This window comes from Tamandua tetradactyla, chromosome 3 (assembly GCF_023851605.1).
Source record: "Tamandua tetradactyla isolate mTamTet1 chromosome 3, mTamTet1.pri, whole genome shotgun sequence".
Classification (NCBI taxonomy): Eukaryota; Metazoa; Chordata; class Mammalia; order Pilosa; family Myrmecophagidae; genus Tamandua; species Tamandua tetradactyla.
In genome coordinates this window covers 90,847,712-90,919,800 of record NC_135329.1, presented here as the reverse complement: position 1 = coordinate 90,919,800, position 72,089 = coordinate 90,847,712, and the positions used below count along the sequence as shown (strand labels likewise).

Sequence of the window (72,089 nt, the reverse complement as noted above, 5' to 3'; positions counted from 1 at the left end):
AATGCAAATCAAAAGCACAATGTGATATCATCTCACAGCCACTAGATGGCCATTATAAAAAAAAAAGAAAAACAAACAAATAAAAAAACTGAAAAGTGACACCCACTGGAGAGGATCTGGAGAAGGGATAAACGTATCCACTGTTGGTGGGAATGCAAAATGGTGCAATTGCTCTGGAAGGTAGCTTGGCTGTTCCTTAGGAAGCTAAGTATAGAATTGCTATTACAATTGCTACTACTAGGTATACATTCAGAGGAACTGAAGAGAAGGATACAAACGACATTGGCACACTGATGTTTTTAGCAGCGTTATTTACGATTGCCAAAAAACGGGAACAGCCAAAATGTCTATCAATGAATGGGTGACTAAACAAGCTGTGGTATATTCATGAGATGAAAAATTACACAACTGTAAGACAGAATAAAGTCATGATGCATGTAACAACGTGGATGGACCTTGAGGACATTATGCACAGTGAAATTAACCAGAAACAAAAAATACAAATATTGTATGGTTTCACTAATATGAACTAATATTAATGAGTGGACATTGAGAATTAAGAACACAGGTTATCAAGAGATAGAAATAGGGTAGAGATTGAGCATTCAGTGCTGAAGGAATACAGATTTTGCACCAGGATTGATTGTAAAAATTCAGAAATGCATAGAACAATACTATTTGATGGTAGCACAATAATATAAGTAAGTACAGTGAATGAAGCTGAATGTGAGTACGGTTGAGGGAGGAGACCTGGGGCCACGTATGACACCAGAAGGAAAGATAGAGGATAGAGATTGACATGGTATAACTTATGAATGCCAAGAATAGACAATAATGGTGATTAAATGCACAAATATAAGAATGTTTTTGCATGAGGGAGTGCAAATGAATGTTAACATTGCAAGGTGTTGAAAACGGGATGGTATACAGGAAAAAATACAATCAATGCAAGCTAGGGTCTATAGTCAAGAGTAACGTTGTAGTATGTGCCCACTGAATGTAACAAGGACATCGTGCTAAACTAATTGTGAACAAGTGAGCTTATGGGATTCTCTGTGGAAGAAAAGGAAATGTCCCCATATAGATTGTGCTGGCGAAGGCCTGGCTGTGTGATTACACCAGGAAACATTGATTTTTTTACTTAGGTTAGATTGAATGGTATGAGAATAAAACTTTAAAAATAAATGGAAAAAAAAAGAAAAAAATGAATGGAGGGAAACAACTACTAGAGAAAATGTGGAGAAAGATATGTACCTATTGATTGTTGAAAAGGAAGCTGAGAGGTGCAACCCCTGGAGGGCAGTGTGGTGGTTCCACAGGAGGCTAAGGGTGGGGTTGCCATATGATCCTGACACTTCTCAGAAGAGGAAATACAAATGGCCAAAAGGCACATGAAGAGATGCTCAATGTCCCTGGCCATTAGAGAAATGCAAATCAAAACTACAATGAGATATCATCTCACACCCACCAGAATGGCCATTATCAACAAAACAGAAAATGACAAGTGCTGGAGAGGATGCAGAGAAAGAGGCACACTTATCCACTGTTGGTGGGAATGTCCAATGGTGCAACCACTGTGGAAGGCAGTTTGGTGGTTCCTCAAAAAGCTGAATATAGAATTGCCATATGACCCAGCAATACCATTGCTAGGTATCTACTCAAAGGACTTAAGGGCAAAGACACAAACGGACATTTGCACACCAATGTTTATAGCAGCATTATTTACAATTGCAAAGAGATGGAAACAGCCAAAATGTCTATCAACAGAAGAGTGGCTAAACAAACTGTGGTATATACATACGATGGAATATTATGCAGCTTTAAGACAGGATAAACTTATGAAGCATGTAATAACATGGATGGACCTAGAGAACATTATGCTGAGTGAGTCTAGCCAAAAACTAAAGGACAAATACTGTATGGTCCCACTGATGTGAACGGACATTCGAGAATAAACTTGGAATATGTCATTGGTAACAGAGTCCAGCAGGAGTTAGAAACAGTGTAAGATAATGGGTAATTGGAGCTGAAGGGATACAGACTGTGCAACAGGACTAGATACAAAAACTCAAAAATGGACAGCACAATAATACCTAATTATAAAGTAATCATGTTAAAACACTGAATGAAGCTGCAACTGAGCTATAGGTTTTTTTTTTTTTACTATTATTATTACTTTTATTTTTTTCTCTATATTAACATTCTATATCTTTTCCTGTTGTGTTGCTAGTTCTTCTAAACCGATGCAAATGTACTAAGAAACGATGATCATGCATCTATGTGATGATGTTAAGAATTACTGATTGCATATGTAGAATGGTATGGTTTCTAAATGTTGGGTTAATTTCTTTTTTTCTGTTAATTAATAAAAAAAAAGTCTCAGTGGCTGAGAGATTTCAAACAGAGTTGAGAGGTTATCCAGGAGGTCATTCTTATGCATTATTTAGATATCCCTTTTTAGTTTGTGGTATATTGGAGTGGCTAAAGCAAAGTCCCTGAAACTGTTGAACTGTATTCCAGTGGTCTTCATCATCCAGAAGATGATTGTATAACTATATAGATTTTATAATGTGACTGTGTGCTTGTGAAAACCTTGTGTCTGATGCTCACTTAATTCGGGGTATGGACAGATAAGTAAAAACTAAGGACAAATATAAATAAATAATAAGTGGGGGATAAAGGATAAAAATAATTGGGTAGATTGAAATACTAGCGGTCAATGAGAGGGAGGGGTAAGGAATATAGGATGCATGAGTTTTTCTTCTTTTTCCTTTTATTTCTTTTTCTGGAGTCAGGCAAATGTTCAAAAAATGGTCATTGTGATAAATACACAACTATGTGATTATATTGTGAATCACTGATTGTATATTTTGGATGGATTGTGTATGTGTGAAGGTATCTCAATAACAGTATCAGAAAAAGAAAAAGATGGGCAGTATGGTAGAAGGAAAGCCTGAAAACTACAACATCTTGGAAATTGAGCAAGTGAAGACCAAAGAGAAGGAAATCAACAACCGTATTAAACATGGAAATTGAGGATGGGGAATTAACAGCACATTTCCTATAGCAACATGTGGCTTCATGGTGACCTTGACAAGAACACTTTCTCTTTCTGGAATAGGAGAAGGTGAAAGATAAGAAGTGGGGATAAGGGGGAGCAAAGCTGATATCCATAGACGTGAGAGATGGCGAAATATCTGGAGATAAGAGGTCAGTGTCATATCTGGAGGGTCCACAAGGTCAAGATCGAAGCCACTAATCCCAGACTTTGGAGTGTGTCAGAACAGAATCTTGGTTCAACCAGTTTCATAGCAAGCAAGAATTTTCTGAGGAATTCATTTGCACAAACTGGTGCTTGTAGCTGCTCTTTTGAGGAGATGGGTGTATGGTGTTTGAATGTTTGGGACTGGCTTACAGGGTCAGTGAGGAAATAAAAACAGTTTCTTTCCATTTGGAATGCATAACTAAATGTTAAAAAAAATGAAATATAATTGTAGACATTTAGTCCAGATTTCTGTGGGAAACATTTAAAAATAAAAAAAAATCAGATCACTTTAATTATAACGTTGCATTTTTAAAAATACCTTAGGGCTGCTGTCATTTTATCTTTTAAAAATATCTATGTGAATTATACCAATCCTCTGTTTTTACAAAAAGTCAATTTTATTTTTGGACTGAATATTAATTTCATTTCCTAGTATAATTATATTCCACTAAACAATTTCACTCACCCTGAAAAGTGATTTGGTCATTTTATATCAGAAAATTAGCCTTAGGCTAAAATACAACAAATCTACCATTACTTTGCCTTGAAAAAACAAACAAACAAAAATCAAAGCTTAAGAGAGCTTTCTGATTTTATTGTATCTAGCAATCATTTAGGAAAAAATTTCCCTTCCATCCTGTGTGATGTCAAATTTCATTGCATTTTCCTTCACTGTACAGCTTGTTAAATGTGAACAAGTGCCTTGGATTTCATGGAAACATTAAGATTTTCACTTAAATTGCCTTGGAATTTGGTGGTCCCTAATTAAGCAAGGCACTTGTAGACATTTTGCATGGTTTTGTTTGTACAGTTGATAGAGAAAAACACGTCTGTGCTGGAAGGGCTGGCTGCAAACATATTGAAACAGGAGGCCCAACTTTTAAATGTGGCCACATAAAATGTACTAATGGTATACATAAAATGCAGTTGTTATTGATGTTTTTTTGTTTTTAAAGAACTTACAAAGGAGAAATGTATAAAGAGACTTAAATACAGGGCTGACTTTGGACCTTGTTTTCTGAGAGATTGTGCAGTATGGCTGAAGGAATTTATGCTCAAAAACAACATGGCAGTCCTCCAGTCTGGTGAATTTTGGAGTACAACCAGAAAGAAACAGAGACTGCAGGCAAGGAACTGAGCTAAGAGGCCATTAAAATCATCCAGATGAAAACAATGGTCCTAGACTGAAGATAGAAGATATAGGGAAACTGCCATGAGGTAGTAGACATTACTTGCTTACTTTTCACTTTGTTGTGTCTTTGCTTCTAGAAAATATAAGTATAGCCCAAGTCTCCCTTCTCTAGAGTTTCTGGTTTTAACACTTGCTTCCCTATTTAGTTTCCATTAGGTGTATCTGTATTGACCACATCATCTATTTCCTTAGATTCACTAAGAAAATGTTCAGGTTGGTGCTGCATCCTGTCTTTTCTAAAGTGGTAGGCTTATATCAACTGTTATATTTAGCCGTTTTTTATGTGATTCACTAATCTGAACATTGTCTTTGACAATCTTCGTTCATTGACAAAATCCATGATTCTTTTCCTAAATCATAAAAATGAGAAATGGAGACATCAAATTCACTCCTAAGTGGTTCATCTTATGGTAAATTTGAGATGTTACAATGTTTAGTTTGGAAACTGATCTGGTGTAACTGCATATGGCAGAGTGGGGTGCATGATAATTCCTGGCAGACTATTGGCTTGGGGGTTGAAAATAGCTCTTGAGAATAGCCCTTATCAGGAAATGTAAGTTTGAGAGCCGTGCCTGATGATGCATCTTACATACAGTTGTTTGTTTTAAGTAGAAATGGGAAATATTTTTGATGAAAGATTTTAATTGTCATGTTAATCTTAAAAAGCATATAACTAGATTGTAGTCAGAGAAGTCTTGTTCGTAATACTATGTTATCTTTAATGAGAAAAGTGGGTATATGGACCATTATTCCTTTGAAAATTTTCTTAGACAGAGATAAACACTCTTATCTTTGCAATTTCTGGCTCTTCTCAATGCCTGGCCCTTAGGAGGCAGCCAATAAATTAGTGTACAAACTGTATAAACTCAGTAACAGTCTAATGTGGCATACTAATAGATTCCATTCCCCCCAATCTAATCATAATTTACATACCAAGTGTGTCAGATTATATACCCTAGGGAAACCACGTTTTAATCGTGATTCATCTTGTGGAAACTTGATTAGATTAAATTATCTCTGCAGAGATGTGACACAACCAATTGTGGGTATTAACCTTTGATTACAGGGAGGTGTGACTCCATCTATTCCAGGTAGGTCTTGATTAGTTTACTGGAATCCTTTATAAAAGAGAACCATTTCGAAGAGAACCATGAAAGCCACAAGAACCCACACAGCCAGAAACCTTTGGGGATGGAAAAGAAAAATGCTCCTGGGGAAGCTTCATGAAATAAGAAGCCTGGAGAGAAAGCTAGCAGACATCACCATGTTTGCCATATGCCCTTCTAGTTGAGAGAGAAACCCTGATCATCATCAGCTTTTCTCAAGTGAAGGTAACCTCTTGCTGGTGCCTTAATTTCAACATTTTTATAGGCTTTAATTGGAACATTTTCATGGTCTTAGAACTGTAAACTTGCAATTTAATAAATCCCCCCCCTTTAAAAGGCATTCCAAATCTGATAAATCGCATTCTAGCAGCTAACAAACTACAGCACCAAGCAAACCATTCATTTGGGAACAAAAAAAAGCCATACATATATCCATTTATCATTTTCTGAGTTTCCTTTGTGCAGGGCAGGCAGGTAATAACTATGGCTGATGTCTTCTGAAATGAGTACAGCACTCTTGCCTTCTCTTGAGCTCACAGTCTGATGGAAGGGACAATTATATAATTTATTATAAAACAAGGTATAATAATTGCAATATATATGTGTGAAGGTGTTCTTAAAAGGGGCTTCACTGAGCCATTTCAACCTATAATGCAAAACCATGAATTTTTTTTTCTAGAGTTGGAAGCATGTTCAGAGGCCATCTGATGCAGACTCTTTTTTCTGTTTCCCAAAGAAGTAAAATGAAACCATCCGTAAACTGAATTGTAAGCACACAGCACAAACAAAGACACTCTATTTACCAGTTTCAATAAATACTCATTAATTCAACACATAACTATTGAACACCTATTAATGGCCAGACAGTTCCTAAGAACTCAGATATGATTATCTGCATTCAATAGTATCTTATTTCTGTTACTTCTATATTCATTTATTCCAGTTTTCAAGTCTTACTTGCCCCTTCCTCTCCAAATTATATTTCTTGTATTACTGATTTCAACTTTGGTTTAGGATAGAACTGACTAGAATTTAAAAAAAAAAAGGATGACTTTAGGAGCAGGTATATTGGTGAACCATTTATGCACTCAAAGGTTTTCTCAACATAATAATAATTTTTTCTCAAATAGGAAATGGTGGCTGAGAGTCGATGAAGACCATGGAAATTCTATAAATTCATGTGTAGTCTGGGTTCAAAGAGAGGACAAGTCTTGGATATCAGGCTCTTCGCAGTAAAGGCATTAAAATGGAAGGAACTGCTGAACTGTTGCAACTGTCAACTATAAAGAGGACAGCAAGGATGAAAATGTAAAATGTTATGTTTAACAGTTTTCCATACTCCATGTTGACTGGTAGATGTTAAAATATATTTTGCTTACTCTCTGCCATTTTAGGGAGTAAGGGTAGGTTCTTATTGATAAGGATAGGTTTTTATTGTTATTACAGCTACGCTACTGCATTTGGTTTGGAGATACTAGCAGGAAAAGAAAGCCAGTCATGCACACTTGAACAAAGAATAATTTTTCCACAAACATGAGCGTGACTTAAGCTGAGAGAGGAGGCAGAAGAGAAAAATCAAAAGTCACATATGCGATCTGATTTCTCAGTAATGACAGAGTAGTTGGATTGAACTAATTCTCCTATAGATAATAATTATAAAATATAGACAAATATTTGAAAAAAATACAAGTATTTGAAGGCGCTGGGAGCAAATGTGGAGAAACTGGAGTGATATTTGTGAATTGGCAGCCTTAGGTCAGAAGGAACTCCTGCCCCACTCCTCAATTTGTATTCAGAACCAGCTGCAGAAAGTTGCTGCCTTATTGGCATGAGGTGTCAGAGGATAGAGTTCACGTTGGCAGAACAACGACAAAGTTAGAAGTAGAAGAGGAGGCCACAGGGCATGTGAATTCCCTGATCTGAATGTAAAATTCACCCAAATCCTTGGCTGATTGCAAACTCTACCTGCAAGGGAAAGACTTTTGTGGGGAAGGGTCATGTTAAAAAAGCAGCAGCTGGAAGCTAAAATAAGTAAATGAAGACTCCAGCTGTCACCCACCACAGGGGAACTGGAGTTAGTTTTTTGTCTACTTAATCAACTATCTTGTACACCACAAATCATTATACAAAAGAATATAAAGGTTTGCAAATATATCTATTATTTATAATGTTCAGATTTCAATCAAAAGTCACTCGACATGCTGAGAACCAGGAAAATGTTACCCACACTCAAGAAAAAAAAATAGCTAACAGTGAAACATTTCCTAGGGATGACCTAGGAAAATGATTTTAAAGTAATTGTTATGAGTCTGCTCAAGGACTTAAGGAAGTTAAGCACACAGTAAGCAAACAGAGGAGTAATCCAGCAGAGAAATAGAAACTGCAAAGAAAAAGGACCAAATCCAATTCTAAAGTTGAAACATGCAGTAATTGATATGAAAATTTTACTGGAAGACTAATACAGTAGAAAATACTGGTGGACTTTAAGGCAGATGGATAAAAATTACCTAGTGTACATTATAGAAAGAACAAAAATTTAAATCATGGTTGAAAACTTTTCAAATTTTGTGAAAACATCAACTTAAAGACCATTAGGATTACGAGTCCTAAGCAAGAACACGGTAGGAAGTTCACATGCAAACTGCTGAAATCCAAGGAGAAAGTGGTAACTTTGAAATCAGCTAGAGAAAAGTGTCCCATTACCTGGGGGTAGCCATGTTACAAGTGATTGCTGACTCCTCAGAGTAAATGACAGAGAACAGAAGTAAATGGAGCTCAACTTGAAAGTGCTAAAATGTGAACACTGTCAACACAGAGTTCTATATTCAGCAAAACTCTCCTAAAAACAAAGGTGAAATAAAGACATTTTGAGATAAGCAAAAACTGAAGGGATTTATCTTCACATAAAAATAATATCCACAAATCAATACAATATAACTAAAACTCCAATACAAGAATGGGCCAAGAAACATGAAGAAACAATCTACAGAAAACAAAAGAAAATGGTTAATTAAAACGGGGTAGAGGCTATTAAGGTAAAATAGGTAAGACCTGAAATTATAACAAGCTGTGTAATTCGTTGAAAAGACCAGCCTAGTAAGAAATCTTATTGAGAGAAATTTTCTAAAAATTTGTGGATAGAGTGATACATGTCTGACATATTTTTTCTTGATTGTGCTGTAATTATACTCCACTATTTGCAAAGCTTCAATCAAATCCATGACACTGAAAAATACTGTGCTAGTAGTGTTGGGAGAAATGTTTATCATAACTACCACTTTCAATACAATTTCTACTACTACTTGTCTTCGTAGCTACCTACTGCAGTAGCCAATGTGAACCAGTAGTCTGGTGTAGCACTGTACTATGCATTTGAATGTAATTTACCTTTTAATCTAGAATAACTTCCATTTCGTGGATGAAAGTGCTAGTAAGTGGTGGATGTACTATTTGATCTCTGGCTTTCTGACTTTCATATCAAACTGTGTAATCACAGGGATATGTTGATGGAAGAGAGATGGAACCAGCTGGCACAAAGAAGGCTAAAAAGATTGAGTAGCTGCCTTCAGACCCAAGAACTATGATAAGAAGCAAGAGTTAGGTGTTAATGGGAAAGGTGATTACTGCCAACTGGAGGATTTCAAAACATACAGGAAGCTGTTGGCTGAATTATGAGAAGACTTACAGTTAACATGGGAAAATGATAAATTAAAAAAAAATACAAAAGTTTAGCAATCATTGCATGATTTCACTTCTATAAAAAAGAATGTGTGAATTCAGATTTAGAAAGCAACCCAAATAACCCAAATATCAAGGTTGAGTTCTATTGTTTTTTTTCTGCATTTTAAATGGTCACATTTTCTACCTTGAATATGTATTATTTTTACAAGCAGAAAACATATTTTTAGAAGAAAAAAAGAAATGAAAGCACCACCATTTCAACTGCTCCAGGAAGAACTGTGAAAGATTAAACATAATTTCATCAGCCTTTAAAGAGAATCTCTCGCAGCAACTGCTTCTGAGAATCGGATATCTTCTCTGAGGGAAATTGCTCATTAAACAATTTTCAATAATGTGGTGAAGAAACACAGCAAAGTTATTAAAAAGATGATGACTCTCCCAGGTTACACATACTGCAGGGGCTAGAAGAGCACTTTAAATATATTTTCATTTGACTACTATTCCTATGGACTGAAACAGTATTACTGTATCTAATTTTTAAAACTCCTTTTTAATGGGGGTCATCCTTCTTGCCTTGAAACAGGCTCGTTTTATTACTGTGGAGCTTCCGTGGAACCTGGTGATTTTCCATTCTTTTGATGTTCACGTTTGCTTTGGTTTTTGCTAAATCAAAGACAGTCTATGTTTGATGGTAAATTTAGGGACCCTTTGAAATCACAAATATCTTCCTTACCTGCTCAGTGGTGGCTAAAATTACTTATAAGTACATATTTGTTAACTATACAAATTACAGATGACGTTTAAAATACAAAGGACCTGGAAGAGATTACACATGTTCTTAAAATTCCACTAAAGCATAAATATCTAATATTTAATTTTTTTTTTGGAAATAATTAGAATTGATGAGGATTTCAGGAAGCCCTGAATTTTATGGGGGGGCTGTGTTGGAAGAGGAAAAATAACCAAACCACAGAGCTTTAGTTATGGATAAAGTCTCCTTGACTCATTGAATATACACTTTACCCATTAAAGTGTTTAACCCTAGCTAAGGGAGATTGTATGGCTCAGCTGAAAGACTGTGGAAGTTTGGATCAGACAGCCCAGGGTTAAAACCCTCCCTCCATGTCCTCTACAGGTGGGATTGAAGTTAGGGTATTTGGTCTCCTTATCCACAAAAGGAGGGTGACATATATAAAGGTCTCTCTGTGTCAATTGCTGTGCTCTGTGTGCACTTGACATTTCATCTTTCAATCTGAATTTACTCCCATTTCATGAATAGAAGAATACTGGTTTGTTATGGGGGTTAAATGAGAGAAGGTTTGTAAAATACAAGATGCAGGGTCTAACACATCATAGGTGCTCAGTAAGTATTTGTCCAGTACTCCAATGTCCTTTGACAAGGACAATGTACTCCAAGCAAACAATCACAAATTACTAAATTAAAGCCTTTAAATTCTTAAGTAGTTATTTATTTTCTGCCTGAAAAAATGTGCCTTTTCTTATCTACCTGGAAAATTTCTAACCTATGTTTAAAGTTTACATGTTATCTACCACATGAATTTCCCATATTTACTCCATGAACACTGATATTTTCCTTCTAATACATTTCCATATCTCAGAATTTGCACCCCTCTGTCTGGCATAATACTTTATTCTATTGGGATTACACACTATTTCGTGAAGTTTAGGATCCAAGGTCTACAGTCTGATTTTACAATTGACAGCCTGAAGTTCTCAGGCAAAACATTTAACCTTTCTGTGTCCATGTTTCTTACTTACAAAATGGGGAGGGACTCAACTGAAAGTACCTGGAGGTCTATTATAAGGATTGAGTTAAACAGCACATGTGGAAGCACTACATGCACATATAAACACAGCAGGCCACCCGCACGTGCTAGCTCCTGTCTTCAGTTGTCTCAAAAAACTATACTACTTTTGTACCAGAGCTAAATTCTCATTTTTGCTTGTGTATAATGCATGCTCATTGTCATTTATTGATCTTGTTGTTTTGAACTACTTTCAGTTTCCTACACATGCTATTTTTTTTCTAAGATATATATTTTAAAATTTTTGTTCCAACTCTTATTCATCTTTCAATACCCATCTTAGGAATCACTTCCTCCTGGAAGTCTTCTGGGCCCCTTCAGATTGGGGTTTCCTTCCATTCCTAAGGCTCCTTGTTCTTCTCTCTGTCATTGTCCTTAATGTACATTATTGCCAATTTACATATTTATCTCTTCTGGTGGACCAAGAGCCTCTTGAACATGGTTTATGTATCCTTGTATCTCTGGAGGATAATTCAAGGCATAAAGCATAGGTACTCAATGAATATTTGTTGACTGAATTGTGGAAGGAATGGACATGAACAGAATCCCAGGAACTGATAGTTAAACTGCATCGCCAAGGACACAGAGTGCTGCCACTGGCAAGAGCCTCAGGCTGGGCCCTGGGAGTGTCTGATTGCCTGGACAGTGTCTTCAGCATTAAATTATAGCACGATGTTGGTGTTCTGGGTGATCCTTTCCTTCCTCAATCTCTGCCTTATCTCAAACTTCCAGATATGTGAAAGACATGTCAAGAGTTGGCTCATTGATGAGCCATCAAGATACCTTTGGTGATTAGCAATAAGGGACAGCTTGCCCTTCTTGGCCATCGGTTTATGTAACTTACAAATACTTTAATGGTTTGAATAACACAGTATTTGTATGCATGCAGTAGCTGATCTATAAAACATATGGCATTTTGAAATATTGATCTCTTCAGTGCCAGCAAATAAGAGATATTAGTGTAGCTTGGGATTCCATTTGTAACCATGAGATTAGAGCCAGAGAAGTGGAAAATTGAAATAGACCAAAATTCATGTGAAGTGGAAAGTGCACCTGGCAGCAGTACTAAAGAAGGAGAATAACAAATAAGGGGCGGAAGCATTATTTTCAAAGCTGACTCAACCATCAAAGTGGGAAGGAGCAGACAAATGAGTAGGCTCTAACTGCCTTAGCTTCCTGTGTTCCAGGTTGGTTTTGCAGACTTAAATTCAGCACAACAGATGGAAAAGGCAAAACTGAATTGATTTGGAAGCAGGAAATGTGGTCTGCCTATGGGTTCCTGCCACTTTTGCCAAGTAAGTAAATGGGAAGTTGAATCCAAAAAAGAAATTTAAGTGGATTAGGAAAGATAAAAAAAAATAGAGCATTTCCCTAATGTTTATACTTATACCTAAACTGGACCTCAACATGTAGGTAATGGTCTTAACAGACTTCACATTCTCCAATGCCACTTGTGCCCTCAAGTCCTTTTAGACCCATATTTCCATACCTACTTGTAGAACTGAACTTCTTCTCTTCTTTCATCACTAAGTTCTCTGGAGAGTGCTGGGATAGTGTCCTGGACCTTTGCCAACATAGATTCTCCTGTTTCTTCTACTTTGGGCAGGCACCAGGTTTTATTGGGTGTTGTCCATGCAGAAATGGAGACTCTAGCACATTATCTGGCACTTACGGGATGTTTCATAAATGCTTTTTAATTGATGACTGGTTGAATAGACCTAGAAAGAATTTAGAAATATTTAGTTTCATATATTTGAGGAAATCTCTATTCCAAGGATTCATTCCCCATTCTTAGATGAGGCTGACACCTCCATGAATGCAGGGGGAAAAAGGTGAAACTCAATATGCTTGTCTTTAAGAAAGAGAAAATGCATTAGGTAGAGCAAGAAAGGAATGTGACTGAAAAGGAATATGTTTAGGTAATATTTGAAATATGAAAGAATGGCTCCTTGTTGACAGTTCTCATCTCTTTGATTCCTCCTTCTTTAGTAGCCTTTTATAAGTCAATGTCTACCATGTCACTGAAATCAGCCCCACAGGGAGATATTTACCTTATATTTACCTTAAGTGGCAAAGAGAGTAATAGTTGCCAAATATTTCATTAACTTTCCGACATTTCTCAGCCTCCTTGCAATTAGAGAAGGCATGTTAGGCTCCTTCGGGTCAATGGACTATGGGAAATGGATATATCTCCCTTCCAGTCTGGGGCCGTGAGAAGCTCATGCTGCAACTCGTCAGTCCTCTTCTCTCCCTGTTATAGCAACTGAGGAGGCTGCGCCTTCCAGGTGGTTTTCAAGAAGATGTAGCCTTCCTCAGACTGGGTCCTTGAGTAGCTCTATGCAACAGAGCCCCCACCAACCCAGAGGAGAATGTAGCCTAAGGGAAAGCCAGATTTATGCGTCAAGTAGCTGTGATTTTGGAGTTGTTGGTTATGGCACTTCAACTTAAGTTATCTTGACTGATACCCAGTACTTATCCACTTTCACAATTTCCTTTTGCTAATGTTTTCAACTCTACTTTTTTTTGTCAATCTAATTTATTCTTTCTTATATCTTGCCTTCAATGTTATTATGGATTTTATTATTTTAAATATCAATCAATTTTAGGGATTTGGAGCAGGTGAGGGAACAGGTATTGTTGTTCAACTAGTCATTTTTATGTGATTGCAGATGATTGGGTACATATATGGATGGTAGGTTCATAACTAAGTGAAATTAAGGTATTGAAACATACTTTTAACCTTTGAAAAAGACTTATGATATAAAGTAACATATTCTCCATCTTAGTGCCACTGAGGAATACTGAACAATAAATTTTTTTAGTATATTTTGATTGCTCAAATTGTCATGTAACAATTGCCTAATGCTATTTGCTAGATGCTATAAATGGAGAATAGAGTTACAGGAAGAAAGGGGAATTGTAAGACAATGTCACTGCTTTACAAAAAATACTTAAATACATGATCTTTCTAGTTCTAGTCTCCACACTCTAAACATAATTTATCTATGCTTTGTGTCTTTCAATGGAACTTTCCATTGAGGCTCTAAACACATAGATGAGAATGACTCTGTTTTCGAGTAAATGGACTCTTCCATCAAACCTCCTTTAATCACCATGGTGATCTCTTGGACACCTTTTTCTGGGAGATCTTCTTTTTTGCTCCTGAGTTCTAAATTAATATGAGTTGGAGCAGGGGTGCCAGTTTGTAAGTATTAAGTATGCCAGGAAAGCCACGTTTCAATCCTAATCCAATCTTGTGGGAACAGTGTTTCTTTTAATCCAGATTCAATACCATAGGTTGGAAACTTTTTATTTTTTATTTTCTGGGGAAACTTTTGATTAGACTATCACCATGGCGATGTAGCACACCCTAGTTGTGGGTATGACCCTTTGATTGGATGAAGACGTGACTGCACCCATTTCAGGTGGGTCTTGATTAGTTTACTGGGATTCTTTAAAAGAAACATTTTGAGAGAGTAAGAAACTACAGAAGCATCAGAGCTGACAGAAACTTCAGAACAGAGCCAACACTTGGAGAACAAAGAAATGAATTGTTTGGAGATGTTGGAGCCCATTGCCAGGAGATGTTAAGCAAGCCAGAATCTGGAAGCCAAAGGAAGCCAAGAGATGAAAGCCATGCAGAGAAACAAGGTAAGGAATCCCCACAGGAACAGAGGCTGAAAGCAATGGAGTCTAGGGGCAAGGGACCAGTAGATGCCAGACCCATGACTACTCAATGCACAGAGGTGTTTCTGACCCATTGGCCTTCTTGAATTAAGGTATCTTTCCCTGGATGTCTTAGTTTGGGCATTTTTATAGTTTTAGAGTTATAGACTTATAGAACTTGTACATTGCAGTTCTGGTAGCCCACATACTAGCACCTTTCAAACTAACACAGCAGGTAAGAATAATTTTCTCAGAGGAATTTGAATTTGAATGTGGCCTTAGGGATATCGTACAAGGAAGGAAGTGGAGCAAACATTCAAGGCTTTCAGAAGGAAGACTAGAGTGGAGGCATATTGGTGGTTGGCGGAAGGGGGTGTACCAAGAAGTTAGGATTTAGGGGCATGTGGTAGTTAGATTCAGTTGTCAACTTGGCCAGGTGAATGTGCTTAGTTCTGTTGCTGAGGACATGAGCCAATGGTATGTGAACCTCATCTGTTGCTGATTACTTCTGCAGTTGGCAAGGAGGTGTGCCTGCTGCAATGAATGACGTTTGAGTTAATTGGCTGGTGCTTAAATGAGAGAGCTCAATGTAGCATAGCCCAAGCAGCTCAGCATGCCTCATCTCAGCACTCTCAGCTCAGCCCAGGCCTTTGGAGATGCAGAGAGAAATCACCCTGGGGAAAGTCGTTGGAACCCAGAGGCCTGGAGAGAAGGCCAGCAGAGATCACCCTATGCCTTCCCATGTAAGAAAGAACCTCAGTGGAAAGTCAGCTGCCTTTTCTCTGAAGAACTAACAAAATAAATCCCCTTTTATTAAAAGCCAATCCATCTCTACTGTGTTGCATTCTGGCAGCTAGCTAACTAGAACAGGGGATGATTATGATTACTGAATAATTACATAGATATTTATGTTTGCTTTCTAGTATATTAAAAGAGTCAGAGAGAAATACCTGAAATTACTGAACTGAAAGTCAGCTACCTTGAACACTGATAATGACTGTGTAACTATAAAGCTTTTATCTTGTGATTGTACAAACCTTGTGACCAACCCTCACTTAAACTGCCTTATATTGACTTTCAAATTTTGAGTCTTATGATCATGAAATACAGCCCCTGATGTTTATTAATGAAGGAACTTGAGTTGGCTGAGAAATAACCCACCCCAATTCCAAAGGTATCATGATAGGCAGAGATGGATCTAACTAAAATTGGCCCACCTGACATGAGCAGTAGCTTAAATTTTAATCTATAAGTGACTTATATCTCAGTATAATGTTAAAAATCATGTATATTAATTATCATATTAAGACTGCCATTTCCTTACATACATTCTGTGACTAAGCATGAAAACAATCTGCACTTGTTTAATAATTAGATCATCTCTAACTTTGTCATCTCAAGCCAGTGTGCTTATTATCCTAAAGCCTGCCCATCTTTTGGTACTATAAAACCATCACTGATACTTCAGTTTGGGGAGACCGATTTTTAGGCCAATAGGCTACTTTTTTGGGGGGTGGGGGTGGGGGTGCATGATCTGGGAATTGAACCTGGGTCTCCTGCATGGAAGGGGCATTCTAACCACTGAACTACTCATGCACCCACCAATAGGCTATTTAACCTTCTGTTTCACACCTAGCAATAAACTATTTCTCTTTTTGAAATTGCTGTGTCTCAGGAATTGGTCATGTGAGCACACTGGGCAGACAACCCACTACTTTTGATCAGTATCAGGGTGAGGAGAGGGGCATGGAGAATGTGGAGTGCTGGAAATAATCACCTGGGTGGATAAGAAAATAGATGTTAGAAAGCTAAAGTGTTTGGGTTTGGGTGATTCTTCTCCATGTCTTATCAGAATTATAACTCCACTTATTTAGCCTTTTTAGTTGCTTAATCTTGTACGTTCTTCCTGTCACTTTTGTAGTTTCTGTTCAGTGACCATAATGTGGGAACATTTCAGTTTTTACCAAAAGATGAAGTGTTTGACCATTTTTATATCCGTTGAAAGACACAAACTCATTTCCTATACCACATCTCATCATCCATCCTTTTCTCTATTCCTTTCCTCTCACTTGAAACATTAGATAGACACCAGGCTGAAGTATAGCAACACAATTTCTATAACAATCACACTTATATTATGGTTAGAACCCTAACAGCATTTTAATCTCTCTGCTCACATCTTCATTTATTCTTCTGTTTTCCTGCAAGTATTAATTGAGTGTCAGAAAGTGTGCCAGATGTTAGGGATAGTCTCGATAAATGATACTCTTTATATTTGTATGGGTGCATTCTCTGTCCTGAGAGTACTAACAGTCTTAGAAGGGAAATAGAGTTGTAGTATCCTGCAACATGCACTAATTATATTGATTAAGAAAGAGTAGATGGCTTAGCACCCAAGAGCTGAAGTTCTAAACTGTGGTCAGAATCTCATGTGTCAGCTAATCTCTGTTGGTTTGCTCTGATGGCTGCAACTGAAATATTTTGAGGGAGATTAGTCTGACCCCGATGCCTTAAACTGGATACAACATATATCCATTTCTGTTTACCACTACGGTGTTCTTAAACAAACCTTACATTCTATGACATGAAAATTTGGGTGCAGTGGCTCCCAAATGTAGTTTTGAGATATTATTGCCAAAAGAAGAGACAAAGGATATCAAGAGGCCCAAACAAGCAAACATTAATTACCTATGATGTGATTATCTAATCATATTTCCAGGAAACCAAGGAACAGACTAGTTCAGAGGAGAAAAACCTAGACTGTATACTAGACACATCCAGAGCAGGAACATGACACATCCAGAGCAGGAACATGGAGTTCCTTTTTCCCTCCACATCCATTCTGCCTCCTTCCTCTCCACCCTGTTTTGTGCCCCAGGAAGCTGAATTCTCTGGGATACCCTAGGCAACCTCCCTTTTTCCCCGACTTGTACATCAGAAGATGAAAAGGTGGGACTAGAGAGAGGCCAGAGAGTTAATTCCTTTGCATCTCTCCTTCCTTCCAGAAGGCCACCATTTCTGGCCTGTGATCCTCTCCTACAGCTGTAGCTAAGTTACTGCTAGAGCCACAGCTTGATCCAGAAACCTTTTCCTCTCCTTGCTCTTTCAGGGGTGGAGGGGCTCCCTGCTCTTGCTGGCCCTGGGATGCTTCATTCCTTACTAGTTTCCTTTAACCTCATTCACATCATTTATGGGCACCATCTGTCTGTTGCTGGGTCACCTGATACAGAGTGCGGTATAACTACTGGTGTTGGCTTAGGATACAAATGAGGACACAGAGCCCGACATTTGGAAAGTATAGAAGCAGATGATGGGTGATCATTGGGCAAGCAGGACAAGTTCCATATGTTGAAACACATGGAAAGGTAGTCTGAGAGAAGGCAATAGACACACACCCAAGCAAGGCAGGGAAGGGCTGTGGGGCAAATAATGGCGGGGCCATGGAATCTTATGGTTCCATTGGACTATTCATCTTGTATTCTAAGTAATAAAATACTTTGCATTGGCATTCAGGAGACAATTGTAGTCTTCAAGTGGGAGGTAGGCAGGAAAAATGAATTGCCCTGACCTAGAAGCATGGAGGAGCTCCTTATACTATCGAGGGGATGTGGTCCTTGAGGATTGCAGACTAAGAAGAGGCTTACTTACACACCCCAGAGTTATGTTTATATACCCCACAGATTTCAGGAATAACACCTCTTTCTGAGAGGTGAACATAGTAGTCCCACCGATTGTTGCATTTCCTTTGGTAGGTTATTTAAACTCTCGAAGTCTCAGTCTCTGCATCTGTAGAATGGAGACGTATATTATAGCACTCCCTGGGAAACATGGTGATGGATGTCTCAGTGCAGCAGCTGGGGCCCTTGGCCCACTATGTGCCCTGTAGTTGGAGGTTTGGGAGGTGCATTTTCCTGGCTATCATAGGGCAGAAGTCAAATTGAAAACCATGGTACACAATCTCAGATGTTGAGTGACCTGGATTAAGGAACCCAGCAGTGTTAAAAGCTTCCTGAAGAAGGGAGAGAATCCTCAGAGTCAGAGTCAAAGTGCCAAGGCTGCCGTAAAATTTTAGGATGAGGTACAGAGCTTAGACAGTTATTATACCATCACATGGGTTATATCATGGGACAAAATTCCAAGAAGCATCTGTGATAAACAGCCTCATCTCTAGAAGTATTTAGCCACCCCAAAGGGCATCCACAATTTTAATGAGGGAAATAGAATTCTCAGCATTGCTCTAATCCCAATCACTCCATCAGAATCATTAAACTCCATAAACCTCCATCAAAGTTCCTATATTGTTTTAAGTATTCAGAGTTCACTTGTTTACTGCATAAACTGCTTGGATGATAATTTAAGTAATGAAGTTAATAATTTATTCACAACTTAGAACCGAGGCTCTCGGTTTTTTTTTTTTTTTTGCATTTCTTTCAAGTTTTTTTTTCCCCTATGAAAATCAATTTTAATGAGATTACACTGAGTTACTTATAGTGAAGGATTTTATTGGAAAGGTCATCTCAGTAAGTACTTTGTCTAAGAGGCTTAAAGGCATTGAAAACATAAATTTGTGTATCTACTATATCAAGAGGCTTAAAGGCATTGAAAACATAAATTTGTGTATCTACTATATCAATTACAGCCCTAGCTAAAATAAATAATAATAATAATATTGTAATGAGAATGTAACATTCCCTTGCACACATGCTATTAGAAGCAGCTCAGCATTAAAATATAGATGACAATCTAATTAAGCCCAGTGTTTCCTTCCCCAGTTTAGGGTTACTGGTTTGAAGTACTCCATGGCTCTGTCTAGACTTTTGTATCAGCTCTGACCAGAATTGGTGTCAAGGCTTACCAGCATTTGCAATTTTATGGAAAATTACGACACAGTTTAACATCTTCAAGACATAATGACTATGTATTTGGGGAGTAGAGTGAATTATTAAATCTCAGACTTTGAATATTTCCCTAAAATTGACATCGGTGAGCCAGTTTATCAAATGAGAGGCATTGAGGTGAGATGAAAGGGGCAGCAGACAGGCCACTTTCCTGTGATGTCTGCCAAACATTCAACAAAATAGGGCCTAAAAATGCAGTCCAGTTGGCTTAGGATAGTTTATTGCACTTACACACTGTGATGAGATCAGTCCAGCCAAAAGCTTTGGTCTATGCTGTTGGCCTGTGGTCAGCAATGGAGGTACTTCAGAAGGTAAGAAAGTCTTGGTGCTTGTGCCTGGGATGTGGTGAATCAAACCCATGCAGTGTTTCATTCTGACAGACTTTCCCTTCTTCATGTAGACCTACAGCTGAAGATGTACAAACAGACCATGTATTTTTATTAATTTCCCCAAGTGAGTTAGTCAACTGAAGAAGTGAATTTTGATGTTTTTACTGATTGATGTTACTCATCTAATTCATTCACTAGGTCTACAAGTATTTTGTGAGCTGTTCCTGTATTTCAGGTACTGGGAATACAAACATGAGTTAGACATGGTCCCTGCTTTTGGGAAGCTTATTGTCTCCATACATCCATAAATGAGAACAAAGTGTCAAGGATGTAATCACAGAAAGAGATAGAGCATAAAGTAGAGAAGTTGCATGTTCTCGCTAGAAGTCGGGGTAGGTTGGCAATGAATGCCTTCCTGGTGAGCGTAATAGCTAAGCCAGGGCGCAAAGGCAGTGCTCTGGACATGCATGGGGCATTTAGAAGCTGCTAGTAAAAGTTCAGCTTGATCAGAGAAGGATTACAATGAGCAAAGAGGCTGTAGAGATTAGCAGGAGCAGATCACAGAGCTCTCTGTCTTATTAAAGACCTTAGACTCATTTTATAAACTCTGGGGCAAGATTTAAAGGTTGAGATGACACAAAGTCATGATTATACATTAGGTGTCCATGTAGAGGAAAATTCCAATGACATGTGTGCAACTGGAGATGAACTGTTGAGGACAATATTACAAGAGTAGCAATAGCTAACATTTACTGAGCTCTTACTATGTGCAAGACCTTGAGGTAAATATTTCATGTGGATTAACCAAATGAACCTTCACTTTAATCCTGTACAGTAGTTACTGTTAGTATTAATGCTAGTTTATTGAAAAGAGTGAAGAGACACAAAGGTTTGTGGAGGTTACGTGATGTATTCAAGATAGAAGAGTAATGGCCAAGATGGGACTTTGACTCAAACACCTAACCACTTCTCTGTCTTTCTTTCCTAAAGAAGACCTGTGAATAACATGAACATCCCATGGTAGGGAAAAAAGGAATGGGAATGGGACATACTTCAGAGATATCATGAAGGTGGCATAAAAATGACTAAATTAATTTATATAATAATTTCCTTTAGAAATGTACCAGGCCACTTGGACCAACAATCCAGAACTCCAAATATCTGATTTTGAGGCTATCAGTTTTTTTTCCATTGGTGATTTTACATTTACTCTGGAACAATCCACTATCTCCTCTGAAAGCAGGGCTGCATGTAGCTTTTGAAGGCCAAAAAGAAAAGCCCCATAAAGCCTTTCAAGCAGTTCTATGACTAGCCAAGTGCCCCTTGTACATCCTTGGTGCTCCCATAGTGACCTGTGTTTATTTCTATCTCAGCATTGACTTTGCCATATTGGAATGATCTGTTTGTAGTCTGACTCTTTCTGCAGACTGAGATTTTTGGATGCAGGGATCACTTTTCAGTTGGGTTCAATTCCATGAGCATATATGTGTAGCTTGTCATACCCTGCCTTGGAAAATATGGATACATACAAGGCATAGTTCTGGCCTAACAGCTTGGTGAGGGAAGCTGCCATATTATCAGTCACTTTCAAGGCAGCATGGTAATAGCCCATGGAAATATGGACTAGATATATCATATTTAGATTGGGAGAGAGAGTGGTTTGGGCAGGTTTTGCAGAGGAAGGTAATTATGGAGGTGCGTTTTTAGGTAATGAGAAAGATTTGTCCAAGTAAAGAGTTTTCCAAGGATAAACCAAGAGAGGACATGCTTGAGCAGATGAGGTGTGAAACAGCCAAGCTGGTATGTCCCCTGAATTCCCCTAGTCTGGGTTCAGTAGAAATGCAGGGCTGGTGGGGTGAAGAAATGTATTGCAAGGGAAGCCAGAGACGAGGTTGGGAGGAACTTCCATTTTCTCTGGAGAGGATGTATTCTGTAGAATGTGTAGGATTTGATTAATAGGTATGGGAAGTTCTTGTGAAAGGTCAGAAATGAGGCTGTGATTGTCAGTCTAGGTGAGAGAAGATGAAGGTTTACACAAAGGATATGGAAGTAGGGGTGAAAACCAAAGGGTTACTGTGGCTGTAAAATAGACAGGAAGTGTTCTGAATTAGATATTGGGGTGGTATTTATGTGGGCATTGAATCTCTAGATCTTGACATATAGCAGGTACTCAGAAAATGTTTGTTAAATAAATTCATGCCTTGCCAACAGGTACTTTTTCTTTTGTGAGTGTTTACATTTACTACTGTATTCACTAGAAATCATACCCCTGCATCATAACTTGCAGATTTCTTCAAATGGCTCAATCTCTTACAATCATTCTTACTTTCTCAAGAGAGTAAAAGCAGTTTTGGTCTAATTATGCCAGGTTTCCTGAGGGGAGTTAGCATCAATGAAAGCACTTTTTTATCTGCAAGTTGCCTCTGGCCCCCCCTTTACAGAATAAGGGAGATGATTTCCCAAGTCAACCGCACCATTCCTAACAGCAAAAGAGTTTTGGACTCTACAGCCAGTATGTTTAATGGCAGATATTTACTATAAACATGTCTTTTGTTAGTCTTCAGGCATTTTATTTTCATCAGGTGTTTGAGAAGCCAGACACACAATGGAGGAATCTGACAACTTTCCTGGATTCCCACAGAAAGAACTGGACCCCTGGCTTGTGACTCAAAGCCAGTGACTCAAAGCCTATCTGCAATGGCTCTTAGTCACCGGCTTGGTGGAAGTCCTGGCTGGTGACCCGAGACTGATGCAATCCATGTGCCGGGCATTTCTGGTTTGGGATATACTTTGCTGAGTGCATGCATATGGATACGGAAAAAAAATCCCAACATTTTTGTTTTGAAAATGTGATTTAGCTTTGTTTTCATTGAGACCATGGCAGTAAATATTTCATTGTATAGGAAAGTAACCAATATCATGTGAAGCACTTTACAGAGGTTATTTTATCTAATTCTCACAACAGCTCCAGGCAGACCGTATTATGGAACCAATTTGCTGAAAAGGTAATGGTGCCTCAGAGAGCTTATGGGACCCGGCCAAAGTCTCATGGCAAGAAGTTAAACCAGGTTTATGTGACTCCTGAGCTCATGCACTTTCCACTAATTTTTGCTCTGTTATTGGGTTTATCATTATTGCTATCATCATATTATTATCATAAAAGCAATACTAGTTATCAAGTTTGAAGGAAATAGGGGGAACTCTACCCAAACCTTTTGTAAATATTTTGGTTTATTTCCTTTGTACCTCCCCCACTGCCACACACACTTTCTTCTCTTTTTACCTGGCTATGAAAACACTGTATAGATAATTCTGTATCATTTAGAACCATTTTAAGTCTTTTTTGGGAGAAGGAGAAAAATGAATTTAAATAATGTGAAAGAGGCTGAAAATACAGAGTAACATAAGCTTGAAGAAGTAGAAAGATATTAAGAATTAAGAAACTTTGCAAACCCAAGTACATGCCAATTATTATAATTTGTTTTAAAATATTTGTGCAGTTTTAAAGGAATAGCATTCCGCTACTGCAAATACCCATATTTAGAAGATACTGGTACTATTGGATGAACAAATTTCCAGAGTCCCAATAAATTACTAGAGTAATTTGCTTTCTATCCCTATCAGTCAAATATTGTAATAACTAGGTTATTATCATGGGTGGATCCCTTTCTCTAGATAAGGAAATTGGGAACTGAAGAGTGAAGTTGTGTAAACTGTATCTGTGAGAGTATAATTAATTATGGAATCTTAAGCTCATATAATAAGGAAACTATAAGACTAATGAACACGGGTTCTATTCCATGAGATTTAGAAACTCCTTCCAAGTACTATTTGGAGATGGCAATTGGGAGCCAACTATTCCCTGGTGACTGATAAATTTGAGCTATAGTCAAATAATTATTTTCATAGCGTTAATTATTATAATCTTATGCTCAGCTTCATTGCCTCAATAAAAAGATCACCTTATTTCAGCCATGCAAATTAGCATGTACTCTGGAACCCAGCCAAGGGAGGCGTTAGGATTTGAGGAAGCATGAGAAGTTCTACATCCCCTTAATGCCAACTAATGGCTTTGAGGAATGACATTTTACTGGTGCAAAATTTTTGTTTCAGCTAGATATAGAGTATTATGAATGTTTTGTGACAGAAAAATTCAGCACAAATCATTAATCTATATTGTACATGATTATTTAACAGAATTAGCAGAAATGTGATTTGAATTATTGGGGACTGATGATGGGGATATGTAGTCAGAGTGATTGCTTTGTCCAAAGCTAGAAAGACAGCCTCTTCTGGGGACAATGGAGTTGGCAATGTAGCATGTGTAGGGGAAAAGGCAGAGATAATAGTTGATGGGTGAAGTCAGATAGGAAGCCAACAAGTTGGTTAAATATTGGAGAAAATACTCACATTTCTACACTGAAGGTCCTACAAACAGACCATGTATCATGAACAAGAACTGAAAGGAGATGACTGCAGGTATGACAAATGTCTTTGTGTTATCTTTTATAAAAATAAAATTTTTATAAAATGTTATAATAAAATGTTATAAATTTTTTTCCTTTTCTTCTATTCTAAGTGGGTGACTCTTACCCTTCTGGGGCCATCTTAAAGGAATCTCAGAACAACGGTGGCAGAATTCTCACCTGCCATGCCAAAGACCTGGGTTTTATTCCTGGAACTTGCCCATTCCAAAAAAAAAAAAAGAATCTCAAAACCATCTACAATCTCCCGCATATAAGCTCATATTAAATAACTGGATAAGGCAGATAAACTGCTTAAAGAGAGGTGTATGAAAAATATTTTAACCAACAAGTGTAATGGGTCACAGAAAAAAAAATAACTCTTTAAGCAGGCCCACAAAATTTAGTATATCTTTAGCTGAGGATATAAAAAAATAATTTACGTGAAAACGGTTTAGAAACCATTAAGTTCCTTTAGATATGATTTCTGATGAAATTTCTGGAGGTGATGATTGCCTTGTAGTTTGTTTGAATATCTTTATAGTTGTACCCTATTGCTTTACAATTCAGATAAAATATACTTTGATCTTTATCTATAAAGACAATTCATTTTGTAGGACTAGAATCAAAGAATGTTAGAGTTGGGAGCAATGTTCTGGTTTAATTCAGTCCCTGTATTTTGCAAATGAGGAAATGGTAGACAAGAAATTAAAAACTAACAAATAATTAGGACGCCCAAATTATTATATAGATGCTTTTTTCTTACTATCTAGTCTATTCTAGAGCAACCAAAAGGAAATACTGGAAATTATTGAAACCCACTGAACTGTAACCCAGATGCTTTAATCTTTGATAATGATTGTATAACTATATAATCATTATCTCGTGATTGTAAAAACCTTCTCTCGACTGGCCCTGCTTATACTCTCTTATCCTGTTTTACAACTTTAGAGTCTTATGATCACAAAGACAACCCTGTAATATTTATTAATGAAGGAACTGGAGTCAGTCCAGAACTAAGGGCTGACTACAGTGCTTATACTTGCTATTGCAATTGTTACTTTCCCTTAGTTCCACCCCTTTACATGATATTACAGTTTATACTTGTTATTGTAACCCCTACTCTAGCTTAGCTCCACTACTTTACATTTTGTAAACTGTCGTTATCTACACTTGTTACTATAAAGGTAACAACTCCACCTCTGGTTGTTTGAATCAATAAAAACCTCGAACTCTTTAGACTCAAAGAAACAGATTTTAAGCCTATGGGTCAGCTGTTATTGCTTTGCATAGCAACTAACTCTTTGTCCATTCTAAACCCCCAGGGTCATAGATTGGCTGTTATGTGCATCAGGCAGAGAAACCTGAGTTTTATTGGTACAAAGCTGTGGACCAATATGGAAAATGCCCAGCAACTCAAAGACAAACAGAGTGGGGACAGATGATGGTGGACCTGGCTCCAGCCATGTGACTCTGCTGCTTTTCTTACTCAAGGATTCCTTTCTCCAACTTCTGTTTTCTTAGTACACAAGCAAATCAAATTCATTTCCATCCCCAGACCCTTAGATGTAGGTATTTAGAAAAAAAAAAACTTGAAGATTATCTGGAATATATTAGCAATTATAAAACTCTCCTGGCAATACTAATAATACTAATAGTATTGATAATATTCTTAAGTTTTTGTCTTGACTTCCAAAGTATAGCACATATGCGCATGTGTTCATGTGTGTACATGCATATATATGTATATATACATACATATATATATTTGGATATGATTCCATGTTTTTCTAGTCTTTCTGTATATGTAGCAAAAGGTGGTGACAAGGACAAAAGAATAGCAGAAACAGGCATGGAGCGTGTTAATGAAATTTAAACTAGTAATGTTAAATAAAGGTAAACAAATACCCTTCAAAAACTTAGATCCTAATTGATAAGATTATTTAACCTCTGTTTCAACGGAAGTGTGGATATTCAGTTTGGGGTAGGGTGACCTCACCTGTGAATTGCTGCCTGCACATGCCTGTCCTTGTCTTCATCTCCTGAAAGGTCATGCTGATCTCCCAAACAAACTGTCCAGCACCTGACCTCCCCCACATGGAGGATGGCCTAGGGAATTCGACATCCTCCTTCTGCCTCAGATAAGCTATTGTCAGTCCTCTCCTCACATATGAGATGAAACTATGGAAGAGACTGGTAAATGCCATGAAGAGTAGAGTAAACTTTTAGCAGAAACTGTGTTGGGCTACTCACATACCTTTTCTCTCATTCTTAATTATAAAGATAACACTTTTTTCCCTCTCCTTCCATATGGCAAGAATGCAGATATGATGGCTGGAACTCAAGCAATCATTTTGAAATATGAGATAACATGCACATTCTGAGGTGGGAGAGGAACAAAACAGAAGGACTATAAGCCCTTCGTGATTTTATGAAGCTGCCTTCTCAGACTACCTTTGAAGGAATAAAGCATTTCACTTATTACTATTATTTTCAGACAGAAAAAACTAATCTAATAAATTCAAAAGTCCTTTAACATACAGAGAAATTAAAAGCTAAGTGACAGATACTTTTATGCTTTTTTCATATAACTACAGAATACTTTAACTTCTTTGTTTTAGTGGGCTAGCCTTGAGACAAAACTAACATTTATTATATCATTTATTTCATAAAATTTCAAATGACAACCAAAAATTTCCATGGAAGTTTATTTTCTTGTATGAAATTGTTCTGGTACTTGGAGACATGGACACTATTTTGAAGAATGTGAGACAAGTGTATCATGTTTGCTACTTAAAATCTATTTGAGTAGACAAAATATACACTCATGTAAAAAGGACACAACACAAGAAGATTGTGGTCTTGATCAGGGAAGGAGAATTTTGCTCACATACTAGACCCTTTCAGGCAGGTAGGAACTATAGTTTCTGCAAGGGCTCCCTTTGAAAGATTGTATTCTTTCACTTTGGTTGGTTTAACATAGCATCGATCATGTAATTGATGATAAGTTAATGAATACATTTATTTCACGTTATGTTTTTTGGTACTTACTGCCTTGAGGATCATTCAAATTGATCTTCAATGCACTAAAAACTTCCTTAAAATGTCAAGACCATGCTTCAGTCATCTGCACTCTTGCCAACCAGAAGATGGATGGGACAAAGAATGGCACCTCACTCTTTGGTAAAACTTACCAGAAATTGTGAACAACACTTTTGTAATGATGGTTGGAGAGCAGAATCTTGACCCAACATAATTTTTGATATTCAAGTACTCTTTTATTGAGGTTGAACATCAGAGCATAGTATACATGTTATTTCTTTGGGAAATAACAGGCACTAATTTTCTTTAAAAATTTGGTATTTTCTTCTTATAAGAAGCAATGTCGCAAACTACATCATTGTGCTGCACAAAAATACTTTTTTCCTCTTTCTATAATTGACAGAGTCAGCACACAAAATTCTGGATAGTATTTGGTGTGGAATCAAACTTTGACATTTGCAGTGACAGCCAAGCCTGAGATCAGCAAACAGATCTAACCTCCAATATTGAAAACGGAAAGGCAAGGTAGAGCAGTGATGCTTAAGATAATTAGTTTCCTTTTTTTCTCTGCATCCAGGTGTTGAACTTTGTTCTCTGAGCCTCCTTCTCCACAGGAGGGGCAGGCTGCTATAAGTGGTGGCAGCAAGATGGCATCTCCCACTGACAGACACTTGTACCACTTAGAGATGAGAAAGATGCACTAACCATGGTGGGCATGGCTGCTGTAAACATGTTTGTGCATGTCTAAATATATCTCACATCTGCACAGGAACTGGAGACTCTCTCTCAGCAGAGCTTAACTGCATCTTCATATAGAGGAAAAGACTTGTCAGGCAATACCCTAATGAGGTAGAATGGGATGGGAGTTGGTGGCTAGGAGGAAATTTGGATGCCTTCCTCAAAGAGAGGGGGAAGAACAATAAAAGAGAGTTGGGGAAAGGAAGCCAAAGGGAAAGTAGGGCTGAAGAAATATGTTTGCAGACAGCTGGGAAGGAAACTATGGGATCAAAAGTAAAAAGAGATAACACTGATGGGGATGCTGGCAGAGGACATGGGGGTGCTTGAGACCAGAAGGGATTCATCCCAGGTTGGAGTAGAGACACTCTTTGCCTAAAACAGGATTGGGAGGTCGGGGGAGTAGATAAAATAATACAGACACCATGTAAGTCAAAGGACAGCTGACAGAATGATGGTCAAGGTGGGTGTAAAGAGTGGAAGAAGGAAAGCTTCCTCAGTACAGCTTGGACATCTTGTTTTTTTTTTGGGGGTGGGGGGTGCATGGTCCAGGAACTGAACCTGGGTCTCCCTCATGGAAGGTGAGCATTCTACTACTGAACCGCCCATGCACCCCAGCTTGGACATTTCAAGGGACTAAACAAGGATCAAGATTTGGAAATAGAGACTGAGATGGAGAGAATGAAGTTCACGTGGGTGTCTTCAGAATGCATAAAGCACAAGGCTCAATCATTCCTGAGAATGAATGGGACAGTGGGAATTTAGATACATGATGCAAGTAGAGAAGGTTGAAAAGTCAAAGTGAGACAGGCAGTGGGGAAACAAAACAAGAATCCATGACAGCAATTAGTGCAATTTTATAAAACACTCACATAGTTGTGATTGATGATATTTTCCCATAATACTGGAAATGGGCATGTAAAGGGGGTCATGGAGATAACTCAATTACTCAGAGTTGAATTTGCAAGTCAGAATCATTCATTCATTCATTCATACATTCAACAAACATTATTGAATATACTTTGTGCAAGGCAGTTCTCCAAAAACTGTTGATGGCTGGACAACAGAGTACAGAAAAGTCATGAGTCTCAAGGACTTTATGGCTTAGAGCTGGAAGAATATTTGTAAAAAGGAAAGAACTATAAGATATGATAAAGTGTCCTGTGTGCCATGGGATTTTAGGCACCTCAGCCCAGTCCTAAAGAGTTAGGGACTGTGAAAGGAATACATTCCCTTAGGAAAGATTGAGAATAGTAAGGGGACCATTCACTACGGAGCCACGTCTTCCAAGAGCAAAGTGGCAGGGTCCAGAAGAGGCCCAGAGAAAACTGAATGACCTTTGAGGAAAGCTAGTACTGGGATAGAATGAGAAAGATGCACTAGAGAGAATGGCTTGTTTCTACCTGGCATAGCTCAAGGTGTGTCAGCAATAATAAAGGACAATATCTGTCTCAGAAGGTATTGGTTAATGGAGAAAGGCACATAAATATAATGGGTTTCCTGGTTGCTTTCGGTGAGGGTGGAGGCTGGGATTATGTAACAGTAAGTCCTGAGTGCTTCAGGAGATTGATTTGCTTGCAATGGAACAAAAAGTACAGGATTCTCAGAGTCATTCATAGGCTTGAACCAAGGCTTTCTTTCTTACTAGCTTCAGGACTTGTGGCTGCATTAAATTCCCAGAACCTTAACGTCATCCTCTTTAAGATCATAACCGTATTTAACTTTTGGAGTTGCAAGGATCAACTAGGATAATTGATGCAGAAATTATTTGGTAAATTTCAACTTGCAAAATGATTATTATTTGACTTTAAGATGTTTCCCGGAGCATGTATAAGCAGAAAAACAGGCAGCCTGCGAGGTGCTGTCCAGCTGTCATCCCAACTTTTCACCACAGTATTTCTCCTCCCAAAGAGAGTGGGGAATCATTAGCATGTCCTTCAATGCCAGGCCATCAAAGAATCCAACCACTTTGTTTATCTCTGAGCAGCCTTCAGGTAATGAGTTTCCAACACTTGTTTTCTATGACTTGGATGCTTTGCCACTTAACATCTCAAACAAAAAGCAAGGCAGGGTTGACAAGCATCTGTGAGACCAGCAGGGGGTGAGTGGGCATTTCTGATCTGAGAGGAAGCACTTTGGGGTGCATCACACTGTGGTTAGCCTAATCCAATATTAATTAGAATTTAATGACTTTACAAGAGCATTTGGGAGTTCCAGCCACATATAATCACGGCGTACTCTTTCTGTGGCAGTGTCTGTGAAAAATTTTTTTCTGTCTCTTCTTTCCAAACCCTTGCCTCTCTCCCACATCTCCGTACTCTGCATCCCAAACTCACCCTCAGTATCCATTCTAAGAGTTTTTAAAAATACTTACACAGTAGTTACTTCATTTATATGTGAACCAGAAGCTTGAGCCGTGTGCAGTTTGGTTTACTTCCAATTTTTTTTAGATGTATGATGTGCTGGTACATATATAAATTTATTTTGAACTGGCTTACTCAATTTTCAGAAGGTTTGTTTTTCATTGGATGGATTGGTTGATCATTCATGTCTTTGCTCAACAGATGTTTATTCATGCAACAAATTGTGCTCTGCAGGCGTGGAGAGACACCTTGAAACTCACCTGGAATGCTAGGAGCTTGTAGCCCAGGTGGGTAGATACTGGGAAAGGGGAAGGGCAAGGGCCCAGGGGATGAGTGTCAGTGGGAACTGTCAGGGCTGGAACAAAGGATGAAGTTTAGGTGAACCTTGAGGACAAAGGAGGCCTGTTTGAGGGGCCCATGTGACACATGTTAAAGAGAGACCATAGCTTGTGAAAGCCCTGGAGGTCAGAGTGTTTGGTGGGGTGAAGCTAGACATTGGAAGGGATGTAGGGAGCTGAAGTGGGGGCATGTCAGGGAGAACCTAAGCTTAGGATCTTGAACTTTATGACATGGACAATTGTGAGCCAGTTAAGGATTTTTAAATAAAGCGACCTGCATTTTAGGCTGTCCACTCTGAGGGGAGTGAAGAGAATAGATTGGGAAGGTTCACCAACAGATTAATTAATGGAGTCTTTTGAGGTTCATGAAACTAGTGTGATAGGTTTCTTGCATCAGAGTTTGAAAGAATGCTGACTCTCCAGGAAACGAAAATTTTCCATTAAAAAAAAAAAGACTATGTAAAAGATAAAAAAGAAAAGAAAGACTGTTGAGAGGCCCACTGTCATGGTTAGGGACAGGTGTCAACTTGGCCAAGTTGTGGTACCTGTTCATCTGATTGGGCAAGCGCTGGCCTGTCTGTTGCAATGAGGACATTTCATAGGATTAGGTCATGATCACGTCAGCTACATCCACAGCTGATTCCATTTGTAATCAGCCAAAGGGGAGTGTCTTCTGCAATTAGTGATGCTAAATCCAATCATGGGAAACCTTTTAAGGAGGACTCAGAGGAGACAGGTTGCATTCCTGCTTTGGCTGGTGAGCCTCTCCTGTGGAGTTCGTCCAGGCCATCCATTGGAGTCATCGGCTTCGCAGCCTGCCCTGTGGATTTTGGACTCTGCGTTCCTACGGTCACGTGAGACACTTCCATAAATTTTATATTTGCAAGTGTTCCCTGTTGGTTCTGTTTCTCTAGAGAACCCTAACTAATACACCCACTTTCCCAAATTTCTCTCCTAGAGCCACCTGAATGTTCTTTAATCTAATGACAACAAAAGCAATTTTTTTTTAAGTGAAAAACTTTTCTTTAAAGAAAGTAGTATCTGGGATGGGTTCCTAGGCTATAGTCATCCACATCTTAGTGGAAATGTATTCCATCTCTCTGCCATTTTACTGAGCTTGTGTGGAATTGTGGCTAGGTGAGACATGGTGTTTGTACAGAGTGATAATGTGGGTGGGATCATGTTGGAAATTGAATCATTAAGAGAAGAATGTGTTGAAGTTTGAGGACTAGAAGACAAGTAAAAGGTGCACATTCCTGAAGTCCACAAAGTGCACATTCCTGAAGTCCAAAGAATGTGCCTTGGGAGGCAGGAAAGGGTCAATGTCCCAGACAGATCTAATCTACTGGATGTTCCTCCCCAGATTTGGCTGTGCATTGTTGGAATTACCAACTAGGGAGAATTTCATTTCCACTGGGGGTTTCATTACCATTCTCAGAAAGCACCCTACTGAAAGCTTGGACTATGGGAACTGCAGGCTGGGGAGATAAATGGGTATGAGTTTTTTAAGAGTCTTTGGCACTCACTCACAGCAGCTCCACAAGCCCTTACTTAATCTATCCCTGAACTAAAGCCATCTTCTTAATGAAGCCAAGCAAATGACTGGCCACCTCTTTCACAATGGAAGCTTTGCTTCTGGGGCCTGTAAAGATCAAATGGGCTAGGTTTACCTTAAATTCAAGGTATTTAATAGTGTTGAAACATTCGTTGGATGCTTCCCAAGAGCTGGTCTTGACCTTGTGACATGGAACAGGTGTCAGATAGTGACTGCCCTTCCCTAACCAATGGTCATTCAGTTTTCTGTTCACTCATAGAACACAAAGAATTTGTATGTAATAAATATGTATTCATCAAGGTTGGTATACATTGTGCTTTACCCAAATCATCAAATGAGTTGCAGTGGGTGCTATTAACAATGGATCATTTCATTCATTTATTTACACACACATTCAAAGAACATTTACTGAGCACTTTCTTCCAGTGCTAGAAAGGGAAGAGGGAAGTTATCAAGAGTTTGGGATGGTTTGAGTCTCATCTCACCACCTTCTAGATCTCTAACTCTGTCAAACAACTTAAGCGCAAATTCTCCAAGCCTCTATTTCCTTATCTGTTAAATGGGGATAAGAAAGTTTTCATTACATAAGTTAGTTTATTATAAAGGGTCTGATAGCAGCAACCACAGGGTAGGAACTTGATAAATGGCAGTTATTACTATTATTATTATTACTATTGTTATAATACTCTAAATTAAATGGTATAGGCATGTTATAGCTAAGATAATTTACATTACTAGCAGCCTGAAATCATCGAGATGTTTGAATCAGAACATTGTTGAGTTTATATATTTATACATCTATTATTTCCCTAAGTTGGATTTTGTTATATATTGCCTGTCTACATTTCTTAACTTACTTGAGTCCTTTGAGTGTTAATTTTCTACAAAGAAAATCCTATTTTATCTGATAAATTAAAAATACAGCGTCTATCCCCAAATTTCTACATTATTAATGGAAACGTGTATCTACATGACTAAATTCAGTATCTCTGGTTATCCCCTGAGTTAGAATCCAATGATAGCAGTCTTTAAAAATGTTTGAATTAATCTGTGTGCAGATAAATGGATTTGAATTAAATCTTTTGTGAGTTTTCGTAACTCTGAATATATGCTTTAAATATATATGTATATACATTTATGCACACACCACAATCATTGCCTTTCTCTATTATCTGATTATCTTGCAATCTTTTAGAGAAAGCAATTAGATTTGTTCGCCATCAGTTGCCCAACACAATTCACTAATTCTATTGTCTGTTGAGTTAAGTAGAAAAATATCTGTTACTTTCTTGCATTACTTTTCCAAGAACCACATTTAGACTTTTTCTCCATTAATTGCCATATTTGATTTACTCAGTTTGATTTATAAGGTGGTGAGCTTTTAAAGACTTTTCCCAAGAGATATTTGTTTTCTTTGGCACTGCTTTTCTGCTAGACTCTGGGTGGTTTTTGTTACTCATGACCATGATCATTGCAGTTGTTATTAATTGGTTGATATATAGGAGTTTATTTTGAGTAAATATTGCTAAGCTTATTATAGCATGTGTACCTCTCAGGTAATTTTATAGACTGTCATCTTATCTAGTTTCTACTAAGCAATTAAGATAAGGAAGTCTATTAAAAATTAAACTTCGGGTGAAGTTTTCAGAGTCATTAATATGGAATGAGAGAATTGCTTTCCAACAGTATTGATAGATTTTTTTCATACCTTATCCTTCATTTCTGCCAAAGCATGCTTGTATTGACTTTGGAATTAATCCATCTCAAAAACACTTTCCTTTTCTGTCTCTCTACTTTCCAAGTTCTTTGGAGGAAGACAGAATTAGAGTTACTGTTATGATTATTTTTGTCAAAACAGCTTTGAAGTCGGACATACTTGCATTTAAATTGTGGCTTCATCACTTCTAAACCATGTGCTTCTAAACCATGTGGATTTGGTATCTTACCATCTGTAAGCCTTGTATTTCTCACTTGTAAAATAGAGATATAATACCTCCTATACCTGGCAAAACTCAGCTAGAATGCTGAATGTGCTTGCAGAGAAACACACAAGGGTGCTGACTCATTAGATTTTCATTATGATCACACATCTCACATAGGCATAATTTTTTGCTAAAAGTTTTGATTGTCCTCTTTCTGAAATGACATTTTCTCTGTGCCCAGTGGTGGGCTGAAGCAGGCTCCTATTGGCACAGGAAAGTGCACTGGGCCTGATTGTTCGTAGATTGCCATGATATAAGACTTTATATCTTATAATCAATAACTGCTATCCTTCCCAGCTACTCTGTAAACCTTTACTTGCACATTCAAACTGTATATGCCAGAAGGTGGTCTAGGCAATTTGGAGATATCAGTGACCAACAGACCAAATCTTCTACCTATCTCTTGGTTGACAGACTTGCAACTGAGAAAAAAAAATGTAAGTCATCAAATAAAACATTTAGTAAGTTAAAAGATGATAATATCATGGAAGAAAAGAAAAGGTAGATCAACGTAAGGGGGATCAGGAGTGTGTGTGTGTGTGTGTGTGTGTTTGGGGTAGGGTGGGATTGAAGGAAGTGAGGTTATGAGAAACCTCAAACAGAAGTGTACATGGCAGAGGGTACAGTGGTACGAAAGTCAAGCTAGGAGGTGGCCTTAGGCTCCCCAGGAACAATAGAGTATGTGCTGTGGCTGTAGTGGAGTGAACAAGAGGGAGGTTAGGAAGAGATAAATCCCAGAGATGAGTGGGAAGGTCCCACAGGGATGTAGGCATTGCAAAGCATTTGCCTTCTACCGTGAGCTATATGGGAGCCATCGTGAAATTTCAGTTTGTTTTTCTTTGCTTAAAGCTTTTTATTGGAGCAATAGACATACAACTCAAATGTTCCCATATTAACCATCTTTAAGTACATAATTCAGTGCATTATTACATTCACAATATTGCACAACCACAGCCAACATCCATTATCCCACTTTTTCATCACCTCAAACAAAAGTCCACACCCCTTAAGCAATAATCCCTCCTTCCCCTCCCTTCATTTACAAAGCCCATTCTTATATAACTTTACTCAAATTTTCAATTTATTCCTGTGAGAGTTACCTGCTTACTCCCTTTGCTTATGTATCATTTGGATCATTTTTATTGTTCTTATCAATTTGTAAGAGCTCTTCATATATTAGAGTTGTTTATCCTTTTCTTGTCATAGGCTCTTACAAATATTCTCTCAGGCTGCAGTTGGCTTTTGTTCATGGTTTCTTCTGTTCTACAGAAATTTTATATAACTATGTAGCAAATATGTAAGTCATCTCCTTTCTGTTATCTGAGTTTCCTGTCCTATTCGGAAAACCTCTTTGCCTTGAGATCATAAAACTTTTCTTTTATATTGTTGGAATTATTTTTATTTTCACTTCTTACAATTAGATTTTTAAACCATCTGGAATCTGCTTTTGTGAGATAAGAAATTCACTTAAATTTCTTTGAGCTCAGGGGTTGGCAAACTATGGCTTGTGCTGAACTAAATCTGGCCTACCACCCATTTTTCCAAGTAAAGTTTTATTGGAACACAGCCACAATCACTCATTTACTTATTGTGCATAGCTCCTTTTTCATTCCAGTGGCAGAGTGAGTAGTTGCCACAGAAACCATATGGGCTACAAAATCGAAAATTGTTACTATCTGGTCCTTTACAGAAAATGTTTTTTTGTACTTGACGGACAGGTAATTATTTCCATGCCATCATTAAAAAATTATAATTTCCCTACTAATTAAAATAGCACATTTATCATATATTAATCTCTAATTGCGCATATTGTTTTATATCATTAACATTTTTTGCTCTACTAATATAGTAGTCTACTAATAGATCTGCCTATAAATTTACTAGTTTATTCCTGAGTCAATGCCAAAATATGACAATTTCTGTGGCTATACTACCTTAAAAAGTAAATTACTCTCGCTACTCTCAAAATTTTCCAAGAAATTCTCGTACTTTTATTTTTCCACATCAATTTTTAAAAAAATTGTCCAGTTTAAACATTTTTTATTGCCACTGCAATTATGATAAGATGACATATTGATTTGCATAGAATCAGTATTTTTAAGGCATTAAAAGTTTTCTAGGTCAAGAATGTGCTATGCCATTCTACTTACTTGTATTTTATTGTACTTAGCTTTTTCATATGGGCCCAGCAATTTTAACTTAAAATTAATGTGTGATACATTGTAGTTTTTATCAATTTTGTGAATGGGATTTTCCTTTTTGCATACCTATTTCTAACATGGAATTGTTAGAATTAAAATGTATCCCTTGAGCTTGTAGTGAGTCACCTTACCAAATATCTTATTATTTCAAATTAGTTTTTTATGAGACTTTCGTGTTTTCTGGGTAAACAATCATTTTAGTTTCAAAGAAAGATATTTTTGTTCAGTGAATATTTGAGAAATAGCTACTTTTTTGATATCTTAGCTTATGCTCTGGTGTAGTTCATATAACTACAGGATAATGCTGATGATGACTGATAATGATGTCTAAAAAGTCAGAATTCAGCTGCAAAACCTGTAACTTTTACCTTTGAAAATGATAGATCTTTACAAGTTGTCTTATTAAATTGGATAAAAATTTATATTTTCATTAAAAATGCCAATTTTCTTTAAATTTTCCAATTTATTTTTATAGAGTGGAGCATATACTTTTCTAAGGATTTTACATTTTCATTCGCACCAGCCTTGCTCATTCTTATAGAAATTTTCTCATTTTATAATAAAAGTATTATAGATTTTACTTTTCTTTCTTTTTGTTTTTATCAGGTTTGCCAGAAAGTTATAGATTTCATTTTTGAAAAGTGCCAAGTTTTGTAAAAACTTCCTATTATTTTATTTCATTAATTTGAAATTTTATCTCAATTAATTCATTTTAGTAGATTATATTAATTTATCACCTATTATGTTTTCCAGTCGTCCCTCCTCTTCCTTAGTAATAATGCTTCTGATAATAAAGAACTTTAAAACAATAAATTGTTCTTTCAGTAATATTTTATCCTGTATACTGGGACATAGACACAGTCTTTTATTTTTATTTTTTAAATAAATTTTCATCTACATCTTGCCCAGGTTCTGGTGAACATTTTTTTGGTATGAATGAGTGAATGAACAATCTATAATTTAACTTTAGAATTTCTTTCTTTTTTTTTTTTTTTGATTCATAATCGGAATCGAACCTGAGTCTTCCACATGCAAGGAGAGCATTCTACCACTGAACCACTAGAATTTCTTTTTGAGCCAGGGAATTTTTTGAAGAATATTTCCTGATTTCTAAATAGTATATTTCTTTTAGTCATATTTTTGTTAAGGATTTCTAAGTTTATGAAATTTAAAGAATGCAGCTTTCAAAATTTCTTTTGGGCATCTGCCACTGTTTTCCTACACATCTTCATTTCCTAGGGCTGCCATAACTAAGTACCACAGTCTGAATGGCTTAAAACAGCAGAAATTTATCTCACAGTTCAGGAGCTGGGAAGTTTGAAATCAAAGTGTCATCAGGGTCATGCTTCCTCTGGGATCTGTAGGAGAAAATCTTTTCTTTCCTCTTCCTAGTTGTGGGTCCTTCACCAGCAGCCCTTGGTTTGTGGGTTGCAAGTCCAACCCTTCAGTGTCTGCCTCTATCTTCTCATGGCATTCTCCCCTCTTAGGTCTCTCTCTTCTCTTCTTTTGAGAAAGCAGTCATATTGAGTCAAAGGCCTATCCTACTCCAGTGAATCTCATCTCAATTTAAGTAATCACATCCCCAGTGATGCTATTTCCAGATAAGATCACATTCCTGGGCACTGGGGATTAGAACTTCAACGTAACTTAATGAGGACACAATTCTGTCCATAACGTATTTTGTTGAAGAGATCTAGGTTTGTAAATGTGTAAAGAATATAGCCTTTCAAATTTCTTTCTGGCATCCACCACTGTATTCTTATGCATCGAATAACATGATTTAAAAATATATATAGACAATGAAAAATAATAGATTAGTCCCCCAGTTAATGTTGGTCTGTCACTTCTCACAAATAAGTTGGCCATCAGAGCAGGCCAGGTGGGTGGGTGGAGGTCTGTTTTCTGGGATGCTCTAGAGATTGTCAGATGTGCACCCTGCATTATTTCTCATGTGGTTCATTGGGAGAGGCCTCTGATCCCACGTGCGCTAAGCCCAGTGATGCAGTTATTCTCAGTACCATTAGTGTCACCTACAGGCAGCAAGTATGTGGTGATCAACCATATCTCTTTTTCAAAGGATATCTCATGATCCAATGGGTAGCCATCAGGCCTTCACACAGCTGAGGGGTCCTGTCTTTGTCTCAGCCTCTACCTGAGAGGAGAGACATTTTATGAGCTTTCTATATATCTGCAGTGTTATTGGCTCTTTCTTTGCCACCTCTCTTTGTTGGAACACCATGAACCAGCACTTCTTCATCAGCCTCTAGAAGATAGCAATTGAGCGTGGTCAACTCAGTTGGAGTGAGGGTCAGAAGAAGGGAATCAGATACCTGAGCATATCCTGTGACTTTCATCTAAGCCAATTAAATTAGTGATATTCTGGTGGAACTTTATATGTGTGTGTGACATATCCCCCTGCCTTAATTGACTGTTCTATCTTGCTCCTACCCTGGTTAATTAACCTGCCTGGGATATCACTTACATGCTGTATGAACTTGAAGCTGACATTCAACCCTTCTTGGTGTCGGTGTCCTCATCTCTTTTCTTTCTAGTTATGAGAGGTATTTGCCAAGAGATTGCTCAGTACAACAGGGGTGAAATTGGTATTCACTGTTATTATTTATTACTTAATCATCGCTTTGGCAAGTTACCTTAGGTGGGTTGTTTCTGTAATTGAGTTAATCCCAATAATAAAGGGAGGCATACTTTTTTTTGACCTTGGAAATGCTATTCAGTATTCCAGAGTGAATTTGTTAATGTGAAAGGGGGAGTTCTTCCTGGCTGTAGGTTCCCATTACTAGACCAAAAAAAAAAAAAAAAAAAGAAAGAAAAGCCAAGAATACTATCTAGAGAGGGCATTTAAAAACACAATGCCACCAACAATATCACAAAAAGAGAATTATTTAAATTCTGGCTTGGCCAGCACTGGACTTGCAGTGTTATTTTAGCTATTTCAGCAGGCCCAGGATGCAAATAGTTGTAATTAAAGGTTTCCAGTAACAGCCCTGTCAAGTCCTTGCATGTATCACATTTGGCACATATTTCAACGCCAAGAGCGATATTAAATAGACCATCTGTTGGTTTTCATTAGGTTTTCTCCCATCAACAGCACTATTAAATATAACTGAGCCCATTTTTAAAAAAATGCCTGGCATCTGTGCTTTGAATTGGAACATTGATCAATATTAATAACAATGCAACTTCACCTGAATTCATTATTAATGAAAAGTTAAATACAGCATAAATATGAATGTTTTCCCTACAATATTTTAAATAGAATTTATCAAAACAAAGCCAGAGAAAGCAACCTGCCTTAAAAGTAGAAATATTGAAAATGCTGGGATACAGGTGTTCTGCTGAATTTCACAGGTGGGCAGTATCTAGACAAGTGGGTTTCTCTCTAGAAAACTCTTCCCTGTAAATGCTACCTGGCAAATTGTTATTTATCCTTCAGGAGTCAGCTTAGGTATGACCTCCTCTTGGAAGAATTACTTTCTCCACCAGTGCTTACATGTGCTTTCCTCCATCCTCCTCCAGATCTTGTACATACCTCTTTTTATGCAATTCCATTTTCTTCCTTGTTAGTGGCTCCAGGTAGAGCAGAATCATACCTTATGGCTGAACACTAAAGTTTCTGCATATTAGGAGCCCAATCAATGTTAATTGAATGAATAAATAAATGAAGGACAGAGTGAAATAGAATTCTAGTAGGAGAAGGAGAGAAATCTAGACTGAATTTAACATTTGCTGAAGATGTTTTTATTTTTTGCCAGCGTGCATAGAAACAGCATGACAAAGCTAGAAGGATTTACAGGATGACTGCAGATACTAACTCTCAACCTAAGCATTTGTCTTATTTCTTTTCTTCTTGTCTTCTCTTCCTCTGTTCCTTTGGCCAATGTGTAAACTTGCCATTTCCATATTTTCTATTAGGGTGTATAAAAGGCATATTTCAGTACAGTGCAAATTTCTGAACCCAGGGTGGTTGATATGTGTTCTGGTGTCAACTTGTCCTAGTGATGATGCCCAGCTTTCTGGTCAGACAAACACTGGTCTGACCATTGCTGCAAGGAAATTTCCTAGCTCATTGAAAAACCGAAGGCTGGTGTATTAAATCAGCTGATTGCAGCCATGGTTGATTATATCTGCAATTAACTAAGGTGTGTCTCCCACAGATGAGATAATCCAATCAGGTGAAGACTTTTAAGGGAGAAGACAAACTTTTTCATTGCTTCTTTGACAGTGAGCCTCTCCTGTGGAGCTCATCCATATTTTTAATTGAAGTTGCCAACTTTGCAGCCTTCTTTATGGATTTTGGACTCTTCCATTCCCATGGTTATGTGAGACACACTTATAAATCTATTTACAGATGATCTCCTTTTGGTTCTGTTTCTCTAGAGAACCCTGGCTATTACAGCTTGGTACCAAGAGTTGGGTGGTTCTTGAGAAACAGAATCATAAAAATGGGTTTTTCCATTTGGTTTTCTACTATGATTAGACTCAGAGGCACTAATGACTCTGTTTCCAATACTCAAGATGGTACTGACAGTCCGTGGGGTGAGTTGGCAAGAGAGATATGTAAAATATCACCATTAGGTTCTGCTAATTGTACACTTATATGAGGTAAAGCTCTAGATGGGAGTGCTTTTGACACTCTTATGGAGTTCTGTAGAATCAAGAGGTATAATGGTGTTGACTGGTTGTTGTTAGATATGCTGGATACAGTGATAAGGGAAGGGGATGAGTTGAAGGCTTCAAATTTGCAACTTAGGTGCCACAAGAACAATGTAAAAGTTTCCATGTTTGACCTTTAAGAAAATCTTATTTCCTGTGGTCACAGACTTGAGGTTTCTGAATATCACACACAGAGCCCCATTGTGCTAGTAATAGATTTACAAAGTAAACTAAAATCTCAACCTTACAGGGTGTCTGCTGTTAAAGTAAGGGCTTTGATTAGATAATAATGGGATCCTGAAATGTGTGATGGGAATATATGGTTTGATAATGATGGCAATGGAGAGATGGAATCATCTATCTGGAATCTGCTGAGCCTTTGCTAGGTGATCAGTAATGGATTGCCCTGAGGAGATAGCTTCCTGACCTCCAGCCTGCCTTGAAGAAACAGCTTCCCCATCACCAGTCTGCCCAGAAGAGTTTTCCATTCAACCTCTACCTAACAAGCTTAACTCTTCAGTACCTGCTAATCTTGTAACCACCTCCCCCTGGGGAAAAAGCCCTCATTCCTGTGTCTGGAGCAGTTAAACCTGTTTCATCAGACAAAATTGCAACAGAATTCCCTGATGTAATTGGCTTGAAAGACACTTCTATTTCTTTTCATCACCCACCTCACCACCCTTCTTTTATTCAAGACCTTTAACTACGATGAAGTCCCAACAGGCCCTGAAAGTAAATTGGGGTACAAAGTATGATCTATGAGGAGATATGTTATACTGCAAAAGAATTGCATGAGTTTTCCAATCTATATAAGCAGAAATCAGGGGAATATGTGTGGGAATGGATGATGTAGGATAATGGGGGAAAGAATATAAAGTTGGATTAAGCTGAATTTATTGATATGTTCCCATTAAGTAGAGATTCTGCATTCAGTATTGTAACTTGAAGTGTTAGAAAAAGCATTAGCAGTTTGTTTGGATGGTTGGCTGAAACATGGACTGAAAGGTGACCAATGCTACCTGAGGTCAAAATGTCAGAACTGCCCTGGTATAATGTAGATGAGGGGACCCAGAGGCTTGGAGAGATTGGAATGTTAGAGTGGATTTATCATGGAAGACCTTCTCACACACCTCAGGAATGTCCAGAGGACACATCTTTCAACAGAACTTTGAGAAATAAATTCATGTGACTACTCCATCATCCCTGAAGGGCTCTGTAGTTGCCCTTCTCTGTAGATCAGATATTACTGTGGGAACTGCTGTCACTGAGCTGGAATCCTTAAACACAATGGGGATGACTACATGTCGAGTTGGCAGAGGCCATGTGGCAACAGTTTATCATGATAGACAAGGCAGGCATGGCCACCATAATGGACAGTAGAGTCAATGCAGCAATCAAAATAATCTGACTTTCAGAGACTTGTGGCATTGGCTAATAGATCGTGGGGTACCTAGAAGTAAGATAGACGGGCAGTCTACTAAATTCTTGTTTGAGCTATATAAACAGAAGATTTCTAAGTCAAGTGAACAGAAGTCTAACCTGAATTACAAAAACAGAGAGTCATGGCCCCTTAATTCCCAGACTTGAGACAGTTTACAGATGCAGAGTACCTTGAATGAGGGAGGATCAGGTACCCTTGGGGAAGGACCTTTTGACACTGCTCAAAATTTACAGTGTTAACCTTCCTCCAAGACTTCCCCAGGGAGACCTACAGCCTTTTACCAGGATGACTTTGCATTGGGGACAAGGAAATGATCAGATATTTGGGGATTATTAGACACTGTCTGAGAAGTGACACTAATTCCAGGAGACCCTAAACATCACTCTGGACCACCAATCAGAGTGAGAGCTTATGGAGGTCAGGTGATCAATGGAATTTTAGCTCAGGATCATCTCACCATGGGTCCAGTGTGTCCCCAAACCCATTCTGTGATCATTTCCCCAGTTTAAGATTGCATAATTGGAATTGACATACTGAGCAAGTGGCAGAATTTCCATATTGGTTCTCTGACTCATGGAGTGAGGGCTTTCATGTTAGGAAAGGCCAAGTGGAAGCCATTAGAACTGCCCCTACATAGTAAAATAGTGAATCAGAAGCAATATTGTGTTCCTGGAGGGATTGAAGAGATTACTGCCACTCTTAAGGCCTTGAAGGATGCAGGGGTGATGAGTCCCACCACATCCTCATTCAACTGTCTTATTTGTCCTGTGCAGAAAACAGATGGAACTTGAAGGATGATAGTACATTATCAGAAAATTAACCAGGTGGTGACTCCAATATCCAACTCCAATATGTGTTGTTCCAGATGTGGTATCATTGCGTGAACATATCACGATATTGCCTTATACCTGGTATGCAGCTACTGATCTGACAAATATTTTTTTCTCAATAGTTGTCATTAAGGACCACCAGAGAGAGTTTGTGTTCAGCTGGCAAGGTCAGCAATATACTTTCACTGTCCTACCTCAGGGTTATAACAATTCTTCAGCCCTATGCTGCATCCTTGTAAATAGGTAACTTGATCTTTTCTCCACCCCACAAAACATCACACTTGCCATTACATTGATAATATCATGTTGATTGGACCTAGTGAGAAAAAACTAGCAACTACTTTGTACTTATTGGCAAGGTATTTGTGTGTCAGAAGATTGGAAATAAGTCTAACAAAAATATAGGGCCTTCCATCTCATGAAATTTGTAGGTTTCTAGTGGTATGGGGCATGTCGGGTTATTCTTTCTAAGGTGAAGGATAAGCTATTGCATCTGGCCCCTCCTATGACCAAAAAAGAGACACAACACCTAATTAGCTTCTTTGGATTTTGGAGACAACATATTCCACATCTGGGTGTGCAACATTTACCAAGTGACAAGAAAAGCTGCTAGTTTTGAATGGGGACCAGAGTAAGAGGAGGTTCTGTGACATGTCCAGACTGCTGTGCAAGCTGCTCTGCCACTTGGGCCATATGATCCAGCAGATCCAATGGTGCTGGAAGTGTAAGTGGTAAATAGGGATGCTGTCTGGAGGCTTTGGCAGACCTCTATAGGAGAATCACAATGCAAACACTTGGGATTTAGGAGCAAAGCCTTACCATCTGCTGCAGATAACTACTTTTGTTTAAGAAACAGCTTTTAGATTGTTACTGGGCCTTAGTAGAGACTGAATGCAACAACCCAATCCAGGCAAGACTACCAGTGGCTGGAAACTTCAGGACTGACAATCTAGGTAACCCCACCTGGCAAAGAACCACGGCCAACTGAAGTGCTTGCTGAGGGTAAAGGGAACATGGAATGGGTATTAGAGATAAATATGAACTATTTTTGAATATGAACATATAAATATGAACTAGATATAAATATGAAGTGAGAACTGTGATTGTGTGAATATTTCCTCCCTGTTTTCTTATGAGTATGTTTGCATCTGTACATAAACAAATATCTTGTTTCTCTCTTATCCTGTGATATAAATTGTATTGTTCATGTCATAGTCTTTATGTCATAGGATATGAAGTTTAATAGTGAATGTTACCTAAGGACTTACACCCTTTTCTGGAGAGATATAGTAAATTTCTGTTTGTATGCTAAATAGCTGAGCATTATCAGTTGAAACATATGTCTACTATTGTGCTCTATTTGGAAATTAAGTGTGTTTTAAGGTGATGTGTATAGCTGCCAAGTTGACAAGAGGTGGACTGTGGTGGTCAGATTCTGGTGTCAAATTTGCCTAGTGATTATGCAGTTTTCTAGTCAGGAAAGCACTGGTCTGACTATTGCTGCAAGGTATTTCCTGGCTGGTTGGTAAACCAGAAGGCTGGTGTATTAAATCATTGGTCAGTTGATTACATCTGTGCCTGATTACATCTGCAATCAACAAAGGTGTGTCTCCCACAATGAGATAATCCAACCAATTGGAGACTTTTAAGGAAGAAGAGAGACTTCTTCATTGCTTATATTCCGATAGCAGACCTCTCCTGTGGAGTTTGTTTAGACTCTTGGTCACAGCTGCCAGCCTCACACCCTTACAGATGTTGGACTTTTCCATTTCCATAGTTACATGAATCTCTTATTTACAGATATCTTCTGTTGATTCTGTTTCTCTAGAGAACCCTGACTGATACATTATGTATCAACATCCTTGTTCTGGGTGTGAACTTTTCCCCTGGTCTATGTTCATTTGTGGGCAGGGACCGAGTTTGATTCCTTTTCTTATTACTTTTGCCTACCATGGTGTCTGGTTTAAGAAAGTGTTGCTGAACTCACCTGAATAAAGTAGAGAGCTAAGCTGTGGGTGACCAGTTCAGTAATTCCTCAGCCTCTGGAAACAACAAAGCATAGATTCATTTACTAATTAATCCACCTTTTATTCAACAAACATATTTTGAGTGTCTGCTTTCACTAGGCCGTTGTATTGGGGACTTGACATTGAATAAATCAGAACCACTTCCCTCAAGGACTTATGGTCAAGTGAGGGGAAGAGATGGGTAAGCTGTTATCCTACAGATGATAGGGACCTGGCAGGGAATGAAATAGGGCACACATTCTAGACTAGGGCAACAGCAGTGAAGGTTCCTAGAGGGCTTAGTTGACTATTAAAAGAACATTCAGGTCCAGTCAAGCAGGATGGGTTGGAGGGTCAATTGAATCAGAGGCTGTTAAAAGCAAGAATGTCTTAAGGCTAGCTTAAGGACTGGGTGACCCACCTTCACTGGTCAGATGCTGGCAGAAGAGACAGTAGGATATGGGGCAGTTCTAGGCTCTCAGACACTGACCTTCCCTTCAGCTTCTTTGTTTTATCTGGGTCTGGTTGATTTCCAATGTGTTACCAGAAGGTGTATATTAGGGAATCTAGCAACAGCTTGGATTCATATTCTTTTATATGCTTCATAATTATTTTCTCATGTACTCCTTAATAAACAACTTGTGAAGGCAGGGGACAAATATTGTTATATTTATCTACTGTATTTTATTATAAGTATGTGTCTAAGAGGACACTTGTACAACTAAGACTGGGCTTCCTGAGGGAGATGGCCACACTTTTGTGGCCTTCTTCATCTTTATAATCTCAGACCCTGGCACATAATAAATTCCAATTAATGAGTGTCATCGTATACAAATTGGCCATAAAAATGTAAATTTATGAACTTGGAGGGAGAGAAGAAAAGATGGCCTCTAAGGGGATGGAAGACCAGGGAAAGGAAGTAGCTATGCAAAACTGTACTTCCTCAGGCTGCTTTGGTTCCAGAAGACTAGTTATAGCAGTGTATGTCATGAAGCTGAGTGTTTACCATGGATGAGTGCGTCACCAAGCTGAGTGTCTACTGTGTAAAAGCTATTTGTTATTCCTACACGTGCTTCGAACTATAGTCTCCTCTCCTGGAGAAAGGGAAGTAATATTTAAAGAGCATTTTGTGGTTATTCAATGAAATAGCACATGAAAATGCTTGGAAAAGTGTCTGGCTCTTAAGAAACACACAATCAAATGGTAAGTGCTACTATTTCGTTATTAACATTGTTCTTATTTTTTCATATATTGACTCCTACGTACACAGAACTGGATTCGCTCAGATTCTGCAGAAGACAAAGAAGTGCTGTAAGGATGGAGTACCTAACCTAAGGAATTTATAACTGAGATGAGGATTTTAGGCTTAGATTTTTGAAATTCTCTAATGATGTGACTTAGTTGATATGAGTGGTAAGTGATAAATAGTTTCAATGGAAAGAAGGAGAGCCTATAGTGGAGGTTAGGGAAGTCCACGATGATAAACATTGACCCTGAGGCTTAGGCAAGGTGGAGGGTAGGACTTAAAGATTCAGTATTTACCCCAGTCTGCTTCAAATCCTTTGTAGAAAAGGTGGGGTTTAAAGAAAAACTCAGGAGTTCTTAAGTACAATTCAGATGTTGGATATGGGAGATAACAAGTATTTTGTGTAGGAAAGGTGGAAAAGATGCTGCCAGTGGGACATGATGGCAGATGGGGAGAGCCTTCACAAGGAAGCTTTAGACTCGGTCTTGAGTAGCCAATCAGAAAAAAATTTCATATAGTTGGAAGACTGAGGGAAGAGACTCTGGGCTACTGGTCAACCACAGCAAGGATCGCCCTTTGAACAGTGTTATTTACACAGATGAAAATAAGGCAAAGAAATAGGTCTAACTTGATAGCAGGTTTTAACTGAAAAGCTGAAAACAAAATAGCTTTTTAATGTTATATATATTAATCGTTAAAACTAATCTTTTTGTTTTAGGGCTCAAGTGTTAATTTTCTACTTCCCTGGTGTCTCAGTATACCCTTCAACATTTAATGTGTCTTCCAGCAAGATATGGAAATGGTTCCTTGGTATGTTAATAAGGGAAGTAAGGTGCTCATATGATCACTGTGACATTCCCTACCCATGCCCTGCATTGATCAAAAGTAATACATAACTGTTTTTGTAAACTTTATACAATTAGATACATAATCACAAATACCCTTATCATTTTATATAAGAGAATGAATTACATGCTAATAAACTTTCTGTACTTCTGTGAAGGAGATATTGATTTAAAGAAAAAGCTACTGACAGAAACACATAAAAGTTATTTTAGCAGCTCTCATCATGTCTTTTGGGATTATGTTGGTTTGGTTGTGTTCTTATAAAACCAGACTTGGATTAATTTTAATAACATTTTCAGTTTAGGACAATAAAATCAGGTTCAAGTTTGATTTTGTATTAATTATTCAGATAATTGAGATAAAAAGAATTTTGGGCTTCATCCATCTGGCTATCTCTCAAAGATTGCTAACGTCCAACTTTCCTTTTTATACGGGAAGGAAGATTTCTTGAGATTCTCAGCTGGGCACATTTATCCAATTCAGACTTGTGTAGAATGATGGTGGACTGAGCTTGTTGGGGGTCTGTTTGCATAAGGATTTCAAAAGCTGAGTGGGAAAAATACTGACTTGATGCTTAGAGATTGGATGCACAGCCAGTCCCTTGGGATTTAAATCCCCCAGTCTTGAAGGAGTACCTGATCCTCTAAAATTAATAGTTCTTAAACAGTTTTTCTGAGGAGAATTTTGAAAAGCAGATTTCTAGAGTCCAGGTCCAGATTCTGACTGAGTACCTCTGGAGATGGCAGAACTAACACCTAATTTTTCTAAAATGGTTCCATAGGCAAGTCTACCAATGTTTCTGTATGTGTTGATTTTACTCGATGAAATAAATATTTGTCATGGAAATGTAATTAAGAGGTTTCCCTACAGGCTTCAGCCTCTCACAATAACCCTCTACTTTTCAAGAAATTACAGTTTCCTTTAACATGGGAATCAACAGTCATTCACACCCAGCATTGATGCTAATTTCAATTTCAAGGTGAAGACAGTTTCAAGGTTAATGTACCAAATCTGCTTGGCTCATCTGCTTCTACCTAAATCTTTGCTGAAACTTGAGAATGAAAAAGCATATTTGTGTCAATTATCTCATTCTTGGAGCTAGGACAGTGTTTGATACTGTTGAATGGAACTGAATGCCCTTTGAAGACCAAAACACCTTTTAGGTTCAAAGGAATAAATCCCTACTAATGAATTTTAGGAAGTGATTGGACAGTAGAGTATGGAAATATTTTTATGGGGGGGGAGCTTCTTTCTGGTTACTTTCATACACAGGGATCTGCTTGACAGCGCTCAGATTTCTCTTTCCCCATGCGCTTTCTTGCACTGCCACACAGTAACCACTCAAGAAAGTGAACATTGCACAGTGAAGACACATGTATCTTGGGAAGTGCCTGGAGATAAAGAGGCACTTGGGTCAGCAGCCCTTGATTTTAGCTCACTGAGACTTTTGTTGGCCTTTGGACCTCCAAAACTGTAAGATAATACATTGGTGTTTTAAGCTACTAAGTTTGGGATAACGTGCTCTAGTGACAACGAAATGCTGATATTTCTGACAAATCTCAGGGGCAAAGTAAATATGTTGTCAGTGGGAGGAGAGATGGGGGACCCCTCTGTGGCATTTCCTGTCAAGAATAATTGAATTATTTAGATTTAAATATGATGAACCTATAAGGGCTCCTTGCAATGTCAAGATTTAAGAACACCTGAAGAGAGTATAGGAGAGTGTCAGAAAACTGGGTATTGGTTTGCCTTTTCTTACTACTGATATTTCAGCCAAGGAATTTAATCTCTCTAGGTAAGTTTTCTCATCTGCAAAATGGGGACAATAAACATTACCATGCAAAGTTGTTCTGAGGATTAGAAAAATTGTATGTAAAATACTTAGTATGATGCCTGGCAGATAGTTTATGTTCAATAAATACAACTTTTATTATGAGTACTTGCTCTAAATTGAAATTACATTAACTCAGTGTGGCCATAATTTTATATAATACTAATCAGAAACTTGAATTGATATTTTCACTGTGCTTTATAAATGTATTATAGTTAACTGTACAATTATTAAGATGTGCTTTCATCAATTGTAATATATCACACAAATGCAAAGTGTTACTAATAGAGTGGTATATGGGAATCCTGTATTGTATAAACCAACAATTTCTCATATGTACATATATATGAGAAATATATATATATACATTTTAAAGGACAGAATGCATAAGGGGGTTATATTGGTGGTGCATAATCAAAATAGTCCTTCTTCGTAAAGGTTGGGAAACAGGTTAAGTGTTTTTCTCTCTATTATCACTTTTCCAATAACTTGTTTCTTTGAATCAGATTGGAAAAATAATGAATGTAGTGAGAAAAATAATGCTGAAAAAATACCTACACTTTTATGTTTTTAGTCCCTCAACCACTCTTCAGGCACTATAGGAGGTCTTTGACATTTTCTATCTCTTTAATCCTCTTTGAAGATGTTATCACCTTCAAAATATAGATGAAGAAAAATTGGTTAGAGAGATGAAAAATTTTGATTGTGGTAGTTGAGTTGGCATTTGAACTCCAGTCCTGCCTGACTCCAACACTTACGGAAAGAAGAGCTCTGAAAAGAGACTATGGCCAATGGACTACTTGGGGTGGGACTCTCTATTCCTTTGTTTCTGGTAGGATCATACTTGGCTGGCGGTGAGGGTGATGGGTGCAGATAGAGTATCATTAAAAAGCAAATCCTCTCCAAAAGGTAATATGCAGCAACTAAAAATTGAAGAAGTATTATCTTGGATTAATTGATATATTTTAAGATATTGTTTTTCTCTTCCTAATGCCCTGATGGGTGGATTTTGCTTCAGTGAAAAATATTCATTGACAATGAAAGCATGGATCAGACTTATTGTGTCACTGATCTTAGTTTAAAGGGACCTTAGTGCTCATTGAGTCCAACCATTTATTTTTATAGAAAAAGGGATAGATTCCAAGAGAGTCACACGCCTACTATCCAGAGGTACTGTGAAACTAAATTCAGACCAGTTACCTTGGATTCATTGACCCGAGTTCCTACTCATAATAGAATACTATGCAACATTCACTTGACCACTTAGGGGAGATTACAAGTGAATACAAAGTGAATCACACTCTTATGCAAGCAAATCAAACTCTCCTAGACTTACAACTTGGTTATCATTGATAATTGTTGTTCACTCAGGACAATATCGTTCTGCACTTCTTTACTTATTCACTGAACTACAAGAGTCCATGATACTATAGAAAGACCTGAAGGAATCAGCCGGGAGAGTCTTCAGAAGGAAATATGAGATCAGATTGATTAGTTTTCAAACAAACTCATGCACTATTCATATTACCAGCCTGTCACATATAAACATTAATATGTTTGTAGATGCACTTTGAAGATAATTCCAATGCTAAACATAATTGCTATTATCGTGCAGAAAAGATGGCAGAAAGTTTGGAACATGATGATAGGAGAAAAGATCCCTAATAGTTAAATAAGCAAGTGGAGAAAAACTTTATATTTAGAAGGAGGGCACAGAGGTGACCAGGAAATTTAAAATATCTCTATAGTCAGACAACTATGAATAAAAGTAAGTTCAAACCTGAGCCATGGAGTGACATTTCTTTTGGAAGACTGTAGCAGGAAGGGCTAAAGGGGAAGTTTCTGATTGACAATGATTCTGGTCTGCAATATCTTCCATTTCTCTTTGGTGTAAAAAGTGATTTCCAATCAATATGTTCAAGGTCAGAAAACCACCTTAGAGACTGTATGATTCATAGAGAGTGAGGCCACAAGGCATTTGTTACTATTTGGGGATTGCTTTATTCTGTCCTTAATGCTCCACTCCTGGTGTTTTACATGAATTCTTATGTCTTACTTATTAAAGTTCCTCTTAGAGGAGAGCTTCTTGCAGTAGAAATGAAGTGTGACAATTTGCCTTGATATATAAAACCTTGTATAAAAGGAATTCCAGGTATGGGGAATCACATGGGGTTTTTCCTACATAGACTCTCTCAGGCTAAGATAAACCATAGGCTCATCAAATTCTGCTCCCTGTTCCTTCTGGGAGCCTGGCCAATTTCCCAGCTTCCCTTGCAGTTAGCTGAAGCCATGTGACTACATTCTGACCATTAGGGTATGGGAAGATATAAAGTATGCCATTTCTGGACCTGTTCCATAAAATTCTGACTGTGCAATTTTCCATACTCCATTTGCTGGGGAAGTATTCAAATTGATTGCAGTTCTTGACCAAAGCAACCACTTAAAATCACAGTTTTTTTTTGCCTTCATAGACAGTCAGAAGGGCTGGTCAATTCTTTTCAAGCCTGGTTTTCATCACTCTTACTCTCACTATTGGATTCTGCTATTGATAGGAGTGTAAATTCAAGAAGCCTTGTTGGGAGATAACTCTCCATGGGTCTCTTGCATTCCTGCACATGTTGGGAGCAGAGGTGCTGAGAGCTTTGTTCCTGGACTATCTCTTCCTGGATGTTTGTATAGAAAATTGCCTTGGAAGACAGAGGTAGTGCATCTCTGTGGGGCAGAGGACAGATTTATTTATTGTCCAGGATAATAATGTTTTCCCATGTTTCCAAGGTTGAGTACATTTGCTTGCAGACCTTTTAAAAGATAAGGATTTTCTAAGCTTGGGGTTCTTGGGGTGAGATACAAACCCAATGCATTCCTGTAGGTGTGAGCCCACTTATAAATAGGACCATTTAAAGATATTGTTATTGGTTAAGGTATGGCCAATCAAGGTGGGTCTTAATCTGTATGATGGGAGACTTTTAAAGAGAGGAAATGCAGATGCACTCAGTAAGAAAAATCCAGAAATCAGAAGCCAGAGAGGAAAGAAAGAGGATTGAAATCATTAGAATGCTGCTACTTATCCTGGGAGAATGCATGGCCTTACCAACATCTTAATTTTTGAACTTCTAGTCCCTAAATCATGACCCAATAAATCATGTTGTGTAAGTCAGCTCACTATGTAGCATTTGCCATAGCAGCCTTAGCAAACTCACTTTTCCCTCCCCTCCACAGCCTGTCCTCCCTCTTCTCCCCTCGCCTCCCCCAAATCCCTCTCTTGTCTCCTCTCTTTTTCTCTTCTCTTTCTCATATATATTGATTTCATGTGAAAGTCTTCAAATATTATCCATCTATCAGTTGGTGATTTTCAGGGAAATTTGGGAGAATGTTACTACATATTTCTTTATAAACAGTACAAAGAAAAACCTTGGGCATGCTAATAAAAGATGGGAAAGGCTAGAATTTCTGGATCTAGGTTATGTGCAAGACAGAGATAGGTGTTTCCTCCGGTTCACAGAGATGTTATCAAATGAACTAAAAAATGTGTTAGGTTATTTGTTTCCTTATTTTTTCACCAGAGGTAATATTCCAATTGTTGAGAAAATAACTTTGTGTGCATGAATGCATGAACATGTTAACAAGCAGACATTGGTTCCCAGTATATGAATGCTAACTGCTGTCTCTAAAAAGAAATTAAATGAGAAATAGCATCACGAAGGATATAATCATCCACTCTTGTTTAGGCTGTGCTAATAAATTGGAAACTGAAATAAAAACAGAAGTATAAAAAAGTCAAAGAAACACTTAAGAGATTTTCTGATATACTTTGAAAAGATGATATTAACAGGAAGATTTTTTGCAAATGAAAGCCTTTAAAGGTTGAAGAATAGAAATTCACTGTTTTACCTACCATCAGTAAACAAAGAAATCCATATATATTTACTTTCATAAATATACAATTCTACCAATTCATTTTTTATGACCATTTCTCACTAAACCATCTTTCACTTTGAAAACATAATTATAGTGGAACACAAAATTCCTCACTGATGCTGAGACCTCATTTAAGCTTCCACAAGCTTCCCTTGTTCTTGACCTAAATATTGCATGACTATTGATGAGTGCTGTAGAAGTCTCACAATCTGTTTACTGGAATCTCGTTTCCCAAAACCCAGCATGCATACACCTATTTCCACTCTCATCCCCACTCCAAATTAGAGACTCATTAGGCATAGATTTTCATATTATATTTTAAAGCAGTGTCTTTTAAAAATTAATGTGAACGTTGATTGGTTAATCACAAGAACTTGAATTTGTACAGCCAGTATATATGGCAGCCATTGGTTCAACCCAAAAAAAGAAACCATGATCCATTCAATGAAAATGACAGAAAACTTATGGGCCTTCACTGATTTTGTATTTTGTTGCTATGTTGATAGAAGGATCTAACTATATTGGAGATTCATAATAGAAATAATGAGTATCTTGAATGGATTCATTAGAAAATCTCCTGAATATATTCAACACATCAGGTGTACTATAGAATAAACGAAATGCATTTTTATTTGAATCTTTCTAGTGTTCAATCATCTTTTATTTTGTCTACCACCATATTTGATATGCCCCACTTACTTTTTCAAAATTTATAGGTTCTCACAAAGTACCATGAAATTATATGTCCCTCTAAGGCTTGCACACAACTTTTGCTTGGTCATTTGGAATTCATAGCAATTGGTGTGGCATTTTGATAGCATATTCGAATTGTTTTAGGCAGAGTGATTGATAGTAGGGTATGGGAAGGTTTAGTTTTTGACATACTTAACACTGATGGATTAAGAGAAATATTTCTCAATAACAACCTTCTGCTTAAGCTTTATTCTGAGTTGAAGCCCACGTTTTCTCTGTTGAGATACGAGAGGATAGAGTAGGCTTGCAAAATATGAAATGAACATGGCACTCTGTCCTCAGACTATGTAAAGCTTCCACCCACATAGTGATGGTGGCTCTTTCCTTCTTGTCTCAATGCACGTCTGGCCCACATTTTTCTCAGTTCATCACTGGTTCTTCCTGGATCGAAGAAGCAGGTTAACAACTTTACTTTCCGAGGAAAGGAGGAAGAAAAGTAAATCCTTTGGCTTTAAAACTGTTGTTGGAATTCCTCCTTTCTTGCCTCAGTATGACTCAAAGTGGCTCATGATTGAAGTAAGCCCAGGTATTTTTGTCAATCTTTTAAGGGGTGTGCACACTTTCTGGACTTCTCTTAGTCAAAGTCAAGGATGTTTCCTGAATTCGCATATCAGACGTCACTTATTTTAAGACTTGGCGGTGGATCTTCACATAGGGAGACCACCTCATAAAACTTTCTCTTAGTTTCTCAGTTCCACTGCTGATGCTGGAAGGCTAGCTGACACAACGACTTCATCCTGAAGCTTGACTCTTTTCTCCATGAGTTTCTCAAAACTGAGAAAAAGGTGGTCTCCCTTGGCCTTGCATAGCTTTAGAGCCCCCATATATGTGTAGGCCCTTTAGGCAAATTAAGGACTATTTCTCTAGCAATGGACTTTAAACATTGGCATACATTGGGACCACATGGGTATCCATTATGTATTGCAAATTTGGTGTCATTGCCACCAGAGATCATGAATCAATAGGTCTGTTGTAGGGTCCTTAAAACTGTTATAAACGGGTGGGCCACCATGGCTCAGCAGGCAAGAATGCTCGCCTGCCATGCCAGAGGACCCGGGTTAGATTCCTAGTGCCTGCCCATGTTAAAAAAAAAAAAAAACAAACTGTTATAAACACCTAAGCTCCTGTGGTACATGCTGAATTCACCTTTTGACTGCACTGTGATGGCAGATATCGGTTGGTGAATAGACAAACTTGACTGACACTCCAGCTCCACAGCTTAATGCATGTGTTATGTTAATCTCATTAGCCATAATAACTTGGAATTTGATAGGCGAAGGTTTGTATCCCAGCTCTGATACTCCCTGTTGATATGTTGCTTAATTTCTCCAAATCCCCATTCCCTGTGGTGCAGTGAAGGCAAAGTCTACAGTGGCATGCAGTAAAGGTGCAAGAAACAGGTTACCACAGGAACTTACAAGTGAAGTATCAACAAGAAGCAGCACATACTCTGCAGATCTCCTGGCTTTCTGCATAGATGCATGCTTGGGCAAGATGCTGGACCCCCTGCCTTCCAGGGAAGGGACCCTACCTTCTGTTGCTCTCCCCACAATAGAATGAGCATGAGCATGACCTCAGCAGTGGGTGATATGAGGCTATCATTCACACCCGATGCTCTGTGAGTTCAGAGAATGCTGTCTGTGATTACACTGTAATGAAAGCATAGGTGCTGGCTGTTAGAGGAGTGATGGAAAATGCCACCTCAGTACTTGGAGCCTTTGAAAGTGCCTGACAGAAAATGCAGTCTCTTGTTCTTGAATGAAGGTGATGTTTCTCGTCCTATTTAGCTCATTGTTAGCAATTCAGAGGCAGACTCCACATAACCTCCTAGAGCTGCTGTGACTATTGGATGTGATAAAGTAAGAAAGAACTTAAGTCAGTTCTTATACATGATCAGTACCAATATTGGAATCTCTATGCTATATGTACTTTGTGACTTTACTGCATTCTGTAGGACCAACGACAAATAAACATTGCATGTGCCATATTTGTCCATCCCAAATCAGCTTATTGGTTATATTACAGTCGTTGTTCTTATTGTTTTTTGTTGTTATTAATCTCATTAATCTAATTTGAAACATTATCGTAGACCTTGATTTTCTTTTCCTGAGGGAAGTTCAGTCTCACAAGAAAAATTTTTTTCTGAAGTTGGTGAATTATGGTAGAGTTTTCTCAACTCAATTTGTGATAGAGTTTTCTATGTTCAGATTGTTAGAAGGTTTATATAAACTTTGTATAAATAGCTGAATTGTTAAACTGACATTCTTGAGAAAGATCTGAATCTCCACAAATCTTGACTATTAAAAATACTATTTGAATGACTCACTCTGAGATTGTTTTACTATATCACATCTTTTCATTCATGTTTGCAAACCTTTGTGCATGAGGCTTTGTGAGTTCATATTGAATTATATGTAATATAGAATGCATTACTATATTCAATTCAATATATTGTTGATTTAATAAATGTTTGAATTAATGGATATGATATGCATATTATATTTTATGTGTGTATTTTACAAGCAAATTTATGTATGAAGGCATGGTATAAGTATACTCTAATATGATAAGATTATAGCACAAGTGATTCATTAGAAGTTCTTTTGTCATATTGTTTAGCAGGCTATAGCTGAATGTTCTAAAGTCATTCTGAAGACTCATCTCATGTCTGGAATTCATTGAACATTTTAGGAGAATTAGTAAGGATTCTGTTCATTTATGTCCATTGATTGTCTTCTCGAAAAACAGTGAATCTTGCCCTATGTAAAAAGAGGGGAAAGGATAAAGGAATTTTTTTCTGGTGTTGGAGACAGGAATGCATAGATCAAGCCCTTCATCTTGTACTGTCACAGGGAATCATGTCTTTGCATGTATTCTTTGCATGTAGGAGGAGGGAACAGGAGAACCCTAAAGCTTCCCTCTCTTCTCTTCCAAATGGAGCTATCTCTAACCCTATGTTAATGCTGAATTCTCATTTCAGTACCTTTGCTGTCATACCATCTTAATTTATTCTTGATCAATCAAACATATTGTATTTTATTCTTCAGGAACTTAAAAATGACTTGTTGCTCAGCTTTTGAAAAGAAAATCAGCAATGTCTGAAAGAATATATATCATGGGCTTATCTGCTGGCTTATTTATTAACCAGACTACATTATGGGCCTACTTCACCTTGAAAATGTGATAATTGAACATTATTTTCTTGATATTTAAAGGCAATAACATGTAGTGGGTAGATCTTGAGTTCTGGAGTCAGCGAGGATTTGGTTAAAATGTTGATTCCACCCCTGATTAACTATGGGCCTCAGAAATGTCCCTTAGCTTATCTGAACTCCAGTTTCCACATCTCTGAAAAAAGAACAGAGGTAATTACCCCAAAATTAAAATAAAATGTCAAAATTAAAATAAATGACACATAAATACTGCTGTTTTTCATTAATTAGTGGTTAGAACAATATAAAATGAATACAAAATTTGAGTGCCCATAATACGTTTAGTTTTTCTTAAACATGTTTTATTGTGAAATATATATATAAACCAAAGAAAAAAAAAGCAGTAATTTTCAAAGTATACTTCAACAAGTAGTTACAGAACAGATTTCACAGCTTGTTATAGGTTGCCATTTCACTATTTCAGATTTTTCCTTCTAGCTTCTCCAAAACACTGGAGGCTAGAAAGAATATTAATATAGTGATTCAGCAATCATACTCCTTTGTTAAATTCTGTCTTATCTATTTAACTCCTCTTTCTCCTTTGATCTTTTTCCAAATGTCTAGAAATCTTTAGTCAATGCCCATTCTGACTTTTTTTTTAAATGAATTCTGACTTTTTCATGTTGAGAAAGGGTATAAACATTAAAGAATAAGAGGACGTATTAATTGATAAGTGTGGAGAGGCTGGTCCTTCTGGGTTACAGGATTTATCTAAACCCTCTGGGAATTATAGGAAAGCAAACTTGGTGCATGAAACTTTTATAGAGTCTCAGTTTGAGCTGTAGGTATTCTTAAGAGTTAATAGGAGTGATGTTGGTTGGGGGTTAGAAAACCACGGCAGTCAGCACTGTCTAAGTGAAGCTTACATAGGAGTAGCCTCCAGAATAGCCTCTTGACTATATTTGATCTCTCTTGGCCATGGACACTTTATTGTTTTATTTTTTTTGTATGCTGTATGGCAGGGTCACATTTCATTTTTCCATGTGAGTATCCTGTTATTGCATCACTATTTGTTGAATTCTTGTTTGCTTGTTTGTTTGGGAAGTGCATGGACCAGGAATTAAACCTGGTCTCCTGCATGGCAGGCAAGAGATACCTTATTTTTTTATACTTTTTTCCCCCTTCTTGGTCCAGAAGGCATTGTCTATACCATGGTGACAGTACCTTTAGTTTTTGCAGTGTGTTTTTTTCCTAAAAAGTCTCTATCTTCTCTAAATCTCTACCTTCCTATATCTCTATCTCTATCATCTCTTCATCTCTGTTATCTCCATCACCTCTATCTCTATCATCTAATATCTCTCTATATCATCATCTATATCTATATCATCTTAATCTATATTATCAACTCTATATATCTTCATCTCCATCCTCATCTCTGTCTCTACCATCTATATGACACGTGATTTACACAATACAACAATATATAAGAACTCAATAAAAATTGTGTTAAATTTCTAAAATGCCATCATCATTTGTGATTTGAACATTTTCATTATCCAGAAAGAATCAGGGAGCAGGAATTTAGTACTCACTTGCCACTGCTCCCCCAGCAGCACACTGCCCCTCAATAGAACTTTAAGTATATGTATATTTGAATCAATAGTAATTGTTATGACCAAGATATAACCTACCTACCCCAAATTTTCACATCACTTCCAGTACTGATTGACATTTATGAGGATATTAATATAAAATTGAATAAAGTGCTAATAAACTGCTAACATGAGACTAAAAATATATGTGGAGCTTGGTACATTTAAGACCTGCAGCAACTAAACTGTACTAAAAACTGAAAGGGAAATGATCCTTTTGTCATTTGACATTTTGAAATCTATTGACCTTTATCTAATTTGCAGCAGTATTATGGTTTTATTTTATGTGTTTTCTCATCCCATTTCCAGCTGTTAATTTTAGCTTTTTATCTTTGTTCCCTCTTCTTGGTTTCCAGAGGACAGGATACACCAGACCTCTTGTCTCACCATTTCTCCTTGTTCGTAGCAGCACAAACATTAGCTTAGAGGCTTAGAGACCCAGGGGTTGGGACATTGGCAGGTACCAGAACATAGGAATTATGCTGTTTGGATATTTCCATGAAAGCGAAATGACTAAGACAAAAAAAATGAAAGGAAAGGGGAGTCAATAAGAGGAAACAGAAGGAAAAAAAGACTGAGGGGGGTTGATAAGAGAGAGAATTGTCAGAGGAAGATCAGAGGGAGGGCAGCAAGATGCTGGAGAGGTAACATTTTAGCAGGAACTAGATATGGTGAAGAGCGCCAAGTCCCTTGTGTCAAAAAAGTGGAAAACACCCTCCCTGCCTGCAAGGAGCAGCTGCTCTATCTATGAGCACAAAACAGGCCTACAGATCAGTAGGAGTGTCTAGCTGGGCTCCTCAGTCACTGCAGTAGTGGTTTCTGGATGTTGCTTCTTTTTTTACTCTTCAGAACACTTAGTTCAAATGAAAATTTATTTATTTATGATTTCAATAAAAAGGAGCCACTCTGGCTGAATCTAGGCGGGGCTCTGTCTGCCATCTTGTGGCACAGTGTCCTGGAGGGCCCTCGGGGCTCAGAGTAAACTCGGCTACTGCCTTAGGTAATGGGGGTGGGGTGGGGTGGGGGGTGGAAGCCCCACCCTGCCTTTCCACCTGTCATTCTCAATTCTCTCACCCCTAAATTCCTGGGGAAGAGCCATCACGAACATGAGCTGCCTAGACATTTATTGTGTCATGATACTGTGGTACATTGAATTCTGTAGTCCAACAAGTGCATGTTCTCAACCTTAATTCATGTTCCTGTAGCTATGATACCATTGTAAATAAGGCCTTTTGAAGAGGTTATTTTTCCTAAAGTTGTGGCAAACTGAATGAGGGTAAGTCTTAATCTGATTACTGGAAGTTTTATGAAAGGGACCTGGAAGTTGCAGAAGTGAGAAATGAGAGGACATCACCATGTGAGGGGAGGCAGACAAACAAGCCAAGGAACCGCAAGGATTGCTGGCAGCCAGCACCAGAGGCTAGTCTTTGGGGAGAAAGTTAGCCTTGCTGGTATCTTGATTTGGAACTTCTCCTATCATCAATACCGCAAGTCAATAAATCCCCATTGTTTAAGCCAACCTGCTGTGTGGTATTTGTGATAGCAGTCTGAGGCACCACACTGTGTCTAGAATAACCTTTCCTATGCCATCTGCCTGGTGAGCAAATGCCTTCTTATCTTCTAAGTTTCTACCCGGCAGTCTCTTTCTCTGTTGAACTCTCCTTGAGTCCTCTCACCCTGTGGTAGGAGTTTCTTCTCTACTCCTCCTTTGTCCACTATAGCCCTGGGATACAGAGATACAATTACAGGTTTCCATGTCTACTTTCCCTTCCAAATTTTGTTTCTCTGGACTAGAGGGCTTTCTCTAATCTCTCTCCCTAACCATGGGAGGAGTAAAGATTTCCTTTTCTGATTGAAGATATTGGCAACATACTGATCCAATGGTCCACATTCTATGTAAGAAACGGCCTCAAAACTTCAAAGGCAGGAAATATGCCCAGGCCATCTCTTTTACTGCCTGTGCTATAGCTTAGTGAGGAAGCCCAGAACCCTGCAAAATTCACACAAGGGTAAGGGCCTGGTCCATTTCTTAGCATGGCTGAGGAGGACCAGCTCCCTCCCTTTTGCTCTCCATTCTCTTGGTCTTGGGGTTTGTAGAGGCAACTGAGGCTCTGTAAATTTGTGTGTTCAGGATATTTTGTAGTCAGAAATTTTTCTCTATGTGATGTCCAAAGACTGAACGTGGAGAAAAGGTAGTTGTAAACCTCACTCTTTATTTCCCAAATCAACTTTCTCAGATTAAATTGGTAGTTATGGGGCAATAAGTCAACTTTTTTAGATGATTCATAGTAAACTGAGATCCCAGTTGGTTCTTTTGCCTGTTTTCAATTCATTAGGTGCTTCAGGAGAGTGCAAGTGAATGATTAGTACCTGTGACCTCCAATATCAATAACCCACTGTTGAGTTACATCACTCTCATAGTTTTAACATTTTGCACACATGTCTTTATCTCATTCAGCTTGTAAGGCAAGAAAGCATGATCACTTGAGATGCCTGGCAATTTGACATAGTTATGTGGTAGGTATTCAATATTTTTGACTGATTAATCAATATAATCATAATCAATCATAATCATCTGGCAAAAGAAGCCATCACTGATCCTGATTACATTTACAGAGTTCTCAATGTATTTGTTTAGTGTGTGTGTGTGTTTCCATGGTCTGAGGGAAACAGTGAACACAGTCTATCCATTGTAAGTTATCTATATTCATTTCCAATGCAGGACTGGGCTTGCTAGTCTTACCTAGCTGGAGAAATGCGATAAAACATTTGACGTAGTATTTGGTTTTGAGTTGGGCTCCATTGGGCAATGCAGCATCAAATGAAAGAGCTCAGGTTCTTCAGCCAGACTCTCTGGGCTTAACTCCAGCTCTACCACTTACTCGCAATGTGATATTGGGCAAGTTACTCAGTTCATTAAGATTAAATTAGGTAATACCAGCAAAGTGCTTAGCATAATGTCTAACACTCAATAAATGTTAACTAACATTATCATGTGTTGATGTCATTTTTATTTGAATTTTTAATGAGGTGTTATCTTCAGATTTTTTTCATGTACAATATTTGGATTTTCTCATGTTGCCCTTAATATTGTAATGCAAATGAAGACAGTGATAATAAAGATATTTCTATAACTTAGCCAATTGTATGGGTCCCCAATGCCCTACTCTCTCTTCTATCAACCCACTTTCTTTAAATGTATGAAAAAAAAGATAGCAGGGATCCTGCTGATATTTATCCAGTGCCATGGAAATGAGTTGCATTATGTGGCTGAGAATATTACTACTGTAGTGGATGTCAGAGAGAGGGCAATATATTGAAGCTAATAGTCGTCACTAATAGTAAAAGATGTATGCTCCATGCACCTGAAGGAAGACCTCTTCCAGTAAAATAGGAGCTGTTCATCAGCTAAAACCTTTAAGGTATCATTTAATTTGAGAAGTGGGAGAAATTAAATTATTCTAGGAAGGGCTATGAGAATTCCATTGAAGGTAATGGAATGAAATATTGGTTTAATTCAAGGCTGCATGCAAACTGAGTTACACCATGGGCTTGAAATCTAGGCAAGAAGCACAGGGCTCGCAATATTTATTTACCATTGTAACTCTAAAATATTTGTTCTCCTTGCTACTGCTGGAGAATGCCCACAGCAAGGGGATAGTATTTAAAAGAAACGTTTAGGAGTTATATAGGGAAAAGGAATTATGGCTGAGCACTATGGAAGAAAGATTTTCTTCTCCCTCCCTTTCCACCCCCATCCCCACTCTCTCTTTCTCTGGAGAATCCTGATAACACAGAAAGTCTGAAGATGAGAAGATTAGTGATTCTGGTCTTGATGAGTATTTGGGGAGTGGGAACACTTAATATTTTTATATCTCAATTTCCTAATCTGCAAGTGAACAATTTCTACCTGAATTATGCCTAAAGTACACACCTGTTTTAATATTTTATAATTAAGTGTGTGTAATCTGAGTCCATGTGTTTTCTAAAGTAGAAAAAGAGTCATTTGGAAGTTTGAAAGAGAAAAATTGGGAATCCAAAAGAATTATAGAGAAGCTATAGATGCTTTATAACTCAGCCTTTGGAAAAGAAAATATATTGGTGCAGTTTTATCGTTTAAACGTTAAGTTTAGTGAAGATCTGTAAAACCCTAATCCTCATATTTATATATAATAGGGATGATGATATCTGTTACTTAAAGAACTTGTCATTATGGAGACTAAAAGAGATTATGCATGTCAGTCAAGCATTTAGTACAGCACTCAATAAGCATGATTGTCAGTTATGGCTATCATGTGAGAAAAGGAGGAAGAGTGGACAACCGAGTAGATTGTCCTAATCTATAACATTCTGGAAGAAGGTGTCCTGGGAGCAGCTGAGATGAGGCTTGCAGAGACAACTGCTCTAAGGTGTCTGTGGAGAGTTTCCTCTTAGCTATTCTGAGCAAAGAAAGTTGTTAGAGGTTGCCCAAACGTTTCTAATGCAAACGTTCAAATTACTCTGTCTCAAAATGAGACTAGATTCACGTCAACACTGCAATTCTATGGCTTTATGATTGGAAATTTGTCATTACATTATACTGTTGTATTGAAAAAGTGTAAACATCTTAATTATTACATTAAGGAGTTTACCTAAAGAACAATATATAACAGGCACACTGAAGGAGAAGGAATGAAAATAATACTTCAATAAGGAAGAACAATATTGGCCCATTAGGTCTTAGCAAATTAAGTACAGTGCTCCCAGCCGCCCTATCCTTTACCTTTTTCTCACTTGGGGGTCAGTCTTGCTTCCTTTCCCAAACATTTTACCTGCAAAAAGTAGGAATTTTCATGGAAAGCAAATAAAACATGGGGTCCCAAGGATGCAAATTGGGGATCTCAGTGAGAAGAACGAAATGGGTGGAAATTTGATTGCTCTGTGGGCGTCTCCCTCCATCCTCCTCTCTCATAGTCTGTGTTTGTAGTTAGATGGTTCTATAAAGCCTTCCTGCTTTGGAATTCCCTTGTATCATATGGAAGAGAACAGGGGACAGGAGGAACAGAGAAAGGTTCTGTACTCCTGAGTGTTCCAGAGTCCACCATCTGTCTTCTGTCCCATTTTGGGTTTCCACACAGAGATGAACAGTTTCCCTGAGCAGGTGTCTTGTGGTTTTAAAACTGCCAGGTGGTAAGCTAAGGGAAGTGGGAGACAAAAAAAAAATCTTCTGGCAATTTCGCTTTAAGTGGAATTTTCGTGCAATAAGAAAGTGATTCTGACATCACAGTTCAATGTTAACAGAGGAAAGCAAGGCAGACTTACAGCAGTGATTGTTTCCCTAAGGCAGATTCTTTCACTAGGTGCCTTGGATATTTCAGATTCTCACACACCTCACTATTGGCCACTTCTAAAGCACTGCTGCTTTCCATTCCATCAACTTCAGTAGTCTTTAGCCAGCCATTTGTAAACTAGCGACTGAATAAATAAGTCGTTTAGTCATCAGTTAGCCCTTATTAAATAAGAGAAGACGATAATTCTAGATTCTTCTTTCATAGTTCACAAGGTATTTGAGAATGTAAAGTATTTATTAAGCAAATATTTATTAAGCTTTGAGAGATAATTATGCGTGAAATCCTTAGAGCAGGTTTTCCTCAAGAGTATTCTACAGAATGATGCCTAATAGGAGATACTGATCAAAAGAAATGAGAAGGAGGAGAAGGAAGGCACTGTCACAGTTACCATCACACATAAGACTCCTAAAAACTCCTTGGAAAAGAGTCCGGGGATGTGGGGGTGGGGGTTCATGATTGTTTAACTCAGGACTTCCCAAGTTCTCTCTCTTCAGAGACTCTCATTGTGAAAGGTTGTCCATAGTAAATTCTGAAAGAAATTGCATATCCTTCTGGACAGCTTTTCTAAAGGACAGAGTTAAAATTCTAGAGTTTAAGATTTTATTTAAATATTTACATTTAAGTCTAAAACTAGAAATAGCCAATTAAGGAATAGTGGTGATGTGATCACACATTTATGATTCTCATTGACTTATAACTTAGTCAAATATTTATTGAATCTCTTCCTCTGGGCAGGCTTGTATAGAAATGAAGAGATGATCAATTAGAAAATGTACGATGTCTAATACGAAGCCTGGGCAGTTTATACCTAAGTTCCCTGCCTCAATTTTTAGGAGATAAATTCTACCAAGTCCTTTCTGTTCTTTCCCAAAATGTCTTTGATTCATCCCATTTGCTCTTACCCAATATGGGCCAAATCTATGCCAAACTGCTTGTAATAGACTCAGGCCCTGCCCTCTCCCCATCTGTCCTTCAAGTTCCACTCTGCTCATAGCTCCTGAATTTTCTGACTTTTATGGGCAAGCATAGAAATGCTAAGCATTTACAGATACCCTTTTCCTTCACCTTAAGGAGGAGCAGGCAGTGGAGGGGGGCAGAGAGGTGCAGAGTCTTGCCAGATGTGAGAATCTTTGTCACCAGAAACTATAGGAGCTGAGCACAAAGGGTATATTTCTATTTTTTGCTCTAAGAGAAAATAACTTGTCACTTTGGAATTTCAATTTCTTCGATATTACCCAAGAAAGTGCCTTTTAAATGCCATTTAAAAAAGACAGTATGAATAAAGTATTTTTGTAATTTGGTGGGGAAAAAATTAATTGTCAAAGAAACAGACATCTTGGCTCACATATATTGAATAATTTAAAAATATGTATTTTACTCAAATGGATGGTCTCAGAAACAATTAAGAATTCATTTGTATCTTTTTAAATTGAAAGAATTGCCAGTCAGCCAATATGACCTTTTGGGAATTCTAGCCAAATTAATATAAAACCAAACCTGTAAATGTCTGCAGAATAAAATGAAAAATTCCAACATTGGAGAAACAATGAGAGCAAAATAATTAAGTCATGGTGATTAAAAAAAATTGCAGCTCAAAACTTGGTGTGCTGCTTCTCTTCATTTTAATAGTGCTAAATAAAATTTTTTGTTTTTTTCTTTTATAAGCATAGGTGTTTGAAATCACAGGCAAGAATGGAAATGTGAAAGGGCTCTTGGATTTCACATCTTAATTTTCAGATCAAGCACAGATCGTTCTTAGCTTTTCCCCTCAGGGGCCAGTCACGTACTATCTGGGAATATGTGTGAAAAACTTTCCCTTTTGATGTGAGGATCTGCCCCCTCCCATCTTGGCACAATCTCCCATGGAATCAACTGAGTCCTTTAAAAGGAAGGGAAAGAGAAGTTAGCCAAAGTCCTTGAGGACTAGCCCATAGGCAAGTTGTAAGCAGTGGCCAGAGAGACCCACTTCTCTGATTCACAACCTTGGCTTTTATTTTATGAGCTAAAATCCAAATTCCTCATTGTGGCATTCAAGGCCCTTGGAAAACGTAATCTGCCTGCATTCCTTTCCTTATTTCCTGCTTCTTCGCATGCTCTTCCCTTTTCTATGCTCTTGCTTGTATTCTTCCCACTGCTTTGAAGGCCATCACCCAGCCGCCAAAAGCTAGCAAGGTGAGAACGCGAGCAGAGCCTTCAACAGATCCTAAATCTGGGAAACAAAACATAGGATTTGAGGGCCTGCCCTGGTAAGAGGCTCAGGTAAACACTTCAGGTTTAGGTCTGGATCTTGGCAGGGCTATGACCAGGAGTAAAGAATAAATAAAATTATAGACAATGTTTCCATACACATTGTAACCCAGACCTAAATGAGCTTAATCCTTCATTGGAATAAGATTATTCCCTAAGTGCCTCCCCAAAGCAAAATATATCCTCTTTGCTGATAATTTCATCTAAAGACTCAGATTATAATTCTTCATGCAAAACGTCAGCCATTACATCAACGATCACTAAAGAACATTTGATTTTCTGCAGGAAGTGTTATGTTTTATACACTGGAATGAAACTGTGGAATTGTTGAAAATGAGTTTTTACCCTTTAGAAAAAATATACTGAGGAAAGATTATCAAACATACCATGGCAGAAGATAAACTGACTAAAAAAATCAAGAGGTGCTAGAGATGGAGTAATTTAATATGTTCAAGAAAATATGAGACAGGATGGAAAATTTCTGCAGAGAACTATAATCTATTAAAAACTCAAAATGAAAATCTTGAAACAAAAATATGCTAACTGAAATTAAGAAATGAACAGATGGGTTAAGCAGATTAGATATAGTTGAAGAGAAGGAAGATATGTTAATAGAAAATATGCAAGGAAAATTGAAAGTCCAGATAGATAAAAGAAAAAAAAAAAAAAACAAAACCAAAAAGCAAAAGAGAGTATAAGATGTATATGGAACATATGTGTAGTTGACATCTCAGAAGGAGAAAAAGGAGATGAGAAAAGTAATAATTATTAAAGATACATATATATATATAAAACTGAGCTTCTCTAAAATTGAAGAAATTAGCAACCCATAGGTTAAAGAATTTCTACAAACCAAAAGTAAGAAAAATATTAATACTGACGTTAAAGAACAAAGGGAAAATCTTGAAAACTGTAGGAAATAAATGATACTTGATAGAAGAAATAATAAGACAGAGATGACTTCTCAGAAAAAAATGGAAAAATAATGTAATTATAGGTTCAAAATAATCAAAGTTAAGAAATGACAAATTAGAATTCAATACAAATAAAAATATACTACCTTTTGAATGTGAAATAAATTTTAAATCAGATGACTGAGATAATTTGGCAACAGTAAATCTACTGAAACCCTAATGGGAATTCTTCAGCAAAGACAAAACAATATCATATAGAAAGAAGGAAATGTAAGAAGAAATACGGAGCACGGGAGAGAGTAAAGATATGAGTTGATCTAAATGAATATCAATTGTGTAAAACAAAAATTAGAAATTCTCTTGGGATTTTATATACATGAAAAATTAAAATATATGTGACCATACCACCAGGTCAGGGTGGGTAAGGGGAATAAATGAGCTTGAAATATTTTCATTTAATATGTGTTAAGTATTCTACAGTTTTGCAATTTACTGAAAGAGGTGAAAATACTATTTTAATGGGTTTTGTTCAAACAAGACCATGCATGATAAATTCTCTAGGTTTACCCCTCAAAAAATAGGCTAAGGAATTTGTGACAGAAAATAGAGAGAAAAATACAATAATAAAAATGAGTTCAAAAGAGGATGAGAAACAAAGAAAGTCAAAAACAAGTGGGAAAATAGAAAGAAATAGTAAAATTGAATAAACAAATAAAAATATACCAGAAATACATTAAATTTGAACAGAATATATATCTTAATTAAATGACAAGAACTGTCATTCTTGTCATTTATGAATGACATAAGCAAATGAATATAAAAAAATGAAACGATGCTGCTTCAATACTAATAGAGGGAACTCTATTAATAGAGTATATTAACTCAATTAATAGAAACTATGCTGCTTAGATATTAATGCTACTTAGATATTAATAAAGGGATAAGAGAGCTAAATAATGCAAATACTAACAAAAAAAAGTTGGTGTGATTATAGCAACACCAGACAAAATAGATTTTATGAAATGGAGTATCACTAAAGATAAAGAGGGTCATTCCATGATAATCAAAGTGTCAGTCTACCAGGAATACGTAAAACTCTAAATTTGTATGCACCTGGTGAACCAAACCTCAGAATACTTACAGTGGAAATTGATAGACTTACAAGAAAATAAATAAATCTACAATTACAGTGAGAAATTTTAGCAGAACCCTTCTCATTAACTGGTAGAACAACTAAACAAAAACTGCACAATGTTTTCATATACCCATAAAACATTAAGTAAAATTAACCATATGTTGGGCCTTAAGGCACTTTCAAATGAATGAAATCAGTGGAACCAAAAGAGAAACCAATAAAAAAAGTAAAGTTATAAATATCTCCAAAGTTGTACAAATAAACTTTTCTATATGTAAATCATACTTCAATAAAAATACTTACTGAAAATAGTTTTAGTGTCTCAGTTGGATAACTCTAGATAAACAGCCCTACTTACTGAATATTGTGATTATGGTGCTTTCCTATGTCTGAAATTCCATAGTCCAAATGCTCTGAGTAAAAGTACCTGAAGAGAAAACCACCAGATTTCCTTCAAGTTGAGGAGAAATCCTACCAAACAGAAAACAGACAAAAAGTCACAATCCCAATTCAGACTGTTTCTTTCCTTAGTTGGGAAATTGCAGGACATGAGGACCTAAGAAACTAAGTGATGGACATGGCCTAGATTAGAGACTACCTAATGTTCATGTTTGCCTTGAGTGTTTACAGTAGAATAGCTGAGAATTAGATAATGTATCTAATCTCAAACCTTATCAAGGTGAGACAACACAATCTGGGAAATGGAAAAGAAATATCAAATTCATGGTAGTGGTATTAGCAAAAATGATTAAGGAACTCCATAACAGAAAAAAACTGTTAAAAAGTATCAGATTCAACTTCTTAAACTGTGGAAATTAACTAAAAGCTCACAGCAATACAGGGAATTCTTATTGAAAATAATTTTTCGAAAACTCTGACTCTGTATAAGAACAGCAAGATCTATGGGATTTTAACTTATTGTACTCCTGTTTCTTACTTTACCTGTCTGAGGCAACCTCAAAAATAACAGCATTCTCAGCACTAAAGAGCAGAATGGACCCTATTTGTGAAGAATTGTCATAATTTGGACTGTGTGCTAGCTCTCTGGAAGACTGATTCAAAAACTCATCTTTATTTTTCCTGACACCAAACTCACTCAGTAGTAAAGCTACTAGTTGGGAGGTATTTATCAAAACATCTATAGTCAAATGTTTTAGTTCCTACTGTATGATGTGACGTAACAGTTGGGCAAACAGTTGACTATACAAGACACTTGGGTGGTAAGGGGTTCAAGAACGAGATGGCTGTATAAGCTTTGAAAAGCTCCAATATATCCCTAGGATCAAGAAAGCTTCATTTGTGTGGGTGGCTGCCACATATTCAGGAAGGTCTTGAGAAGAATCTAAGCTTGAACTTCTTGCTGACTTTGAACCTCTGGGCAAGCAGGATGTGAAGGTGAAAGTATACTTGTACTGCCTGGCTGATGATAGAAGGCTTGCGTCCGTTTACACAGAGAACGCTGTGAGAAAGCCTGAGAGAGTTTTGATTCCAGAAATGTAAGGAAATATCTGTCTAATCATTACCTGACCATTAGCATAGTGGTTAATAGAGATTAATCACCACAAATGACAAATAATAGAGGCTTTATAGAATTACGTGAGAAAAGTCACTAAAATGAAAACAAAACAAAACAAACATAAGAAGTACAATGATCAACAGTCCTTGAGGAGGGGGAAGGATCTGATTCCTAGAGTTCTCATTTCATAATATTAAAAATTAACAGTGTTCAATAAAAAAATTACAAAAATTGCAAGAAACCGGGAAATTTAGATGGTGCACAGGATATAAAAAGCAATCAATAGAAACTATCTCTGATGAAGACTTGATGTTCAAATCTCTAGAAAAAGTCTCTAAATCAAATATTAAAAATGTGCTTAAAAAATATATTTAAGGAGGATGAGGCAGGGCAAGATGGCAGCGTAGGGAGGTGTTGAATTTAGTCCATCCTCTAGGGCAGTTAGTAAATAGCCAGGAACTGTTTGGAACAACTGTTTAGGGAACTTCCTTGACCAGACATATTGTACACCAGCCTGAAACGGGTGGAAGATCCAAGATCACAGTACAGAAATGTAAGTAAAAGTCTCCCATACTGTGGGGGCTGGTGCTCCACCCCCAATGGCACAACAGGCTGTTTTAGAGTCTCTCCCTGGTAGGAAAAAGAAACCCTCTCCACTAGGAGCAAGAGATAAAGAGCTTAACCAACCTCCAGTTGTGGTTTTGATTAACAAATTTAGACTGCTAAATATAGGTTCTGAGCACAGATAAATAAATGAAAAGAAACAGAGGTCTCACTCAGGCAGAGAGGAGGCAGGGTGGATGAAAACAATAAACAGAGCTTTTGGAGTTAGCTGAACTCAGAATACTGGAAAAGGGCTTGCCCCAAGAAAAGAGGCATGCAGAGCCAAGTACCAAGTCCAGCTCTTAATTGGCAAAATTGGGAGGCTGGAGACCAGCTCTGAAAAAGATTATATTTTATTTTTCTGACCCCTCCCCCCCCCTTTTTTTTTTTTTTTTTTAACTTTTTAGCTGCTGATTAAAGAAAGCCAAAGGCATTTTCAGTTTTCAACATTGCCACAGGCAAGGGGGCAGTTAAGGTATGTCTGAGAGACAAAGTAACTAATCAGATGAAGGAGAGAATTCCCTAAAGGGCATATCTTCCTCAAGCAAAGGTGGGGAGCACAGCAAAGAACAAGTGTTGGTTCTCATCCACAGAGTTCAGCCTCCAGGAGCTGGAATTCAGCAGCAGTTTCAATCTATAAAATATAGAACCCAGACTGTCACAAACACGTTCCTGGTAGGAGTAGAAGGGGGGCTGTTTGAGAGGCTTGTAAATTTTCCAGCCTGTAGGGAACAGGTGGCCAAAGGATTCCTCCCCCCAGAGAAAGGGGAGGGCAAGGACCTGCACAGGTGGTGATGGTTATTTAGAGAATTCACACCCCAGGAACTGGAAAACAGAAATGGTTTAAGCCTAAATTCTGCCTCAGCCTCTGTCTCAACCATACACTTTGTATGGACAAGGACTGCTGAAAATTGAAGGCACAGTACTACTTTACACTGATGGGGAAAGTGCAGACTCAAGAGGCCTCTGAGAAAAGATTGGCACCCTGCTGGGTCTTCTCCTCAGGGAAACTTGAAACTGATTAACCCACTTCCTGAGTCCGGGGCCTGCCTTGTCTGGGAAAATCTTCTTGGGGTCGACTCTATCTAGAATAGCCCTCCTCAAACTTCCATATAAGTAGGTCAAGAACCAGAAAAATAGGAGCTGATAATTTCTATCAGTTAAACAGAAGTTATGATAGAGGTCTAGAATAAGTTGATATGAAATTCACAGAATAGAAAAAAGAAACCAACTAACAAGAAAAACCTAGGTAAAAAAGAGGAAGTGGCCTTCAGAATAAAATAATCAAGAAAATAAAGTGCCTAGCCACTAGCAAAATATTAAAAATTGTATTAGTTAGGGTTCTCTAGAGAA

The 72,089-nt window shown here is 37.6% G+C and overlaps 1 long non-coding RNA gene across 1 annotated transcript; it reads right to left on the bottom strand.

Moving 5' to 3' along the window:
• Positions 1–40,394: 40,394 nt before the first annotated feature.
• LOC143676222 (uncharacterized) lies at positions 40,395–64,196 on the bottom strand. The gene is made up of 4 exons (XR_013171933.1): positions 63,754–64,196; positions 50,075–50,169; positions 45,575–45,629; positions 40,395–40,568 (listed from the first exon to the last, which is right to left on the bottom strand). It is a non-coding gene; the product is annotated as an uncharacterized LOC143676222 (long non-coding RNA).
• Positions 64,197–72,089: the final 7,893 nt, after the last annotated feature.